The sequence below is a fragment of the Capsicum annuum genome, chromosome 1, assembly GCF_002878395.1.
Source record: "Capsicum annuum cultivar UCD-10X-F1 chromosome 1, UCD10Xv1.1, whole genome shotgun sequence".
NCBI classification, from domain to species: Eukaryota; Viridiplantae; Streptophyta; class Magnoliopsida; order Solanales; family Solanaceae; genus Capsicum; species Capsicum annuum.
Genome location: NC_061111.1, coordinates 251,658,754 through 251,730,842, shown reverse-complemented (window position 1 = coordinate 251,730,842; position 72,089 = coordinate 251,658,754).

Genomic DNA, 72,089 nt, shown 5'->3' with positions numbered 1-72,089 from the left:
GATATAGTTGTAGTGCTGAGTTAGATAATTGATTATAGGTTCGGAAGATCATAGTCTTAGTATCGACCCCATGAACCAACAACCAAGATAAGTAACCTAACCAATGAAGTTCTATAATATAGTATGATTGTTCGTAGTGTCTTAAACCCAGAATTTTTCCCAATTGATTGTCCAAAAACTTTAATTTACCACATAGTTTTAGTTTACTTAGTTATAACTCTCAAACTCTTGTGGTTATGTGTGCATTGATTTAATTTTAATAGTTGAAGTTGAACTGGATAGTTGCTTAACACTAGTGCCCGTGGGATCAATACTTCACTTTCCTTAAGGCTACTATATTACTTGCGTGTTCGTGGATGAAGCATGTGTAATGCTTTATTATTTATGATTTGTGAGACTTGGGCTTCAGTTTTACCCAAGCTATGTGAGTCATTTACATCAGCATGCATGATTTCTATAAAGATTGATGATACTTTTTAATTATTGGATACACCCCCATATACTTAGTACATCCTCAAAGTACTGATCCACATATATGTCTGTGTGTTACATTATCTCATAATGTAGGTACAATATTTAGTAGAAACATTCAGACTCAGTGATAACGCTCAACTAACACGTTAATTTAGTGAAAAACGGTCGTCGTCAATATTTTTATCCAACTTTGGAGTTGGGGTCGAATCCACAGGGAACAATGTGAGTGGCGATTAAACTAATTTGAAACTATAGCTACAAGTTAAATTGAGACAAATGAAACGAAATGATAAAATGGGGATAATTAGACAATGGTTAAGTGTTCAACTTGTTTCAAAACTCAAAACTAAGATTTCAACGGTTCTAATCAATGATATAGAGAAACTAGGGTTGTGATCACTATGACTATTAATCCTCCATTGAATAATAACTGTAGTACTGGGTTTTCATGACTTGTGGGAAACACCAAATTATCAATTTCGACAGTTCATCTAAGTGTTTCTCAACCTAACTAGATGTTTGGCTTCCTAATTCTCTCAAACTTAGGAAACCCTCCTGTTCATACTGATATTATCTCAAGTTGGTCAATCTTGTTACAACATTAACTATTAGATGGGAGCTTAAACTTCCCAAATCCTTGTTGATAATTCACTACCTTTCGTTTATTTCTCAGTTCGAGCAAATCAACATAAGGTGAGATCTATTATTTTCAACCAATTGAAAATAATTAATACAAAAGAATTATCAAGATGTTCCCACAGTCATTCAAACCCTAGACAACTATTAAATCAATGGAGGAATCATCATAGATCCCACAACCCTAGTTGTGGGTTTTAGTTCCACATGGAATAGAAAAAGATAACAACAATTCAATCCATAACTCAAGGTAATTAAACTTACAAAATATGTTGTCAGAAGTTGATTCTCTAATAAATCCAAGAGGAATACCCCACAACTCAGTCAACGAATTGAAAATTGAAATCAAAGTTAAGAGCCAAAACTACAGAGAAAAGTGACCAAGTCCCACCTTGCAGTTCAAGGTGCAGATCACTCCTTATATAAGAAAACCCTAAATTATGCTTTAAATACTTCAGCCTATTATGGAAAAAAAATCCCAGAGTGCAGTATTTTTCTCGGAAAGGTGACGACATTTGTGACTCTTTTTTAGGAGTCTGATGACTTATCAGAAATGTCATTAGCTCCTTCTTCAGTTTTGGCACTTCCTGTTTAAGGATAACGATGAAACTTGACAGCTTATCAGATATGTGATCAGAAATATCATCACTTTGTCACTCCAAATCTAATTCTCGGCCTAAGACTGACGGCAATCCTGATGGCTTATCACACTTCTGACGGCTTATCACATGATGTTGTCACTTAGTTCAGCTGAAGTCTATTTTCTATCTAGGTTGACGGAAACTCTAATAACCTATCACAGGGCTGACGACTTATTGAAAATGTCGTCACCCACACTTTCCTTCTATTTTCATCAGAATTCATCTTTTTCACCTCCATTATTTTGGGTTCTCTTACATCTTGACTTATACTGCAAAATCAAGGATAACACATTCAAAAATGACAAAAGTTACTTAAGACCTTGCAATTATTTAGAGTTAAAAGCCTCAAATGTGTTAGCATCAACTCACACATCAATACCCTCAACTTAAAAAATTGATTTTCCTCAAGCAACCAAGGCACAACTAAGAGGATACAAAGTACAATTGGCAGCTAATCACTCATATAATCTCAAAATATTATCACAAGGTCAATCAATTCAACAACAACTGTGTCTATTATTGGAAAACAACCATGTAACACACCGGAATCAAGATATGGCCAAATTCAGCAACAACAACCATGCATGTATCAATATTACACTACCCAAAAAATTTACCAACTAGTAACATACTCAATGTGCCCTCATAACAAAGAAATCCCTTCTTTACTCATATCAGCAATCACATGTGTAGGTACAGGGATAATAAAAAGTACTCACTCTCATAATGAAGTTCCAATCAATGTATGCCAAAAGCCATAGGCTTGCCCATATATTTATTACCAAGGTTTTCAAACAGGTCAGTTAGGATCACTATAGGTCATCTTCTAGCTTGTAATGTAGGCTAGGGGCTGGTATGATATTCAAGGAATTTTAAAGTGACCACGCCTCCTTGACACTACACTAACCTCTTGGGGTCTCGCTTATTAATATTTTTTAGTCCTTTCTTGATTAAAGCACATTCAAGATGGGTGCGATCTTTTCGACAATCATTTCTTCTTTTTTCACAACTTTTCTTTTCTTCTTCTTTTTCCACCGCACCCAACTTTTTTTTTCTTTTCTTTTCTTTTATTCTACCTTTCTTCATACTCATTTTTTATCATGCACCCCTATGATAGCCACCCTCAACTTAGGATATTTGCCTAAGTCAAAGTGCACAATGTCCAAGGAGGACCAGGGCCAAAATAGGTTCATTGTGATACAAATGGGACAGTGATAGGTATAATAAAAAGAATAGGCATTCAAGCTCCAAATCGGGATCAAGGGATATCATTCACACATGGAAGGACATTTAGTCTAAAAGTTGACTAATATCAAAACGGACTATGATCCTTTCCTAACTCTTATCCGACAACCTAGGCAGGACTAACCGGGCAAGTTCTAGATTCAATCATACAAAGAGAACTCAGTACACCTCACACACACATGGAACACAAGTATATCACACATCCCTACTTATCCGGTTTATGCAATTATTTAGCAATAATTATCCTGTCACTAGAACTAATGCCAAAATCAAGATGCACAAATAGATGTAATTCACACAGTTACCAGATGGATTATTGGAGAGGTATTTATCATTCTAAGAAAAATAAACAAAAATATGTCAACTGCCCTAGATACTTATTTTTTCTCTAGTTAACCACAATACATCACAAAACAAACACAATATGCCTAAATATGCTGGCTCTACTAGAACAAGACTTTGGGGAGAAGAGGCACAACAACAAAAACCCCAAGAGGACATCAACACCCATAAGTAATCCCACCCTCAACTTATAATCATGCATTGTCCCCAATGCGTCAAACCAAACAAGAGAGTTAGAAACATACCTGTGGCAGCATAGATGCAAAGATCTGATGTCAATCCCATAATACGAATACAAATAACAAAATACCTTGGGTTGCCTCCCAAGAAGCGCCTAATTTAGTGTCGCGGCACGACTAGGTTATCTTGACTACTCAGAATTCATCCAGATACCTTAAAAGTGCTTCATACTTTATCCCTCCACTTAGACGATTTGAATTTTACCCCCAACTTAGAGTACATCTTCTTGCCTCGATCATAGGGGGTGGTACAAAAATTAAAAAGTCAAGTAATAGATTGAGCGTAGTAAACCACTCGACCTTAAAGTGAGGTGTATTTTTATGTTGCTTGTCTAATATAAAATCAAGAATATAGGATTCTTGTTCCTCATCTTCACACTCTTCGACTATTTTAAATGATTCCACAGACAAGATAACATCTAAACATAATGTAGAAATTTTTTTTGAGTGAGGCCCAACTAATTCTACTTCAAAATTTATACTATCTACTACAGACTCACTTTTTTCACCTTCTCAATGCCAGTCTCAAGATCAGGATGACAATCGAGTGGTTGTGATTCTTGAGTTTTCTCCTCAAATTGGCTAATGTCCCCCTCATATTCTTCTTTGTTTAGCCACTATAAACATGGTGGGAGTGGTAACTCTTTTAGCTTTGCCCGCAGCTGTTCTTGATTCTCTAAGATTCGTTTCATCAATTTGTTTACTTGAATCATGACAACACACATATCTTCAGTATGATCACTTTGACCACAAGCGAAACACCAAGTTACAGTAGTAGAAAAGTATCCACATCATATTGTGAAGGTCCCATCCATGCACTACCAGGTAAATTTGGACAACAAGCCTCAAAATATGGTCTCCACAATAATAACAAGAATTGTCACAAGAATCGTCATTACTCAAAAAACCATCTATCCAGGCTGACATCTCAAGAAAGGTGTGATAAAAATAAAAATAAAAGAAAATAAAATAAATAAAAAAATAAACTAAACAAATATTTACAAGTTTGAATTCAAGAAAGTAAACAAAAATTCCAAACCAACTCAATACGCTAAATTGTTCCCCAACAACGACGCTATTTTTTGATAACACTCAACTTACACGTCAATTTAGTGCAAGGCGGTTGTCGTCAATATATTTACACAACTTTGGAGTCGGGGTCAAATCCACAGGGAACAATGTGAGTGACGATTAAACTATCTTGAAACTATAGCTACAAGTTAAATTCAGACAAATGACCCGAAAAGATAAAATGGGGATAATTAGACAATGGTTAAGTGTTCAACTTGTTTCAAAACTCAAAACTAATATTTCAACGGTTCAAATCATTGATAGAGAGAAACTAGGGATGTGATCACTATGACTATTAATCCTCCATTGAATAATAACTGTAGTAATGGGTTCTCATAACTTGTGGGAAACACCAAATTATCAATTTCAACAGTTCATCTAAGTGTTTCTCAACCTACCTAGATGTTTGACTTCCTAATTCTCTCGAACTGATAATTCACTACTTTTTGTTTATTTCTCAGTTCGAGCAAATCAACATAAGGTGAGATTTATTGTTTGCAACTAACAGAAAATAATTAATACACAAGATGTTCCCACAATCATTCAAACCCTAGCCAACTATTAAATCAATAGAGGAATTATCATAGATCCCATAACCCTAGTTGTGGGTTTTAGTTCCACATGGAATAGAAAAAGATAACAACAACTGAATCCATAACTCAAGGTAATTAAACTTACAAAATATGTAGTTAGAAGTGGATTATCTAATAAATCCAAGAGAAATATCCCACAACTCAATCAATGAATTGAAAGTTGAAATCAAAGTTAAGAGCCAAACCTACAGAGAAAAGTGACCAAGTCCCATCCTGCAGTTCAAGGTGCAGATCCCTCCTTATATAAGAAAACCCTAAATTATGCTTTAAATAATTTGGCCTAATTATGGAAAAAAATCACAGAGTGTAGTATTTTTCTCGAACAGGTGATGACATTTGTGATGCCTTATCAGGATTCTGATAACTTATAAGATATGTCGTCACCTCCTTCTTTAGTTTTGGCACTTCCTGTTTAAGAATGATGATGAAACCTGAAGGATTATCAGATATGTGATGACATATCAGAAATATCATCACTTTGTTACTCCAAATCTGATTATCGACCTAATCCTAACGGCAATCCTAATGGCTTTTCACACTTCTAATGGCTTATCACACGATGTTGTCACTTAGTTCAACTGAAGTCTAATTTCTGTCAAGTTTAACAGAAACTCTGATAGCCTATCACAGGGATGACGACTTATCAAAAGTCTCATCAGCCACATTTTCCTACTATTTGCATCAGAATTTATCTTTTTCACCTCCCTTATTTTGGGTTCTCTTGCATCTTGACTTATACTGCAAAATCAAGGATAACACAATCAAAAATGACAAAAAATTCTTAAAACCTTGTGATTATTTAGATTTAAAAGCCTCAGATGTGTTAGTATCTGCTCACACATCACTCAGATAGTTGTAGATTTTAACTAGCAAAATGATGAGTCCTCCTACTTCGGGGACGTCAGTTAGATCTAGTTATGCTATTTATTCTATTATTCATATGTATTGATTAGTGATAGTTGGAGTAGTTTCCCAACTATTTATAGTCAGTATAGTAGAGGCTTCATAGATGTTAGTTAGAGTCAATCATGTACATTCAATTTTATCCTTCAGATTTATTAGATTGTAAATTTGTATCAATATTGTGTTTTACAGATTTTAGAATATCTCTATGTTTCCTCTGATTTTGTTTAGATTTATGTAGTTCATTTAGTTGCTTGTAAGTCATACCAGTAGAAGGGTTAGCTTTGGATCACTTGTGGCCCCAGGCACCGTGTGACATCTCGCAATACATTTTTGGGGAATTACAAACTTCGTATTAGAGCGTAGAGTTCACGTGTCCTAGGGTGTCTGTGAAGTCGTGTTTAGTAGAGTCTTGCAGAATTTTATGAAGAAATCTATACTTCTCTTCGAGAGGGTACAGGGTATTTAGGAAGTGTTTCCCTTCATTCAAGTCTCAGATTGTGCTATAGAAAGGTCCTCTAAGAAACTTATACAGATTTTCACCTTGCTCTATTCAGACCATCTCTACTTTGTTTTTAAGATAATAGAAACAGTTAAGCTAAAATCTTTACAGATAAAGCCTGCTCAGACAGTCACCATAAATAGTTTTGGGATTGTACGCAGTCTCAAAAGTGTCTCAGCAATGCTTTTAAGTTTCGAGCTTGAAGAACTTCAATCATGTTTATAAAAATTTTGCTCTAAGCCCAAGTTAGATGTGATTTCATATTCCTTCTCATAATCTACAATGTTAAATCTATACTTCTCTATCTATGTAATGTTCTTGAGATAACATGATCGGCGAGTCCCAATTTTCTCCCCTGATAGTGCTCTCAGATTTGCTAAGCAAGAAGTTTCAGAAGTCACAAAAAAGTGGCTTGACAGGATCTCCCTAGTGTGATACGAGTCCTTAAGTTAAAAGTTTATGTCCCCATTCTTGTGAGTCATTCAGTTAGTAAGAAGTATATTCAGATTCCTCATTAGTATTTCAATATAAATAGTCTTCATGAAAAAAGATTGTGTGAATATAGATTTTTGAATAGAGTTTGTATTCATGAGATATTGAAACCTAGAGTGTTATTACTCACAAGTAGTTGAACTTTCTTATAGTTGGAAGTGGGGGTTTAGAAGTGTAGTGACAAGAAAGGTGGTAAGGGCGATTTATTGGATATATGTATAGCCGAATCCTTTTTGCATAAGATTCAGTTAGTAATGGAAGTGATATGTCCTTGTGTGTTTGTTTAATGGAAGGTAGAGAAGGAGTTATTAGTTAAGGAGAATTCTTGATTGCTTGAAGTATGAAAAGAGTTATTTGGTGAGATTTGTAGTGTTACAAAAGTATGGGTTATTGATGAAAGCAATTGGTGGTTGAGTGTTGTTAATTTAGACTTCCCTTGAGGTTGAAAAAAGGGAGTTTAGTTGAAATTTATAAAGCCATGATAGTGATTCAGATATATAAAAAGGGTAAATAGTAATGATGTGTATAACGATATAACACCCCAACTTAGGAAGGAGTCCCACATCAGAAAAACACAAGAAGGATGCTGGGTATATAAGTAAAAAAGCCTTACTCCCTAGTGATGCATTTTAAAGCTGTGTAGGCTCAGAGCAAATAATATCACTAGTGAGTTTGGGAGTTAGATGGGTGTCTCAGGACTTGATGGTTCAGGATGCCCGTCGCGGCCAGGACCTCAGGTTGAGTGATGACAAACTTGGTATCAGAGCACGGTTCATGGTCTCAGGGTGTCTGTGAAATTGTGTCATGTAGAGTTTTTCTTGTGGGTGTATTGTGCACCACACTTATAATCAGGAGGTTGTTGGACATTTAAGAGTTATATATTATTCTTTCATACTTTAGTTCATGATGTAGATTTGTCCATAAGAAGGTTATCTAAGGTCATTCCTTGTTCTAATATCATGGGCCATTCCTCACTGTCGAGGTGATATAAGTCTAAGAGTCTAGCTCTCCAATGATGTGGTTCTCTTTGGTTGAGTCATCCATAAAGTTATGAGACAACATGAGGACTTGAGAGGAGTCCATTAGTGCTTCAAGTTGTATAAATTTGAGAGTACGCATTTATTCTGATGAAATCGTGCTTTTCAGCCTGAGGTACAAAGTCTATTCAGTACCCTTTAAAAATTCATACTGCAGATGTTAGGTATAAGGGTAATGATGTGTAGAAGAATATTGGAACTATATTTCCACCCGAGTAGTAGTATTTGTTAAAGCGTCATGACCATTTGATAGTGAGATTGGCCAAGAAGTTGGTGATATGAAGTCACAAGGTTAGAAGTCAGCGTAAGGGTGACTTTTGTGTAAATAAATAGTTTTAGTTGTTTAATTGAGTGAGGGATGGTTTACCATTTTATAGTGATATACTAATGTGGTAGCAATAATTGCTGATTTAGAAGGAATGGTTTTACGAAAAAAAAAGTCTGGTGGGTGTGAGTGAAGGTTTATTCAAGAGATTGTGAAGGTGGTTGCAGGAAACCTAAATTGTGCAGTTTTTAAGTGTTGCTCTCCACCCTGTTGGAATAGATTCTCGAGTTAAAGACATAAATCTGTGGTTACAGGATGGATTAACTAGTGTTGATATTATGGCTATTTATGGTATGGGGGGGGGGGGGGTAGGTAAATCTAACCTAGTCATGACTGCTTACAATCTTAACTTTGACAAATTTGATGGCAACAACTTTCTTGCTGATGTGAATAAAACTTTAGAAAGATATGATGGTCTGGTAAGTCTTCAAAGACAACTTCTTTCAAATGTTCTAGGGAAGAAGGTTGAAAATTTATACAATGTTGACGACGGAGTCATCAAGATTCAAGAGGCCATCCAATGCAGAATAATCCTTCTTGTTCTTGATGGTGTGGATGATAGAGATCAGTTAAATGCTGTTATTAGGATGCGAGAAGGTTTTATCCAGGTAGTAAAATAATCATAACAACATGAAATCAGCACCTGTTTGATGCTAGTGAGGTCTACAGTTGTAAGATGTACAAGGTCACGCCATTGAATGCTTAAGAATCAATTCGACTATTCAGCTCACATTGCTACAAGAGAATGTGCTCACCGGTATACAGTTAAACCAATTTGGGGTCCTCCAAGAACTGGAAAGATGAAAATAGTTGCCTCTTTGCTTTATGTCTTGTTAAAGATTAGATGCAGAACTTTGACTTGTGCGCCCACGAATGTTGCTGTGTTGGGAGTTGCCAAGAAGCTGATGCAGAATGCACAACGTCGTCTGCAATACGACAAGAATGGTTTAGGAGACATTGTCTTATTTTGTAACAGGGAGAGAATGAAGATCGATGATCATGAAGATTCGTTTGATGTATTTCTTAAGAACCATGTTAATGTTCTTGCTAGTTGCTTGTGTCCGAATAATGGGTGGAGAATTGGTATACTATCCATGATATGTTTGCTCGAGGATCCCGAAGAGGAATATCGTAAGTACTCAGAAAAATGAAAGATGAAGGACAATGACAGTGATGATAATAAAGGTATGGATGATTAAGAAGCGGAAGAAAAAAAGGAAACGATACTAGTCAAGAATCTAGTACGAGCAATGATCTAGGACTCGACAAAGATAAGAAGAGTAAGTTATGAAAAAAAAATTGTCGTTGAAATGTTAAAAGAGAACAAGAAGAATGAAAAAAAATCTCAGAAGGAAAAATAAACTCGAGAGCAGCTGACAAAGTGAACTGGGTGAAGAACAAAGGGGGGGTGAGCAACAAAGAAGCCGTTGTGTGGACATATGATGAGTTTGTCAACAACAATTCAAATGGATCCAGAACCAGTTAAAATTTTGCCTAACGACCATGTACACGCCTCTACCTACTTCTGTAGTTTCGCTCAAAATAGCTAAGGAAATGATCAGACTACTCAAGATGCTACAAACTATTGGTAAATTGTTTGATACTGTGGAACCTTCTAAATGATTAAGATAATTTATTCTAGGATTTGTTACTAGGTGTAACACCCCATAAAAAGTCGTACATGTATTAGCTCTTAGTAGCATGCATAATGAGTTAAGACTAGAAAATTTTTCTAAGTGTCAAAGAGACTTAGTCTCATTTTTAACTCTCAATCTACGAAGATTTTATTTTTGACCTAACCAACCTCCGTTTCTTGATTTTTTTGTTGATATGCGATGGGGCAAGTCAAGAATACATCTCGGGTGAGTTTCGGAATTTTTAGACGAGCATAAGGGCAAGTTTAGGTTGACAAACCAGTGAGCCGAGGAGATTAGCCCACGGTGCCTCGCTAATTACCTCACCTGGGAGTGAGCAAGGTGATAGGTGAGGTGACTCCCTAGCTATCGTGGTGCTCAACCTACGGCGATGCCTTGGATATCGCCCCAGGCCATTTTTTTGTTTTATCTGAGATTTTAAGGGTATTTTCAATTCCCTAATCATCTTAATCATGGGATTTAATCCCAAATACACCAAAATACACCCATCTTCATCAAATTACACCAAGAACATTCACAAGGATTTCAAACTAAAAACCCAAATAACTCAAGATTCAACCGTGGGTTTTAGAAGATAATTAGAGATTTGGAATCCCCAATCCGTAGCTTCAATAATCATTCATTATTTTACGAAATAGAGGTACGAGGGGTTTATCCAAAAAACTACATGGGCTTGTAAATACTAGAACATGATTTAAAGGTTTTCAAGCATGAATTTTAGAAAGGGGTTTTGAAATACATAACTTTATTATGCATTATGAATGTTTAATTATATTGGTGATTTGGTCTTTATGCCTTTCCCCTTAAATTGGTTTACATGTATATGTTTATGTATAGAATTTTAGATTGAAGGATTTTGAGAGCATAAATTATGAACTCGCTCTCTTGTATTGAATTAAAGTTATAGTTTTGTTGGAAAAAGAGTTGACATGCATGTTTCATGATGGAAAATAGTTTTCTAAATGTCATAGTGTTTGAACATGATATAGAATTGTTGAGAGAGTGGTTGTTGATATAACTATGTTTGTGTTAAAGAAAAAGAATTTCATGAGATTGAGATTTTGATATGACCACCTTTGTTTATTGAATCAATGATAAAGAGAATTGCTTGCATGGTTATACATGAGTTTTAAAGAATGAGTTTTCTTAAAAGAATTGTTGATATAGTGGTCCTGAATTGTATGATTTGAGAAATGAGATATAAATTGCTATAAATGGCTCAGAGAATGTGACTTGCAAGTCAATGGTATGACGATACCATATAAATGTATGCCATAACAGAGTAAGAATTCCAGAGTATGATTTTAGAATATGTTTTCAGAAAATGCATGATTTTAAAAGAGTTAAAAATGGGCTTAAAGAGGGGTTAGATGGTTACTCGAAGAGGGCTTGATTTCAAGTACTCTTATCCTAAAACTGTATTTGCCAATATGGGTAGATTATTATTGTATGCTGGCAACAACCGTGTGGCATAGTAGAGACAGAGACTGACCCTTGCTGCACAGTTGGTTTGGGGGATTGGCTGCCGAGTTAATGGCAGATGCCATATAGTCCGTGGGATTACAAATTATAGGGTGTACCACCTAGCGCAGAAGTAAAACAAAGAGTGTCACAGAGTTCAAATAATTACACAGAGTTTTAAAATGCCCATGTAATTTCTTACTATATGATATGTTTATGAACTGTATTTAATTGCTCTCATATATGTTGAATATAAATAATTATTTTGGATTTTCTCTGCATACCAGTACATCTGTATTGACCCCTTCCCCTATATCTCAAGTTTTGAGACTCAGTCTAGAGGTCCTGATAAGCAGTAGATATTTTGGAAAGCAGAGCAGAGTTCAGTGGTGAGCCTTTTATATTTTATAAAGCCTAATGTCTTACAATTATGTATCATATTTTTTGTTTTGGTCTACTAGGGGCCTTGTCCCAGATTTTCACACAGTATTGTTTTGAGATACAGTAAAGATTTCCCAGACTGAGTCAGATATTATTTAGATATTGATGAACTGCAGTTTCATTATTATTGTGAATTTAGAATTGACCATGATTCCGTAATTTTTTGTTTTGCATCTTCTTTTATTATATGAACATTGTGGATGACAACCAGATAGAGTTGGCATCCGGGCCTTCATGGTTCGGTATGCTTGTCACGGCCAGGGCCTCTCAACATGGTATCAGAGCATGGTTCATGGTACCAAGGTGTCTGCAAAATTACGTCGGGTAGAGTCTTGTTTATGGGTGTGTAGGACGCCACACTTATAAGCAGGAGGCTACTAGGCGTTTAGGAATATTTCCCCTCTTTGTGATTTAGTTCGTGGTTTGGAGTCAAATCTGTTCTCTAATCAATGATCTCTTGTGTTTTAGAAAATAGCCATGCCTCCACATCGTACTAACGCTAATACTCAGGATGATGAAGTTTGCCGCACTAATGGGATGCGGACCTGTAATAGAGCATACAACCCAGAACCTGTTCCTACTCTAGGAGTACCTCCAGTCCCGACCAGTCCTCCTCGAGTTCCAAGAACAAATGTTAACAGTCCCTAGTCTTCTCAGAGGGACATATCTAATCCAGAATTCAAACAGTCCATTCATATGCTTGTACAGCTGGTAGCCGCACAGGCTCAGAGGTTGGAAGATAATGGGTCTACATCAGTTACACCGGAGGCTACTAGGGTGGGTCAGTTCATGAGAATGAACCCGTCCAAATTTTTTGGCACTAAGGTAGAAGAGGATCCACAGGAGTTTGTGGATGAAATGTAGACGATTTTTAGGGTAATGCATGTAGAACAGGTGGAAGGGGTTGAATTGGCAGCATACCAGCTTAAGGATGTAGAGAACCAATGGTATAACGAGTGAGAGGATACGAAGGGTGAGAGCGCTGAGCCTAGAATTTAGGGCGAGTTCGTGGAAGCCTTCCTTGATCAGTTCTTTCCTCTAGAGTTAAGGGAAGCCAAAGCTAAAGAATTCATGAACCTGAAGCCAGGAAAGATGAGTTTCCAGGAGTACACTCTGAAGTTCAACCAACTGACCTGTTATGCTCCTGAGACGACTGTTAATATGAGAGCCCGAATGAGGAAATTTGCATCCGGCCTTTTAGATGACCTAGTACTTGAGTGTCAGGGAGCAATGCTAAACAGGGATATGGACTTTGCCAGACTATCAGTCCACATGCAGCAAGTTGAGGAGAATAAAAAAAATCACTAAATCTAGGGAGAAGGACAGGCAGGCAAAGAGAGGCAAAACAGAAAACCAGAGCTATAGTTAGCAGCATAGCAGAAATTAGGGTAAAAAATTTGTAGAAAAGAAAGAATTAGGGTAATGTCCAGTTTGTAGCTAGTGCTCCGATGTTCAGACCCCCAACTGAGTAGCGGACCCAGAATTTTAAGTCCGGGAAATATAGCTCAAACCTCTTAGTCATACCCGTGCTATGGGAGATACAGGAGGAATCATCCAATGAGATGTTAGTTTCGCACTATGGTATGTTATTCGTATGGCCAACCAAGCCATATCCAGAGGGATTGTCTGATATTGAGAGGTAATGTTGGGGGAGCAAAGTCTCAGGCAAATTTCTCTGCTCCACTGCTGCGCCCTCAGAAGAGCGCCACTGCAGCTGTCGGAAGAGGTCGCAACCAATTATATTCTTTGATGAACCGCCAGGAGACAGAAGCCTCGCTAGATATGGTCACGGTTACATTATAGATTTTCTCTCGTGATGTGTATATATTGCTAGATCCCAGGTTTACCCTGTCTTATGTGACCCCTTATGTGGCTATTGGTTTTGGGTTTGAACCTGATGTGATTGCTGAGCCTCTTTCTGTTTCCACTCTGATGGGAGATTCTGATGGGTGTATAGGGATTATGTTGTATCTGTTTGTAGAAATGGACTGGATCCATTCATGTTATGCCACACTGAATTGTAGGACCTGAAGAGTCACTTTTTCTTTTCTGAATGAGCCAATCTTAGAATGGGAGGGGCATTCTTTCGCACGTAGAGGGAACTTTATATCTTATCTCAGAACCTATAAACTTATCTCAAAAGATTGTTTGTACCATCTTATCTGTGTTAATGATTTTAATACTGAAAGTCCTTCCTTTTCGTCTGTCCCGGTGGTAAATGAGTTTCCAAAAGTCTTTCCAGATGATCTCCCAAGAATACCACCTAATACGGAGATAGATTTTGGCATAGATTTATTGCTAGACACCCGTCCCATCTCTATTCTACCGTATAAAATGGCTCCAGCAGAGTTGAAAGAGTTGAAAGAGTAGCTAGCAGACCTTTTAGAATAGGGTTTTATCCATCCTAGTGTTTCTCCCTGGGGTGAACCAGTACTCTTCGTGCAAAAGAAAAATGGTTCCCTTCGTATGTGCATAGATTACCGCTAGCTGAATAAGCTCACAATTAAAAATAAATATCCTCTTCCTAGGATTGATGATCTTTTTGACTAGCTTCAGGGTGCTAGGTGTTTTTCTAAGATAGACCTTCATTCGGGATACCATCAGTTGATGGTTAGAGAGTCAGATATTCCTAAAACAGCTTTCCAAACTAGATACAACCATTATGAATTCTTGGTCATTTCCTTCGGGTTGACTAACGCCCCTGCAGCTTTCATGGATCTAATGAATAGGGTCTTCCATCAGTTTATAGACCTGTTCGTCATAGTTTTCATTGATGACATCTTGGTTTATTCTAAGAGTGAGGAAGACCATGCCAATCACCTCTGAATTGTCCTTCAGACTCTCAAAAATCATAAGTTGTATGCAAAATTCTCCAAATGTGAATTATTTCTAAGTGCTATTGCTTTCTTGGGACATATTATGTCTAGTGACGGGATTAAGGTAGATTCCCAAAAGGTTGAGGCAGTGAGAAAATGGCCCAGACCCATCACTCCAATCGATATTCGGAGCTTCTTGGGTTTGTCTTGGTATTAATGAAGATTCATAGAGACTTTTTCTTCCATAGATACTCCACTTACTAAGTTGACTCAAGAAAAGGTGAAGTTTCTGTGGTCTGACTCCTGTGAGAATAGTTTTGAGAAGTTGAAAGACAAATTGACTACTGCACCTGTTCTTAATCTTCCAGAAGATACAGAGAGGTTTGTTGTGTATTGTGATGCAACCTGTGTAGGACTTGGGTGTGTACTTATGCATTATGGTAAGGTGATATCTTATGCATCTAGGCAGTTTAAGGTGCATGAGAGAAATTACCCGACCCATGACTTAGAGTTGGCAGCTGTAGTGTTTGCACTTAGGATCTGGCAACATTATCTTTATGGGGTGTATGTTGATATTTTCACTGACCATAAGAGTTTACAGTATGTTTTCTCACAGAAGGAATTTAACCTCAGGCAAAGGCGCTGGATGGAATTGCTAAAGGATTATGACATGAGCCTGCACTATCATTTGAGCAACGCGAATGTGGCAGCCGCTGCCCTTAGCAGGTTGTCTATGGGTAGCCTTTCTCATGTTGAAGAAGGGAAAAGAGAGATAGTGAAGGATATTCACTAACTTGCATATCTTGGAGTGCAAATCTTACATTTCGAAGATGGAATAGTGGTTTTTCATGAGATAGATAAATCATCCCTTTGTAATGAAGTTAAAGAGAACCATATCGAAGATCCTATCTTGATGTAGATCATGAAAGATGTGGGTCAACATAAGAAGGTGATGTCCTTCAAAATTGGTGGTGATGGTATTATGAGATAGTAGGGTAGATTGTGTGTGCTAGATGTAGATGATTTGTGGAAAAAAAATCCTTGACTAAGCTCACACTTTGAGGTACGTTGTTCACCTAGGCTCTACTAAGATATATCATGATCTAAGAACTATATACTGGTGGAATAATATAAACCGTGATGTGACTAACTTTGTTTCCAAGTGTTTTAATTGCCAACAAGTTAAAGTGGAGCAGATGAGGCTCGATGGTACTTCCCAAGAGATAGCTTTGCCTTTGTGGAAGTAAGATATGATCAATATGGACTTTATTATAGGACTTCGGAGGTTCGGAAAATAGTATGATTCCATTTGGGTGATTGTAGACCGGTTGACTAAGCCAGCTCATTTTTTTCCTATTAGAATTAATTATAAGGGAGATGATTATGATAAGCTGTACATTCAGGAAATAGTTTGCTTACATGGAACACCTGTATCCATCATATCTGACCGAGGTACGCAATTTTCTTCAAAGTTTTGGAGGTCTTTTCAAAGGGGTTTAGGTACCCAAGTAAACCTAAGTACTGTGTTTCACCCTCAGACCCTTGAGTATATGTTGAGAGCCTATGTAATTGATTTCAAGGGTAGTTTGATGGATCACTTGCCACTAATAGAGTTTGCATATAATAATAGCTACCATGCCAATATTAAGATGTCTCCTTTTGAATCATTGTATGGAAGAAGATGTAGGTTACCTATAGGGTGGTATGAAGTTTGTGAGACGCGGTTATTTGGGCCTGATCTTGTTCACCAGGCAATGGAGGATGTGAAAATAATTAGAGAACAACTTAAGATAGATCAGATTAGACAAAAATCCTATACCGATGTTAGGAGAAGGGAGTTAGAATTTGAGGTTGGTGATTGGGTATTCGTAAAGGTCTCCCCTATGAAGGGAGTCATGCATTTTGGTAAGAAAGGTAAGCTAATTCCTCGCAAAATAGGGCCATACTAGATTTTGAGAAGGATAAGTGGAGTTTCTTATGAGTTAGAGTTACCTGCAATTTTAGGTTCTATTCATCTACTATTTCACATATCCATGTTGAAGAAATGCATTGGGGACCATTCCTTAGTGTTGCTTGTGGAGGAGGTCAAAGTAACCGGCTCCTTGTCTTATGAAGAAGAGCCTGTATCAATCTTGGATCAAGAGGTTATAAAATTGACGAGCAAAGATATAGCCTCAGTTAAAGTGTTGTGGAGAAACTAGAAAATTGAAAAAGCCACTTGGGAATTAGAGGATGAAATGTGAGCTAGATACCCGAACTTGTTTGATTCAGTGAATGGCGAAATGAAAGGTACAATCCTCATATTATTTTCCTATGCCTTAGTATGCTTGAGATTGTGGTTGACTATGTTCCGTGTCATCATTCGGATTCATCCCTAGGGAGGGATAAGGTAACACCCCATAAAAAGTCGTACATGCATTAGCTCTTAGTAGCATGCATAATGAGATAAGACTAGAAAATTTTTCTAAGTGTCAAAGAGAATTAGTCTCATTTTTAACTCTCAATCTTCAGATTTTATTTTTGACCTTCCTGACCTTCGTTTCTTGATTTTATTATTGACACATGATGGGGCACATCAAGAGTATGTCTCGGGTAAGTTTCAAAATTTTTAGGTGAGCTTAAGGCCAAGTTTGGGTCAATGAACTAGTGATACGGGGCGATTAGCCCCCGGTGCTTCGCTGATCGCCTCACCTGGGAGTGAACAAATCAATACGCAAGGTGACGCCCAGGCTATTGCGGTGCTCAACCTAGGGCGGTGACTTAGATATCGCCCCAGGCCATTTTTTTGTTTTTTCGAGATTTTTAAGGGTATTTTAGATATTTTCAATTCCCCAATCATCTTAAACATGGGATTTAATCCCAAATATACAAAAATACACCCATCTTCATCAAATTACTCCAAGAACATTCACAAGGGTTTCAAACTAAAAAACTAAATAACTAAAGATTCAACCATGGGTTTTAGAAGATAATTAGAGATTTGGAATCCCCAATCCATAGCTTCGAATCTTCCATTATTTTTTGAAATAGAGGTAAGTGGGGTTTATCCTAAAAACTACGTGGGCTTGTAAAAACTAGACCATGATTTAAAGGTTTTCAAGTATGAATTTTAGAAAGGGATTTTGAAATACATAACTTTATTATGCATTATGAAGTTTAAGTGTATTGTTGATTTGGTCTTTAGGCCTTTCCCCTTAAATTGGCTTACATGTATATGTATATGTATGGAATTTGAGATTGAAGATTTTTTAGACCATAAACTATGAACTCCCTTTCTTGTATTGAATTCATGTAATGGTTTTGTTGGAAAAAGAGTTGACATGCATGTTTCATGATGGAAAATAGTTTTCTAAATCTCATAGTGTTTGAACATGATTTAGACTTGTTGACAGGGTGGTTGTTGATATAACTATGTTTGTGTTAAAGAAAAAGAATTTCATGAGATTGAGATTTTGATATGACCACCTTTGTTTATTGAATCAGTGATAAAGATATTTGCTTGCATGGTCTTACATGAGTTTTAAAGAATGAGTTTTCTTGAAAGAATTGTTAATATGGTGGTCCTAAATTCTATGATTTGAGAACTAAGATATAAATTGCTATAAATGGCTCAGAGAATGTGACTTGCAAGTCAATGGTATGACAATACCATATAAATATATGCCATAACAGATTAAGAATTCTAGAGTATGATTTCAGAATTTTTTTTTCAGAAAATGCATGATTTTAAAAGAGTTAAAAATGGGCATAAAGAGGGTTAGGTGGTTACCCGAAGAGGGCTTGAGTTCAAGTAACTCTTAGCCTGAAACCATATTTGCTGATACGGGTAGATTATTATTGTACGCTGGCGACGACCGTGTCGCATAGTAGAGACAGAGACTCTGACCCTTGTGGCACACTTGGGTTGGGAGCTTGACTGTCAAATTAATGGAAAATCCCATATAGCCCATGGGATTACAGATTGTAGGGTATACCACATAGCGCAGAAGTGACCCAAAGAGTGTCACAGAGTGTAGATGATTTCACAAGGTCTTTTAAAATGCCCATGTGATTTCTTACTATATGATATATTTATTAACTGTTTTAAATTTCTCTCATATATGTTGAATATGAATGATTATTTTGGATTTTCTTTGTGTACCAGTACAACTGTATTGACCCCTCTCCCCTACCTCTCAGGTTCTGAGGCTCAATGTAGGGGTCCTGATAAGCAGTAGATATTTCGGATAGCAGAGCAGAGTTCAGTGGTGAGCCTTCTAAATTCTAGAAGGCCTAATGTCTTACGGTTATTTATCATCTTTTTGGTTTTGTTGTACTGGGGCCTTGTCCTAGATTTTCAGACAGTATTGTTTTGAGATACAGTAGAGATTTTGCAGATTCCGTATTATGTTTTGTTCCACATCTTTTTTTATTATATGAAGATTGTGCATCACTACCAAATAGAGAGGGGAATCCGGGACTTCATGGTTCGGAATGCTTTTTATGGCCAGGGCCTCGGTTCGGGTCATGACACTAGGAGTAAGACGAGACTTTCTAATGTCCATGCAAGTAAAACAAAATGCATAAAAGTGTTGAACTTTCTTAATGAGAGTATCTCTATTCCGAATTTAACTGAGGACTACCAAATTTGGAATTTTTGTCTGAAAGGCGCATGCTTGATTTTCTGCACGGCTTCTAGATTGATAAAGTTGCACACAAAAGGAATGACACCACTGGAGATGGTGGTGATTGATGAAGCTGCTCAACTGAAAAAATGTGAATCCATTATTCCGTTACAACTCCCTAGTATCTGCCATGCTATAATCATCGGAGATGAGAAACAATTGCCATCTATGGTTCAGAGAAAGATCTGTAAAAAGGATGAGTTTGGAAGGAGCTTATTAGAGAGGATAGTAATTGTAGGACACAAGAAGCACCTTCTTAATGTTAAATATAGAATTGCACCTGAAAATAAGTTTGTTCCATAAATGCGAGTTATTTAACAAGAAAATTATGGACGGTCCTAATAAGAAATCAACAGCATAAAAAGAGATTTCTTATGGGAGATATGTTTGGTTCCTATTCATTTATTAATGTAAGTAGCGGAAATGAGGTTCCAAGCGGGTTCAGTAAGAAAAGTGAATAGAGGTTGTTGACATTTAATGTGGATTCACTTCCTAATGTCAAGATAACAGGACTGCTCAGTTGCATCCCCTATGAACATTCCAGTAATCGTATATTTTTTTGGTGACTGTAAATTTGGGGGTGCACATACAATTGGTATCAAATCCACTCCTGTCGTCCCCGGCGATTTGGGCCAGAGTTGAAACTGAGTATAGGAAAATCCCGATAAGATAGGGAAAAACTCAGTCCTAAGTATAGGCAAATCCCATTCGGTAGGGAAAACCTCAGAGAAGACGTTGAGTCTATAAGGAGGGTGTATGTAACACCCCAACTTAGGAAGGAGTCCCACATCGGGAAAAGACAAGAGGGATTCTGGGTATATAAGTAAGAAATACTTACTCCCTAGTGACGTATTTTAAAGATGTGCGGGCCTAGGCCCAGAGCAGACAATATCACTAATGGGTTTAGGAGTTAGAGGGGTATCTCGGGCCTTGATGGTTCGGGATGCCATCACGGCCAGGACCTCGAGTTAGGTCATGACAGAATGGGATTTATGACCCATCGTTCATTGGCATTCCAGGAGAGAACAACAAGTTGACATTTTTATGCCACTGGAAGTTTGACAAGTATTTACAAACTGGTGATCAGATTAATGTTTCATTTCCTTGTTACAGTAAAACTTTTAAGATGAAAGAGTTTAGAGTTACCCTTGCATATGAAAAGCTAGAAATGGACCAATCTACAACATTAACTTGTGAAGCAAGAGTTCTTGCAATGTGACATACTCCAATTAATCATGATTATCAATTCAAAGAAAGTGTCACGGAAGGCTTTATGCCTTCATATCAGTTGGCGGTTCATAATTACTACCTTTCTCACCCTGATTACTAAGCGTTCCATGAAAACACAGATTTTTTTGTGATGTCAATCTTGAAGGAGAAATTGTTTTAGGATTATTATGTGCAGGGGCTGGGATAGAAGAAGAGGATAATGGGGATAGCATCTTTAATTTTGATGATGATGATGAAGTTGAAGATCCTACACTGGCAGCGATAGAGGAACTGTTTGAAAGATCTTGGTGAAAGAAATAGAATAATGCTACAGAAATGTGTACACATTGACAAGCTAAAACAATTTGTTATATTTCAAGGTGAAAAAAATTAATGTGATTCTCGAACTAAGGTTATAGGTGAAAGGGAAAAGAAGGAGAATGAACTATTGTTGTGTGGAATAGCTAAGAAGGAGAAAGGTGGTGAAAATATTAATGAAAGTGATCAAAAATTTTTGGTCTTAGTGGGGAGATCCATGTAGTGGGTGTAGTAATGATTAGGCTTGAATGTTATGATTGTTGAAAATACAAACCAATGTGTTTTATGTCTAGTACTCCTTGATTCAAAACTTGAGTGTGTTTGACATTAGTGATAAGGTAAAGTAAATCTTCATAAGGGGATGTAGAATATGGAGTCCAATAGCTTAAGCTAGCACCTCTTTTCTCCAAGTTAGGCTTCAACATAAGAGTATTATATAGTGGGCCTCAAACTCGCATGGTTAGATGTGTGTTGGTAGAATTGTAATTTGGAAATGATGAAGAATGTAAATTATTGTTTGTGGTGTAGACGAGTAGTGTATCTAATGTTTAAGTCTTTTCATTGTATCTTGTAAGACGGAGAATGCTTCGATTCTTATGTCCCATGAGAATCTCATCTCATGTCTTGTGCCAATCTTAATCAGGCCGAGGATTCTTATAAAAATTCATATCTTACAATGTTGTGATCATGTGCTACAAGATACATGCCAAGATCATGTTGACATGAAGTTTCGTTATCTCATGTTTCGTGCTTACACGTATCCCTAGGGGTTATCATGAATATTTTGACTTCCTTCGTATATTTTATTGAGGAAAAATGTTCAATGCGATGTTATGTTCTTTATTCTATACTTTTAGATCTTCAAAAGTCCCTACCCATCATTCGGGGACGAATGATCCCAAGTGGGGGATAGTGTAACACCCCATACTTTTGGGCTAGAATTTAGACCATCATTCCAACGTGTATAGACTCGAACTAAATTATTCCTTGTTAATATATGTGTGGTGATCACTCCTATAGTGTGGTAAAACCTTTGAATATTAATTTAGGTCACAAGAATCCCCTAACTCTAAGATGAGTTGAAAACAATTCTATCGATTAAGTTTTAGTGGACACTTCAACTTGGGTCAAATTTCATCAATCATAACTTTTGTTATATGATGAACTGGGTAGCCTTATATGTATAAAATGAAAGGTCTTTGAGTCTTCTTTCTAACGCAACTAACTTCGTCCAAATCTAACATCGGAGTAAAAAGTTATGCCTAATTTATTACAGCATGTCATTCTATCAATTGAGGGACTGCTGCACCTTTTGTTGTTTCCTTAGGGGAATTTTAGTCATTTTCCCTTACCCTAGTTTGTCTATAAGATGCTATTTCCGCCCCTAGAAGCAAAAATTGCTCCTTTACTCAAGTTTTCTCTCAAGAACATGATCAATCTAAGTTCCCTCAAGATCAAGAATTCCAAGAAACGGATCAAGATCTAGGTTCCATCTTTCAAAATAAATAATCTAAGGTCTGTGGAGTTTATCATAAAACTACATAGGCTTGTTGAAACACTAAAATATGATTTAAAGTTTATCAAGCATGAATTTATAAAGGGGTTTTGAAATCCATGATTTTTATTATGCATCATGAATGTTTTGTTATATTGTTGTTTTGGCCTTTAGGCCTTTCAATTGATTTATACGTATATGTATATGTATGAAAAATTGAGATTGAAGATTTATTAAGAGACAAATTATGAAATCCCTCTCTTGTGATGAATTAAAGTTTATGAACTTTTCGGGAAAAAGTTGAAATGCATGTTTTATAATTTGAAAGTAGTTTTCTCAATATCATAGTATTTGAACATGATTTAGAGAATGATGAGAGGGAGTTTCTTGATATAATTATGTTTTTGTGTTAAAGAGAAAGAATTTCATGTGATTGACAGCTTTGACATGACCACCTTGGGTATTTGAAATATTGAATAAGAGAGTTTTCTTGCATGTATGTACATGAGTTTTAAGAAAGACGTCTTTGAATTGAATTATTGATATGGTGCTCCCAAACTTATGTTTCAAAAACAGAGATTATTATATGCTAATAATGGCTCAGGGATGTGACTTGTAAGTCAAATGGTATGACGATACCATATGTATGTATGCCATAACAGAGTTAGAATTTACAGAGTTTGATTTCAGAAAATTCATGTTTAAAGAGATAAAAATAGGCTTAAAGAGGGTTAAGTGGTTGCCCGAAGAAGGCTTGAGTTCAAGTAAATCTTAGTCTAAAATCGTGTTTTGTCCATACGGGTATATTATTATTGTACGCTGGCGATGGCCCTGTGGAGTAGTAGAGATTGAGAGACTCCGACCCTTGCGGCAAACTTGGGTTAGAGGCTTGGCTGTCGAGTTAAGGGAAGATTCCATATAGCCCGTGAAATTTTAGAATTGTAGGGTATACCATCTAGCACAGAAGTAAAACAAAGAATGTCACGGAGTTCAAATGATTTTATAGAGTCTTTTAATTATGTCCATGTGATTCTTACCATATGATATATTTATGATCTTTTTTAAATTACTCTCATTTATGTTGAATAAAAAAATTATTATTTTGGATTTGCTCTGCGTACCAGTACAACTGTATTGACCCCCTACCTTTCAGGGTCTGAGGCTCAATCTAGAAGTCCGGCTAAGCAGTAGAGTTTTCAGAGAGAAGCAAACTATGCAGTGGTGAGCCTTCCTTATTCCAGAAGGGTTTTTTATCTAGACTATGTTATTTATTTTGTTTTGGGTCCATTGGGGGCCTCATCCCAGATTCAAGCAGTTGTCATTTTAAAATGTAATAGAGATTTCGTAGGTTGGTTCAAAAGTTGTCTAGTTGCTGTTGAATTTTATTCTTCATTGTTGAAATGAATTCAGAGTATGACCATGATCCCATAGTAAATTATATTTGCACATCTTCTTTTATTATATGAATATTGTGCATGACTACCATATAGAGAAGGGCATTCGGTCCTTAATGGTTCGGACTGCTCACTACGACCAGGGCCTTGATTTGGGTCGTGACAGAGGATGTGTTAATGGATTATGATAAGATAGGCCATATGATTTTTGATCGATTATTGATGCTCAGAAGTTCTAATGGGATAGAGTTTCTTGATGTTATATTTTATAGTTTCCAAGGAAGAATTGTATGTAAGGTGGGTTGTAAAACCATGCTTAGCACTAGACATGTAACACCCCATAAAATTTGTGCATGTGCTAGCTTCTAGTAGTATGCTCAAAGAGTTAAAAAGAATAGAAATTTTTCTAAGTGTCAAGGGACTTAGTCTCATTTTGAGCTCCCAAATCTTTGATGAATTTTTTCGCGACCTTCCGGACCTTCATTTATTGATTTCATTGATGATTCATGATGGGGCAAATCAATAGCACATATTGGGAGAGTTTCAGGATGCTTGGACCTCGTTTAGGGCACGTTTTGATGCCCAAAATAGTTGCATCATGCGATTATCATGCGTCGCATGGTCCATTCCACGCCTGGCACCATGCGATGCAATATACGATGCATGATCCAGTCCGGCGGACTAGAGCATGAGACACATGCTCTGCTGCACGCGCCTGAAAATTTCAGTCTTTAAACCATCTCATTAAGGGTATATTGGGTATTTACCACCCCTTATCAACTTAAATATGCAATTACAAATCCAAAACACCGTATTACTGATACTTTCATCAAAAATCCACAAGAACACTCTCTAGGGTTCCAAACTAGAATTAACAATAACTTGAGATTCTACCGTGGGTTTTAGAAAATAATTGGAGATTTGGAATCCCCAATCCATAAGCTTCAAGAAGCATCCATCAAATTCATAAATTGAGGTACGTGGGGTTTATCCTAAAAACTACATGGGCTTGAAAACACTAGAACGTGATTTTAAAGATTTTTAAGCATGAATTCTAAGGGGTTTTGGAATCTATGTTTTAAATTATATATTTCGAATGTTTTAATGTTATTGTTGCTTTGACCTTGTGGTAATTTTCCCTAAATTGATTTACACATGTATGTATATGTATGAAAATTATGATTGAAGATTTCTTGAGAGCACAAATTATGAACTTCCTCTCTTGTATTGAATTAAAGTTTATGGTTTTGTTGAAAAAGTGTTGAAATGTATGTTTTATGATTGAAATCAGTTTTCTCAATGTCATAGTATTTTGAACATGATTTGGAGATGATGAGAGGGTGTTTCTTGATATAATTATGTTTTCTGTAAAGGAGAAAGAATTGCATGAAATTGAGACTTTTAATTTGACCACCTTTGCTTATTGAAATCGTTGATAAAGAGAATTGCTTGCATGGTTTTACATAAGTTTTAAAGAGTGAGTTTCTTGAAAAGAATCATTGATATGGTGCTCCTGAATTCACTATCTTGATAGCAAAGATATAATTTGCTATAAATGGCTTAGAGAATGTGACTTGCAAGTCAATGGTATGACGATACCATTTATGTGAATGCCATAAAAGAGTTAAAGCTTTCAGAGTATGTTTTCAGAGAATGCATGCTTAAGCAATTAAAAATGGGCATAAAGAGGGTTAGGTGGTTACCCGAAGAAGGCTTGGGTTCGAATAACTCTTAGCCTGAAACCTTATTTGCCAATACGGGTAGATTATTATTGTACGCTGGCGATGGCTGTGTCGCGTAGTAGAGACAGACTCCAACCCTTGAGAAGGTGTAATGCCCCTATTTTTTGAATCAGAATGCTACACGGTACTCATGACCCCGAGGAACCACAAGTTAACCCATGACTGATATCTGTACCTGTACACTGCATATATAGCGTAATAATGCAGAAAATATGAACATGTAGGACATAAGGTTCAAATGAATAAAGAATCTGTCAAAACATAATATCCATATGCATGAAAGATACCCAAAATAGCTGAAACTGAATCAAATCTGAACATAAGTCTAAATACTGAATCTGAAAGCCTCTAAGAACTATCTGAATAAGGAGTTGGAGGAACATGTCTCCAACTAACTCAGTAAAATGATAACTGGCTAAAATAATAATGAATAAATCAAATCATATTGCCGTCGAATGAAGAGGACTCACTGAATCTCTGCGAATAGAAATGCTACTGCTACTGCTGATCTGGAGCTTGTGTCTCTGAACCTATGGTGTAATATAAAAAGAAAGCACCATAGATAAAATGCGTTAGTATGAGGAAATGTACTGAGTATACGAGTGAGGTCGGCTAAATATAAACAGGGTTTACATGCATGAACAATGCTAACTGTCTGACTGATATGAACGTAAGAATACAAACATGCATACGTAGTAACTGAAATCGTGGTTGCATGATAGCTAGTCCTATATGATAATACATACTTTACTGATGGCTAACATGACTGATACTAAAATTATGATAACATGGGCGACTGTAACTAACAATCCTGAATTTGATGGAACTATCTGAGTTCCGTACTGTAATTGAGTTTGACTGTATCTGATAGTCCTGATATACTAAAATCTGAAGACTTCTGTGAGTTCTTTTACTGAGACTGATTCTGAAACTGTGGGAGGTATTTGCTTAACCAACATGCCCCAATAATGCAATAGCTAAGTTGGGGTCAAAATCTGCCCCGACTGGAGGGGTGTTAATACCGCGCCATAGGTAAGGATAGTTGTGGGTAACCCTTACCTAGAAGGTATTCAAAAGAATAACGGTGGGAAACCTAAACTAATAGGTTAAGCCACCTCATCAACCCTAATCTGACAGGCTAAGATGTCTCAACCTACGCTGGCTACGTAGTTCTGGAACATAAGGATAACTGCTAAGAATCATACCCTAAACTGGTAGGTGAGTTCCCATCCTTGGGTTCACTCAGTACTAACTTCTACTCCCATCTGAAGAGACTAAACACGATTCAACTGACTGTACATGGACAGATTAACTGACTTCCGTTGACTAAAGGAGTAGTACTATTATCTTAGAGTTAACTGAGATCATGAGATTTCTGAGGTTTCCTGAGTCACAAAACTGACTGAGTTCTATAGATTATAGCTTGACTTAGATTATCGTGACAAAATGACATGGATCTAGGCGCACAGCTATATTTTTCGGGTATGAATACCCCCAGGACTATATAGAAGGAAACTGGCACACATGACATGACTTGATCACAAGATTTGAGTCCACAATTCATAATATCATAAGTAGGGGATATAATATTTCATATAGTTATTCAATATCTTAAACATTGTAGGGAATGCATGGATATATTTCGTGTACATATTGTATATCTCCATTATCTTACATGCTTCATACCACCATAATAGCAACACATGAAAAGCATGGAATTCATATTGAAGTATATAACTAACATGGACTTGTCATTTAGACATCATGGAACCATATAAACATGAATTTCTAGCATCCTAAGCATTTTGTCAAACATCTTGCATGCATTCTTTAAGGCAGAGGTGGGTTTCATACTCGCACCATATTAAACCACCTAAAGTTCATGGTTTTCAATTAACAAACATATATATTCCATGAAAATACCTTCAGACATCATATTGAAACTTAAACAACAATCGTCAACATGTATATACTCATATCACCACAAAAAGTTTACAAAATAATATTTAAAACATAGTTCTTGTGCTCTATTAACGAATTGGATCCATAGATGAACACTACGCATAACTTAGAAAGGGGACCTTGATGATTTGCTAGAGAGTTCTTGGACTGGGAAACTTAAGTCTTAATTATCTTGGAAAAAGGCTTGAATCTTGCTTTTGAGAGATGATTTTGATGGAAACCCTAATCTTATGGTTGAGAGCGTAAGAGAGGGTTTTTGAGAAGCTTAACTGAAGAAAAATGGGAAAAATTATGCCTCTTTAGGGTTATAAGTTGTGGAAGGTGAAGGAAATGACCAAAATACCCTTGCAAAAATGCCCTTGAATTGCTGGGAAAATATACTTGACGCCATCCGTGACAGGTCGTCAGGTCCGTGATAGGCTGTCGCGAATGGTCGTCACAAAAGGGGTCCAAATTCTTGATATTTTGCCCAGGGATGACGACGTCATCAAAAATGTCGTCAGAATGTGACGACATCGTCAAAAAGGTCGTCAGAAATGTGATAGCTCGTCAGAAACGTCGTCACCGTTTTCCAGCTTGACATACTTTAATAAAATCAGGATAACTCTTTGCTCCGATATTGGATTTAGGCGAAATTGGTATTGTTGGAAAGGTAATTCAATTATCTATCTGTTGATAGGTCATGAGCTCAAAAATTCCAAGTATAATCAGCGATATGATCATTTGAAGTTGACTATACCAATATCCTTCTCAATAATTCAATCGATAAGTGGTTATTCCAGCAAGAGCTCTTACTCTAACAGAACTAGGACCGTCAACTCCAATTGTAGAAGCGGGAATGTCTGAACCACCAGATATGGCATTAATAGCTTCTATTGCATTGACGGGTTGAAATGGAGAGTAGGCGCTTGATTTGTCTGATAGCTGGGAGTTATTTGAAGCCTTAATATACATCTAACTTACTCATAAAACTATAAAATAACCATGATGTACTATACATGAGTTTGTTACATGGCTCTAATATTGGTTTGGATTTTGTAGGGTATTACAATATCTCACCCTTGGAAACATTCGTCCTCGAATGATGACTGCTTGAGAGGGGAGAAAAGATAAAATGACGCATACACTAATCATGCTCAACTGACACATAATTTTAGCACTAAATTGAATTCTAAACTGAATATAGCCCAACTAAACATGCATATCTGAGGCATGACTGATAAGCTGAACTCATGAATGTATGATAAGCTATACACTGATTCTTGATACCAATTTTATACTAGAATTTTGAACATGTAACTGAATAAGCTTAAGGAAAATGGTTACCTCGAGCTATGTCTGAATTAGTGGATAAAAGATGAGGGTACTTGGTTCACTTGTTTGCTTCTACTTCCCAAGTAGCTCCCTCCATGGACTGATTCCGCCAAAGAACCTTGACTAGAGGGACTTTTTTGTTCCTCAGCCTATGAGTCTGATAGTCGAGGATTTCAACTGGAATATCTTCATAAAAGAGGCTATTCTAAATGTCAACACTCTGAATAGGGACTACAACTGCTGGGTCACCTATGCACTTCTTGAGTAAGGAGACATGGAAGACTGGATAAACTGAGGCTAGATCTGAAGGCAATTCGAGCTCATAGGCTACCTTTCCGAAGCGACTGAGAATCCTAAAGGGACCGATATATTAAGGAATGAGCTTTCCCTTCTTCCCGATTCTCTTCATCCCTTCATGGGAGAGATCTTGAGATAGACATAGTCATCGACCTCGAATTCGAGATCCTTTCTACGAATATCTGCATAAGACTTCTATCAGCTCTGAGCAGACCAGAGTCTTTCTCTGATCAACTGAACTTTCTCTAAGGCATCGAATACTAAGTCAGGTCCTATAACTGTGGCCTCACTAACTTTCAGCCAACCGATCGAAGACCTACATCTCCTACCATAGAGAGCTTCGAATGGAGCCATCTGAATACTGGAGTGATAGCTGTTGTTGTATGTGAACTTAATCAAAGGCAAGTGGTCATCCCAACTTCCTTTGAAATCAATTGCAAATGCTCTTAGCATATCTTCTAGAGTCTGAATGGTCCTTTCTGCTTAACCATCTGTCTGAGGATGAAATATTGTACTGAGATGAACTTCGGTACCAAGACCCTTTTGGAATGCTTTCTAGAAATGAGAGGTGAAATGGGTACCTCTATCTGAGATGATAGATAGTGGAACACTGTGTAATCTGATCAACTCCCTGATATAGAGTTTGGCAAAATCCTCGGTTGAGTAAGAGGTACGAACTGGAAGGAAATGAGCTGACTTGGTCATTCTGTCTATAATAACCCAAACTGAATCATGCTGATGATGTGTTCTAGGCAAATCCATCGCAAAGTCCATGTTCACTTCTTCCCACTTCCAAGTAGGAATAGCGAACTCCTGCATGGAACCACTAGGTTTCTGATGCTCTATCTTAACCTGCTGATATGTAGAGCACTTAGCCATAAACTTTGCAATGTCTCTTTCCATCCCACTCCACCAATAGATCTCCCGCAAGTCGCGGTACATCTTAGTGGCCCCTGGATGAATAGAGTATCGCGCACCATGCGCTTCTGCAAGAATTAATTGCCTCAAGTCATCTATACCGGGAACACACAGACAACCCTGACAACGAAGAACACTATCTCCCCCATGGGAGAAAACCTCTACTTCCTGACTCTGAACTGACTCTTTTATCTTGACAAGGCTAGGATCCCTGTCTTGCTTCTCTTTCACCTCGGAAACTAGAGATGACTCTGAACTACTTTGAACACATACACCACCCTCTGAAGAGTCGACTAAGAGAACGCTTAGTCTGGCAAGATGATGAATCTCCTGAGCTAATTTCTTCTTACTATCCTCAATATGGGAAACACTACCCATGGACAGTCTACAGAGTGCGTCGGCCACTACATTGGCCTTGCCAGGATGATAAAGGACACTCATTTCATAATCCTTCAAGAGCTCTAACCACCTTCTCTGACGAAGATTGAGATCTTTTTGGGAAAAGATATACTGAAGGCTCTTATGATCTATGGAGACTTCTACATGAACATCGTATAGATAATGCCTGCAAATCTTTAAGGCAAAGACAACTGCTGCTAACTCAACGTCATGAGTAGGATAATTTTTCTCATGAGGATTTAACTGTCTGGAGGTGTAGGCTATGATTCTACCAAGCTTCATGAGGATACAACTTAAACCTACTCTGGATGCATCACAATATACTATGAATCTATCAGAACCGTCGGGAAGTGCTAAAACTGGAGCTAAGGTGAGTCGAGTTTTCAAATCCTGAAAACTCTTCTCGCAAGGTTCTGACAACTGAAACTTAACCTTCTTCTGAGTCAATATGGATATACGAGATGTAATAGAAGGAAATCCCTCGACAAACCATCTGTAATAGCCAGCTAAACCCAAGAAACACCTAATATCTGATGGAGAGACAGGGCGAGGCCAATTTTTTACCGCTTTGGTTTTCTGAGGATTACTATAATTCCATCACTGGAAACAATGTGGCAAAGGAATGCTACTGATCTTAGCCAAAATTTGAACTTACTGAACTTGGAGAACAATTGGTGATCCCTAAGAGTCTTAAGGACAATTATGAGATGCTCCGAATGATTACGCTCTGTGCGAGAATAGAACAGAATATCATCTATAAAGACTATGACAAATATGTCCAAGTACTGCTTAAATACCCAGTTCATCAAGACCATGAAAGCTACAGGGGCACTGTTAATACCAAAGGACATGACTAGAAATTCAAAGTGACCATACTGAGTAGAAAAGTTGTTTTCGGGATGTCACATTCTTTAACTCTGAGCTGATGATAGCCTGATCTCAGGTCTATCTTGGAGAACTAACTGGTACCCTGAAGTTGGTCAAACAAGTCATCTATTCTAGGCTGCGGATACCTGTTGTTGACTGTGACTTTGTTGAGTTCACGATAATTAATACACATTCTTAGAGAATCACCTTTTTTTTGCACGAATAAGATTGACGTACCCCATGGGGATACACTCGGCCTGATAAATCCCTTATCTAAGAGATCCTTTAACTGATCTTTCAGTTCCTTGAGTTCTGTTGGTGCCATTCTATATGATGAAATAAAAATAGGCTGAGTATCTGAGAGAAGTTATATGCCGAAGTCTATTGCCCTTTCGGGAGGAATGCCTGGAAATGTTCGAGAAAGACATCTGAATATTCTTTAACCACTGGTACTGATTCGAGACTGAGAGATTAGGAATTGGAATCCTTAACATGCACAAGATGATACACACACCCCTTAGAAATCATTTTCCTTGCCCGAAGGTAGAAAATAAGATGACCCCTAAAAGATGAAGTGCTACCCTTGTCACGACCCGAACCGGGCCCTGGCCGTGATGAGTATTCCAAACCATGAGGCCCGAAACACCCCTATCTTTCTGGTAATCACACACACAATTCATATGATAAAAGAAATACGGAAGATACACAATATAACGAAAACATGGTCAAGAATCATGCGAAAGTAATAATGGGTAATAATGTCCCACAATCTCAACACAACATCTCTATAACGTCATCGAAAACTCTACTACATGGCTGAAAAAAATATCTATCTGAAAACTGGGACAAGGCCAAAACTAATAAATGATAAATTAAACTGCAGACATCAGGCCTTCCGAAATATAGAAGGCTCACCACTTGATCCTGCGATCTGTCGGAAGGAATCTACTGGTTGTCTAGACCTCTAGACTGTGCCTCCAAACATGGGAGGAGAGGGGGTCAATACAAAAGTACTGCAACGAAGAGAAATCAAAACAGAAATATAATATTTTTACACAATATAAGTGAGAGCCACTATAAGGCAGTTTCATATCAAATTATTTATAAACACATGAGCATAAGTAATATTTTTCAATACCAATGTAATGCGATTGAGCTAGGTGGAATACCCTAAAATTGCAATTCCACGGTTATGTGGAATCCGCCTCAGGTTCTCGACGGCCAAGCCTCCAATCTATGTAGCCGCCAGAATTTGGAGCCGGTATGCCCCCCATGTGGCTACACCGTAGGGAATCCCCCCATGTGAGAAGTCACAATTATTTTATTATCCTTCTACGTACGATACAAAATCATATGACCCAAATCGGCAACTATGGTTTCCAGCGATGAGCCCTTTCACTCAAACGCCTTCTTCGGGCATCCACCTTTCTCATGAAAATCAATGAATTCAAACATTGTTGAAATCAATCACATGTCAAACTCTGTAGGGTATCATCATACCCGACTTGCAAGGCATCAATATCATATAATTCTTCTCATTCAACCATTGTATTCAACATGAATAACCTTTTCGTTTTCAAGTCAAAATCATATCAATTCTCAAAACATTTCATGTCATGCTATTCAAGATGTTTTCCAACTATTTACATCATATGAACATTTAAAACAAATTCACATCAAGAGAGGAAATTTCATATCATTCATGCTCTCAAGTTAACATCTTTTCAGAATACATGTATAAACATATATCATAAAGCAAATCACTTTGGGAGTAGGCCTAAGGGCCAAATCAATATCATAAACTGTTGAAAATATAATCATATTTGTAATTTCAAAACCCCCATTTGAAAACATTAATTTTTAAAGCCCATGAGATTATTGAGATAACTCCACGTACCTCGATTACTATGAATATTAGATGCTTCTCGAAGACTACGTTGAGAGGATTCCAAATATGCAATTAGTTCCTAAAACCCCTGGTTGAATCTTGAGTTTCTTAAGTTTTTATTTTGAAACCCTAAGGAGAATCCTTGAGCTCTTTTGATGAATGAAGGGGTATTTTGGGGTCCTTGGAACAGAATTTCGTGTTTTAGGGCTAAGTAAGGGTGGAAAAGGACCATTTTGCCCCAAAAATGGAGTGTTTAAGTCACTTGACACCTTTACATAGGCGCCGCCCATTCCATCTATGTTTACATAGGCGCCGCCTAGGCTATCGCCTTTGTTTACATAGGCGCCGCCTAAGCTATCGCCTACGCTTTCCAGTGGCCATGGGAGATTGTTTAGGTGACACATATCACTTTGAAAGGCCATAAGTTCTTGCTCGGGTGTCGGATTTTAGCAAAATTGGTATCGTTCAAAAGCTAACTCGATGACCTATCATTTGACATGTAGTAGGGTCCCTAATTCGACATATACAAAGAGTTATGGTCGATGGAAGCTGACACAATTTACAACATCCACTAAAACTTAGTCGATCGAAATAGTTTCAACTCATCCTTGAGTTGAAGGACCTCTATCGTCTAAATTCAAGATTGAATGGATTCACGTGCTACACAAATAATTAACATGTCGTATTGACATAGGATTTTATGGCCTTGGAATTTATCAACACATCGGAATCATGGTCTATATTGTAGCCCGAAATGCAGGGCATTACATTATCCCCACCCTTAGGATCATTCGTCCCCGAATGATAATGCGGGACACAGACAGACACAATTTCAAGCTTAATAAAGACTAGGAAAGATAAGATAGGAATAGTACCTTCTATCTCATCCGCCATCGAAGAAAACAAATTGGGATATCTAATTCTCATGTCATCTTCTGACTCCAAAGTTGCTTCTTCGACTTTTTAATTCCTCTACAATACCTGTACTGAGGCTATCTATTTGCTCCTCAGCTTTCGAACGTGTCGATCTAAAATTTCAACGGGCTCTTCTTCATAAGACAAGGAATCTGTCACTTTGACACTCTCTACTGGCAATACTCTCACCTTTTGCATCCTCCAAGTTGGCATACCACTAATTTGCAACATCCTTGAGTTGATAAGTTGCCAGTTCCACACCTTCAACCTCATCCACCTATATTAGCTCAAAGATCTTTTCCATTTCATCCACGAACTCCTGTGGATCTTCCTCTACCTTGGTGCCAGTGAACTTAGGTGGGTTCATCTTCATGAAATGTCCGACCCTAGTAGCCTCAGACATAATAGATATAGAACCAACGTCTTTCGGACGTTGAGCCTGGTTAGCTACCAACTGTGTCAGCATATGAATAGACCGTCTGAATTCTACATTTGAAATATCTCCCTGGGAAGTTGGGGGATGGTTGACATTAGTTTGTGGAGCCCGAGGTGGATTGGTCGGGACTGGAGGGACTCCCAGAGTAAGAAAAAGTTCTAGAGTATGAATTCTGTTATGGGTCCGCATCCCATGGGTGGGATAGACCTCATTTGCCTGAGCATTCTGATCGATGATACAATGTGGAGGCATAACTATGTTTCTGAAATACAAGTGATTATTGATTAGGGGACATTTCAGACTCTGAAGCACGAACTAAGTCACAAAGAAGGGAAACATTTCCTAAATGCCTAGCAGCATCCTGCTTATAAGTGTTGCGCGCTACACACCCATAAATAGGACTCTACCCGACGTGATTTCACAGATACCCTGGGACCCTGAACCATGTTTTGATACCAATTTTGTCACGACCTGAACTGGGACTTGGCCATGATGAGTATTTCGAACCATAAGGCCCAAAACACCATTATCTTTTTGGTAATCACACGCACAATTCATATGATAAAAGAAATGCGGAAGATACACAATATAACGAAAACATGGTCAAGAATCATGTGAAAGTAATAGTGGGGAATAATGTCCCACAATCCTAACACAATATCTCTCTAACGTCTACGAAATCTCTACTACATGACTTAAACAAATATCTATCCGAAAACTAGGACAAGACCCCCAGTAGACCCAAAACTAATAAATGATAAATTAAACTATAGGCATCAGGCCTTCCGAAATATAGAAGGCTCACCACTTAATTCTGCAATCTGTTGGGAGGAATCTACTAGTTGTCTAGACCCCTAGACTATGTCTCTAAACCTGGGAGAAGAGGGGGTCAATACAAAAGTACTAGTACACAGAGAAATCAAAACAGAAATATAATATTTTTACACAATATAGGTGAGAGTCATTATAAAGCAGTTTCATATAAAAAATTATTTGAAAACACATGGGAATAATGTAATAGTTTTCAATACCAATGTAATGAAATTGAGATAGGTGGAATACCCTACAATTATAATTCCACGATTATGTGGAATCCGTCTCTGGTACTCGGAGGCTAAGCCTCCAATCCAAGTAGCCGCCAGGATTTAGAGCCGGTATACCCCCATGTAAGTACAGCACAGGGAATCCCCTACATGAGATATACCAATTATTTTATTACCCTCCCATGTAGAATACAATATCATATGACCCACATCAGCAACTATGGTTTCCAGCGATGAGCCCTTTCACTCAAACACCTTCTTTGGGCATCCACCTTTCTCATGAAAATCAATGCATTCAAACTTTGTTCAAATCAATCACATGTCATACTCTATAGGGTATCATCATACCCGACTTGTAAGCCATCAATATCACATCATTCTTCTCATTCAACCATTGTATTCAACATGAATAACCTTCTCGTTTTCAAGTCAAAATCATATCAGTTCTCAAAATATTTCATCTCATGCTCTTCAAGATGTTTTCAAACAATTTACATCATATGAACATTTAAAACAAATTCACATCAAGAGAGGAAATTTCATATCATTCATGCTCTCAAGTTAACATCTTTTCGGAATACATGCATAAACATACATCATCTAGCAAATCACTTTGGGAGTAGGCCTAAGGGACAAATCAATATCATAGAATGTTTAAAACATAATCATATTTGTGATTTCAAAACCCCCATTTGAATACATTAGTTTTTAAAGCCCATGAGATTTTTGATATTACCCCACGTACCTCGATTACCATGAATATTAGATGTTTCTCGAATCCTACGTTGAGAGGATTCCAAATATGCAATTAGTTCCTAAAAACCCCGGTTGAATCTTGAGTTGCTCGGGTTTTTATTTTGAAACCCTAAGGAGAATCCTTAAGCACTTTTTATGAATGAAAGTGTATTTTGGGGTCCTTGGAACTGAATTTCGTGTTTTAGGTCTAAGCAAGGGTGGAAAAGGACCATTTTGCCCCAAAAATGGAGTGTTTAAGTCACTTGAAACCTTTACATAGGCGCCACCCATTCCATCGCCTATGTTTACATAGGCACCGCGTAGGCTATCGCCTATGCTTTTCAGTGGCCATGGGTGATTGGTTAGGCGAAGCATATCACTTTGTAAGGCCATAACTTCTTGCTCAGGTGTCAGATTTAAGCAAAATTGGTATCGTTCGAAAGCTAACTCAAAGACCTATCATTTGACACATAGTAGGATCCTTAATTCGACATATAAAGAGAGTTATGGTCGATGGAAGTTGACACTATTTACAACATCCACTAAAACTTAGTCGATCAAAATAGTTTCAATTCGTTCTTGAGTTGAAGGACCTCTACAATCTAAATTCAAGCTTGAATGGATTCATATGCTACACAAATAATTAACATGCCGTATTGACCTAGGATTTTATGGCTTCGGGATTTATCAACACATCGGAATCATGGTCTATATTATAGCCGAAAATGCGGGGCGTTACATTATCCCCCCCTTAGGATCATTCATCCCCAATGATGGTGCAGGACATAGACAGACACAATTTTAAGCATAATAAAGGACTAGGAAAGATAACATAGGAATAGTACCTTCTGTCTCTTCCATCATCAAAGCAAATAAATTGGGATATCTAATTCTTATGTCATCTTCTGACTCCCAAGTTATTTCTTCGACTTTTTGATTCCTCCACAATACCTTTACTGAGGCTATCTCTTTGCTCCTCAGCTTTCGAACTTGGCAATCTAAAATTTCAATGGGCTCTTCTTCGTAAGACAAGGAATCTGTGACTTTGACACCCTCTACTGGCAATACCAAAGAATGATCTCCAATGCATGTTTTAACATGGATACATGAAATATCGGATGAACAAAACCGAAACTTGCAGGCAATTCTAGCTCATAAGCAACTGCACCAATCTTTCTCAAAATCTGATATGGCCTTATATATCGAGGGCTCAATTTACCCCTTTTTCCAAACCGCATAACTTTTTTCATAGGAGAAACCTTGAGAAACACCCAATCACCAACTTCAAACTCTAGTTCTCTTCTCTGAACATCGGCATAGGACTTTTGATGACTCTGAGTAGTCTTGAGTCGTTCTATAATGATATTCACTTTCCCTATCGGCTGATGAACAAGATCAGGCCCATATAATTGGATCTCACTCACTTCATACCATCCTATTAGAGACCTACATCTCCTCCCATACAGAGCCTCAAAAGGAGACATCTTGATGCTGGCATGGTAATTATTATTATAAGCAAATTCAACCAGTGGCAGGTGACCTACCAAACTACCTTTGAAATCAATGACGCATGCCCTCAATATATCCTCAAGGGTCTGAATGGTATGCTCAGCTTGCCCATCAGTCTGAGGGTGGAAAGCTGTGCTCAAACTCACTTGTGTACCTAATCTCTTCTAAAAAGATCCCTAGAACTAAGATGAAAACTGCGTACCTCTATCAGATATAATGGACACTAGTGTCCCATGCAACCGAACTATCTCATCAGTGTAAATATTAGCATAACCCTCTCCCAAATAATTAGTCCTTACAGGGAAAAAGTGGGCTGACTATCGATCTACAATCACCTATATAGAATCATACTGGTTTCGGGATCTTAGAAGTCCTATAATAAAGTCCATGTTTATCATCTCCCACTTCCATAAAGGCAGGGTAATCTCTTGGGAAGTACCACCTGGCCTCGTGTGTTCTACCTTCACTTGTTGACAGTTCAAACACTTGGACACAAAATCAGCTACATCACATTTCATGTTATTCTACCAATACAAGGTTTTTAGATCATGGTACATCTTAGTAGAGCCTAGGTGAACGACATATCTCAAAGTGTGCACCTTATTAAGGATTCTTTCTCGTAGCCCATCGACATTCGGAATGCATAACCTACCCTAAAATCTCAGAATACCATCACCACCAATTTCAAATGACATAACCTTTTATTGACCCACATCTTTCTTAATTTGCATCAAGATGGGATCTTCAACCTGCTTCTCCTTCACTTCAGCACAAAGGGATGACTTAGCTAACTCATGAATAATCACCTCTCCATCTTTGGAATCTAAGAGTCGCACTCCCAGATTTGAAAGGTGGTGAATATCCTTCACCATATCTTTCTTGCCTTCTTCTATATGAGAAAGGCTGCCCATAGACAACCTGCTAAGGGTGTCGGCTACAATATTTTCATTGCTCGATTGGTAATGCAGACTTATCTGATAGTTTTTCAAAAGATCCATCCAATGCCTCTGCCTGAGGTTCAATTCTTTCTGTGAGAAAATATACTATAAATATCAACATGCACTCTATAGAGATAATGCCTCTAGATTCTAAGTTCAAACACCACAGGTGCTAACTGCAAGTCATGAGTAGGGTAATTATGCTCATATACCTTTAACTGCCTAGATGCATAAGCTATCACCTTACCACGCTGCATCAATACACAACCAAGTCTCATACGAGATGCATCAAAATAAACCACAAAATCATCTACACCCTCGGGATGGGTCAAAATAGGAGCAGTAGTTAGCTTATCTTTCAACTTCTCAAAACTGCTTTCACATAAGTCAGACCACACAAACTTTATCTTTTTCTAAGTTAGTTTAGTAAGCGGAGCAGCTATGGAAGAAAAAATCTCTACGAACCTTCTATAATACCCCGCCAAACCCAAGAAGCTCCGAATATCGGTTGGAGTCGTGGGTTTGGTCCATTTTCTCACTACTTCAACTTTCTGGGGATCCACTCTTACCACGTCAGTGGACATAATATGCCCTAGGAAGGAAATAGCATCTGACCTTATCCTTTCGGGTCTGAAGAGCATAGAGGCTATTTGGGTGTTGCCCACTAGTAGCACTGGAAGTGGCACCCTAATAGTTCGGGTGACCGGACTAAGTCGTGGAGTGATTTTGATGACCCTGAGAGCGTGGATGAGGAAACTCTCTAATCTTGTATCCTGGCTTACCACAACCAAAATAGACATCACTACCGACTCTGCAAATACCCTTGAGGTTCTTACCACAAGTCTGACAAAGGAGATTTGTTCTGGCACTGCTAACACTACCCTGAGATTTAGAGCCTGGTGCTCTATCTCTGTTGCCATCCCTAAACTTTGGCACTGGGGAACTAGAGGAGGAAAGGGCTGGAACTGCTGAATTAGGATGAAACTGCAAATGATTTCCTTTCTCTGATTTTGGTTGAGCCAAACTAAAACTGCCTGATATTTCTCTCTTGTTCTTCCTCTCCCTAGTCTTAACCTTCTGCTTCTCTGTCTGTCGAGTATGGATTATGAGCCTGGATAAAGTCATATCACTATTCAGTATAGCAGACCTACACTCATTTACCACGTTATCATTCACCCCTGAAACAAACTTGCTTATCTTAGCCCTGTTGTCTGCAACTACATGAGGGGCATATTTGGCTAGCTGAGTAAATCTAAGAGAATACTCTCTAACCATCATATTTCCCTGCCTAAGATTGATGAGCTCAAGATCTTTGGTCTTTCTTAGCTCTTGGGGAAAGAATCTATCGAAGAAAGCCATGACAAATTCTTCCCACTCAACAGGACCTGCATCCTCTAACCTTTTTGGTAACCACTGCTTGTACCAAGTGTGAGAAACATCCTGCAATTGGTATGTGACTAACTTGGTACTCTGAGAATAAGTGACTCCCATGATATTAATAAACTTATGGACTTGGTCAATGAATTCCTGAGGATCCTCAACTGGCTTAGACCCAAAGAAGGATAGAGGGTTCATTCAGGTGAAGTCTCGAATCCTAGCTGCTGCTGAATTGGCCACTGAGTTGGCCAGAACGACTGCTCGTCGTTCATTCTGGAAAGCTACAGACTGAGATAGACCAGTAAATGAGGTCCTAAACTCCGCTTGAAAAACATGTTCTCCCAAAGAATCTTCGGGCAGAGAAGCTGGATGATTTCTTCTCTTTTGATGCATATTTCTGAAATAAGAGAAGAGCGGATTAGACTGAGAGACTGACTTGAAATTATGCTTACTAGCACGACATGAATACTAAAGAAAGCGAACTGTTCCTAAAATATCTCATAATCTCCTGGACATAAATGTGGCGCGTAACACACCCATGCACAAGACTCTACTAAATGCAGCTTTCAAAATTCCTAGGACTCTATTGAACCTTAGGCTCTAATACCAAGTTTGTAACGCCCCGATTTTCTGAATCAGAATACTACATGGTGCTTATGACCTTGAGGGACCACAAGCTAACCCATGACTGATATCTGTACCTGTACACTGCATGTATAACGTAATAATGGAGAAAACATAAACATGTAGGCCATAAGGTTCAACTGAATAAAGAATCTGTCAAAGCATAATATTAATATGGGTGAAAGATACCCAAAACAGCTGAAAACTAAATGTAATCTGAACTTAAGTCTGAATATTGAATTTGAAAGTCTCTAAGTACTGTCTGAATAAGGGGTTGAAGGAACATGCCTCCAACTAACTCCGTAAACTTATAACTAGCAAAAAATAATAATTAATAAATCAAATCATATTATCCTCGAATGAAGAGGACTCACTGAATCTCTGCGACTGGAAATGCTACTGCTACTGCTGATCTGGAGCTCGTGTCTCTTAACCTATGATGTAATATAAGAAGAAAGCACCATAGCGCAAATGCATTAGTACGAGGAAATGTAATGAGTATACAAGTGAGGTAGGATAAATATAAATAGGGTTTACATGCATGAACAATGTTAACTATCTGACTATTATGAACGTAAGAGTACAAACATGCATACATAGTAACTGAAATCGTGGGTGCATGATAGATAGTCCTGTATGCTAATATATGGTTTACTGATGGCAAACATGACTGATACTGAAATTCTGATAACATGGGCGACTGTATCTGACAATCCTGAATCTGATGAAACTATCTAAGTTCTGTACTATAACTGAGTCTGACAATATCTGATAGTCTGATCTACTGAAATCTGAAGACCTATCTGAGTTCTTTTACTGAGATTGATTCTGAGACTGTGGGAGGTAGTTGTTTAACTGACATGCCCCAATAACGCATATAGCTAAGTTGGGGTCTAATCTCTACCCCAACTAGAGGGGTATCAATACTGCGCCACAGGTAAGGATAGTTATGGGTGACCTTTAGTTGGTAGGTATTCAGAAGAAAAATGGTGGGAACCCTAAACTGACAGGTTAACATACCTCATCAACCCTAAGCTGACAGGCTAAGATATCTCAACCTATGCTGGCTACGTAGTTCTGGAACACAAGGATGACTGCTAAGAATCACACCCTAAACTGGTAGGTGAGTTCCCATCCTTGGGTTCACTCGGTACTAACTTCTACTCCCATATGAAGAGATTAAACATGATTCAACTGACTTTACATGGACAAATTAACTGACTTTCATTGACTGACGGAGTAGTACTATTATCTGAGAGTTAACTGAGATCATGAGATTTCTCAGGTTTCCTAAGTCACATGACTGACTAAGTTCTATAGATTATAGCTTGACTGAGATTATCATGACAACATGACATGTCTCTAGGCACATAGCTATGTTTTTTGGGTACGAATAGCCCCAGGACTCGATAGAAGAAAACTGACACAAATGACATGACTTGATCACAAGATTTAAGTCCATAATTTATAATATCATAAGTAGGGGATGTCATATTTCGTATAGCTATTCAATATCTTAATCATTGTAGGGAATGCATGGATATATTTCGTGTACATATTATATATCTCCATTATCTTACATGCTTTATACCACCACAATAGCAGCATATGAAAAGCATAGAATTCATATTGAAGTATATAGCTAACATGGACTTGTCATTTAGACATCATGGAACCATACAAACATGAATTTATAGCATCCTAAGCATTATATCAAACACCTTGCATGCATTCTTTAAGGCAGAGGTTGGTTTCATACTCGCACCATATTAAACCACCTAAAGTTCATGGTTTTTAATTAACAAACATATATATTCCATGAAAACACCTTTAGACATCACATTGAAACTTAAACAACAATCGTCAACATGTACATACTCATATCACCACAAAAAGTTTACAAAATAATATTTAAAACATGGTTCTTGAGCTCTATGAATGGATTGGATCCATAGATGAATACTACACATAAATTAGAAAGGGGACCTTGATGATTTGCTGGAGAGTTCTTGGATTGGGAAACTTAATTCTCGATTATCTTGGAAAAGGGCTTGAATCTTGCTTTTGAGAGATGAGTTTGATGGAAATCCTAATCTTGTAGTTGAGAGCGTAAGAGATGGTTTTTGAGATGCTTAACTAAAGAAAAAAGGGCAAAATAATGCCTCTTTAGAGTTATAAGTCGTGGTAGATGAAGGAAATGACCAAATTACCCTTGCAAAAATGCCCTTGAATTGCTGGAAAAATATACTTGTCGCCATCCGTGACAGGCCGTCACAAATGGTCATCACAAAAGGGGTCCTAATTCTTGATTTTCTGCCCAGGGCTGATGACGTTATCAGAAATATTGTCAGAATGTGACGACGTCATCAAAAAGATCGTCAGAAACATGATAGCCCATCAGAAACGTCGTCACCATTTTCTAGCTTGACATGCTTGAATAAAATGGGGATAACTCTTTGCTCCGATATCAGATTTAGGAGAAATTGGTATCGTTGAAAAGATAATTCAATTATATATCTACTGATAGGTCGTGATATAAAAAATTCCAAGTATATTGAGAGATATTCTCATTTGAAGTTGACTATACCAATATCCTTCTCAAGAATTCAATTGGTAAGGAATGTTTTGATTCGTCTGATAGCTAGGATTTATTTGAAACCTTAATATACATCTAACTTACTCATAAAACTAAAAAGTAACCATGATTTACTATTCATAAGCTTGGTGCATGGCTTTAATATTGGTTTGGATTTTTCGGGGTATTACAGGGGGCTTGGCTGCCGAGTTAATGACAAATTCCATATAGCCCATGGAATTACATTATTGTAGGGTATACCACCTAGCACAGAAGTAACATAAGGAGTGTCTCAGACTTCAGATGATTTCACAGAGTCTTTTAAAATGACCATGTAATTTCTTACTATATGATATGTTTATGAATTATTTTAAATTGCTCTCACATATATTGAATATCAACGATCATTTTGGATATTCTCTGCATACCAGTACATCTGTATTGACCCCCTCCCATACCTCTCAGGTTCTGAGGTTCAGTCTAGGGTTCCTGATAGGTAGTAGATATTTTGAATAACAGAGCAGAGTTTAGTGGTGAGCCTTTTATATTCCAGAAGGCCTAATGTCTTACAACTATTTATCATTTCTTGGGTTTTTAGTCTACTGGGGGCCTTGTCCCAGATTTTTAGATAGTATTATTTTGAGATACAGTAGAGATTTTGCAGAATGAGTCAGATGTTATTTAGATGTTGTTTAATTACAGTTTCATTATTATTGTGAATTTAGAATAGACCATGATTCCATATTATGTTTTGTTCCGTATCTTCTTTTATTATATGAATATTGTGCATGACTACGAGATAGAGAGGGGCATCCATCCTTCATAGTTCGGGATGCTAGTCACGGCCAGGGCCTCAATTTTTGTCGTGATGAACTTCGTATCAGAGCATGGTTCATGGTACCAGGGTATCTGCAAAAATTATGTCGTCTAGAGTCTTATTTATGGGTATGTAGTGTGCCACACTTATAAGAGAGAGGCTACTAGGCGTTTAGGAATGTTTTCCCTCTTTGAGATTTAGTTCGTGCTTTGGAGTATAATATGTCCCCTAATCAGGCGATATCTTGTATTTTAGAAAAAGTATCCATGCCTCCTCATCACTCCAATAATCAGAATACTGAGGATTATAAAGTCTGCCCCACCCAAGGGATGCATACCCATAATAGAGCATACACCCTAGAACCTGTTCCTACTCTAAGAGTACCTCCATTCCTAACTAGTCCTCCTCGAGCTCCAAGAATAAATGTTAACCGTCCCCTATCTTCTCAGAGAGACATATGTAATGCAGAATTCAAACAGTCCATTCACATACTTGCATAACTGGTAGCCGCACAAACTCAAAGGTCACAGGATATTGGGTCTACATCTGTTACATGAGAGGCTACTAGTGTAGGTTAGTTCATGAGAATGAAATCGCATAAATTTTCAGGCACTAAGGTAGAAGAGGATCCATAGGAGCTTGTGGATGAAATGGAGAAGATTTTTAGGGTAATGCATGTAGACCAGGTGGAAGGGGTTAAATTAATAGTATACCAGCTTAAGCATATAGTGAACCAATGGTTTAATGAGTGGAAAGATGTAAAGGGTGAGAGTGCTGAGCCCACAGTTTGGGGTGAGTTATTGGAGGCCTTCCTTGATAGGTTCTTCCCTCTAGAGCTGATGGAAGACAAAGCTGAAGTATTCATAAACCTGAAGAAAGGAAAGATGAGTGTCCAGGAGTACACTCCGAAGTTCAACCAACTAGCCCATTTTGCTCCTGATATAACTGGTAATATAAGGGACGAATGAGGAAGCTTGCATCTGGCCTTTCAAATAACTTGGTACTTGAATGTCAGGGAGTAATATTGAATAGGTACATGGACTTCACCAGACTATCAGTTTGTATGCAATAAGTTGAGGAGAATAAAAAGAAGATCGCTCAATCTAGAGAGAAGGACAGGCAGGCAAAGAGAGCCAAAACAGCAGACTAGAGCTACAGTTAGTAGTAGAGTGGTAATTGGAGTAACAAATGGAAAAAGAGAAAGAATTGGGGTATCGCACAGTCTACAGCTAGTGCTCTGGTGTTTAGACCCCAGCCAAGTAGCGCACCCAGAATTTTTAATCTAGTCAAGGGTCGAGGATGTAGGGTGCGCAGTTGTAGAGAAACGTAGCTCAGACCGTTTAGTCATACCCACGCTGTGGAAGGTGCGGGAGGAATCATCCAGGGAGATGTTAGTTTGGAGCTATGGTGTGTTATTCATGCAGCCAGCCAGGTCATCTCCAGAGAAACTATCCGGCAGCAAGGGGTAATGTTGGAGTAGCCAAGTCACAAGCAAATTATTCTGCACTACCACCACCTCAGAAGGGCACCACTCCAGTTGGTGCAAATGGCCACAACCGATTATACGCCTTGACCAACCACCAGAAGGTAGAGGCCTTACCCGATGTAGTTACCGATACGTTGTAATTCTTTTATTGTGATATTTGTGTATTACTTGACGACCCCTTATATGAATGTTGGTTTTTGGTTTGAGCCTAATGTGATTGCTGAACCTTTCTCTATTTCCACTCCGATAGGAGATTCTGTTGTAGCTAGAAGGGTGTATAGGGATTGTGTTGTATCTATTTATAGCCGAGATACTATGGCATACCTCATAGATCTTGAGATGGTCGACTTTGATGCTATCTTAGGAATGGACTGGCTCCATTCATATTATGCCATACTGAATTGTAGGACCCGAAGAGTTTCTTTTTTGAATGAACCTTTCTTAGAATGGAAGGGGCATTCTTCAGCACCTAGAGGGAACTTTATATCTTATCTCAAAGCCCTTAAACTTATCTCAAAAGGTTGTTTGTACCATCTTAGCTGGGTTAAAGATCCTAATAATGAAAGTCCTTCCTTTTCATTTGTCCCAGTGGTAAATGAGTTTCCAGAAGTCTTTCTAGATGATTTCCTAGGAATTCCACCTGATAGGGAGATAGATTTTGGTATTGATTTATTTCTAGACACCCATCCCATTTCACTCCCGCCATATAGAATGGCTCCTGCAGAACTGAAAAAGTTGAAAGAAAAACTAGCAGATCTTCTAGATAAAGGTTTTATCCATCCTAGTGTTTCTCCCTGGGGTCCACCTGTACTTTTTATGTGAAAGAATAATGGTTCCCTTCATATGTGCATAGATTACCGCCAGTTGAATAAGGTCACAATTAAAAGTAAATATACTCTTCCTAGGATCGATAATCTTTTTTACCAGCTTCAGGGTGCTAGGTGTTTTACAAAGATAGACCTTCGTTCGGGATACCATTATTTGAAGGTTAGAGATTCAGATATTCCCAAAACAGCTTTCCAAACAAGATACAGCCAATATGAATTCTTAGTCATGTCCTTCGGGTTGACTAATACCCCTGCAGCTTTCATGGATCTAATGAATAGGGTCTTTCGTCAGTTTTTAGACATGTTCATCATAGTTTTCATTGATGACATCTTAGTTTATTCTAATAGTGAGGAGGACCTATCAATCAGCTCTAAATTATCCTTCATATTCTCAGAGATCATAAGCTATATGCAAAATTCACCAAATATGAATTTTGGCTAAGTGCTATTGCTTTCTTGAGGCATATTGTGTCTAGTGGAGCAATTAAGGTGGATCCCCAAAAGGTTGAGGCAGTGAGAAAATGGACCAGACACATGAATCCAACTGATATTCGGAGCTACTTGGGTTTGGCAGGGTACTACAGAAGGTTTATAGAGAGTTTTTCCTCCATAGCTACTCTGCTTACTTAGTTGACATAGAAAAAGGCAAAGTTTGTATGGTCTGACTCCTGTGAGAATAGTTTTGAGAAGTTGAAAGACAAATTGACTACGGTACCTCTTTTGACTTGTTTGGATGATACAAAGGGGTTTGTTGTGTATTGTGATGCATCCCGTAGTAGACTTGGGTGTGTACTTATACAGGATGGTAAGGTGGTGGCTTATGCATATAGATAGTTGAAAGTGCATGAGTGCAATTACCCTACTCATGAATTGGAATTAGCAGTTGTGGTATTTGTACTTAGAATCTGGAGGCATTATCTTTATGGGGTGCATGTTGATATTTTCACTGACCATAAGAGTTTACAGTATGTTTTCTCGCAGAAAGAATTAAACCTCAGGCAAAGGCGCTGGATGGAATTGCTAAAGAATTATGACATGAGCCTGCACTATCATCTGGGCAAGGTAAATATCGTAGTCGATGCCCTTAGCAGTTTGTCTATAGGTAGCCTTTCTCATGTTGAAGAATGGAAAATAGAGATGGTGGAGGATATTCACCGACTTACAAATCTTGGAGTGTGAATCTTAGATTTTGATGATGGAGGGGTGGTTGTTCATGAGATAGCTAAATCATCCTTTTATGATGAAGTTAAAGAGAAGCAGATCGAAGATCCCATCTTGATGCACATAAAGAAAGATGTGGGTCAACAGAAGGTGATGTCCTTCAAAGTTTGTGGTGATGATATTTTGAGATATCAGGGTAGATTATGTGTGCCAGATATAGATGGTATATGGAAGACAATCATTGATGAAGCTCACACTTCAAGGTATGTTGTTAACCCAGGCTCTACCAAGATGTATAATAATCTAAAATCTATTTATTGGTGGAATAATATGAAGCGTGATATGGCTAACTATTTGCCAAGTTTTTGAATTGTCAACAAGTTAAAGTGGAACATATGAGGCCCGGTGGTACTTCCCAAGAGATAGCTTTGCCATTGTGAAAGTGGGAAATGATCAATATGGACTTTCTTTTGGGATTTCTGAGGTACCAAAACCAGTATGATTCCATTTGGATGATTGTTGATCGACTGATTAAGTCAGCCCATTTTCTTCCTATTAGAACTAACTATTCAGGAGATGATTATGCCAAGCTGTACATTGAAGAGATAGTTCTCTTACATGGGGCACCGGTATCCATGATATCTGACCGAGGTACGCAATTTTCTTCATAATTTTTGAAGTCTTTTCAGAGAGGTTTAGGTACCCAAGTGAACCTAGGTACTGCATTTCACCCTCAGATGGATGGGCAAGCTGAGCACACCATTCATACCCTTGAGGATATGTTGAGAGCCTATATAATTAATTTCAAAGTTAGTTGGGTGGATCACTTGACACTAATAGATTTTGCATATAATAATAGCTACCATGCTAGTATTAAGATGGCTCATTTTGAAGCATTGTATGGAAGAAGATGTAGGTCGCCTATAGGGTGGTATGAAGTTGGTGAGACGTGGTGTAACACCCCATACTTTCGGATTAGAATTTAGACCATCTTTCCTACACATATAGATCCAAACTAAGAAATTCCTTGTTAAAATATGTGTGGTGATCAGTCCTAAAGGGTAGGAATACCTTTTATTATGATTTGAGGTCACAAAAATCCCCTAACTTTAAAATGCGTTGAAAACATTTCTATCGATAAAGTTTAAGAGGATGTTTCAACTTGGGTCAACTTTCATCGACCATAGCTCTTTGTATATAATGAGTTATAGGTCCTACTATATATCAATTGAAATATCTTTGAATTAGCTTTCCGACGATACCAATTTTGCCTTAATCCAAAACCTGAGCAAAAAGTTATCCTCAATTTCGTGAGAGGCAGTAAGGGTGTGCGATGGGTAATGTTCCGCCCAATCAAACTTGTGTGATTAGGAGTGCAAAGCACACTTAAATTTCTGCCATAAGGTGTGCGATGCAAACCTTAAGGTTTGCCATGGGTTGTCCACTGCACACCTCACTTCCAAGTGCCAAAAAACCCCCTATATATGTCTATAACATGGGATTTAATCCCCAATTATAAAAAATCCTTCACTTTCCTCAAAAATTGGTCAATAACACTCTTAAAGATTTCAACCTAAAGATCAAGATATCTCAAGATTTAACTGTAGCTTTTCAATAATTCTTTATGATTCAGAATCCCCGTTGCAAGGGCTACAAGATGCACCCACCAATCGTACGTATAGCATCCCAAAAGCTAGAGTTCATTCAAAAGCTTCTGATTTAAGGTACATGGGGTTTTCTTAAAATCTAATGGGCATAGAAATCATGTTTTTAAGAAAAGGGTTTTTGATTTATGAATATAATTATGTTTTAGAAGTTTTGACGGTATTGTTTTGGTCATTAGACCTTCCCCCAAATTGATTGATAAATTATATATATACGTATGTATGTTTTTAAGGATGAAGATTCAATTGAGAGCATGTATTATAATGAACCCCTCTCTTGTTGTGATTTTTTCCACCTTTTGTATGATATGAATTGTTCTAAAATTGCATCTTGAAAAGCATGTTATGAAACGTCATGAATAATGTTACGTTTGAAGTATGATTTCAATTTCAAAAGAGAGAGAGTTGTTTGTATTGAAAAATGTTGAAAACACATAGAATGAATGAGTGTATGAGTTTTTCCAAAAAGCATATGACCACCTTATGTTTGAAGAGTTCTTGCATAGTTTTGACTTATGCTTCAAAACGTGAATTCTCTTTGTTAAATTGCACGTTTGCATGGTCTGAACTATATTTTTATGAAAGAACATGCTTAATGCATATAGGTCTGAAATAGGACTTGGAATTCTTGGTGTGAGGACACCAATTCAGATTAGCCATGATAATTCAGGACCGAACAGAATGTAGTATGTTTGAAATCAGACTTTTCAGATGTTGAAACTAGAAAAAAATACATGATTCAAAATAGGATAAAAATGGGCGTAAAGAGATCTTAGGTGGTTCCTCGAAGAAGGCATGGGTTCAGACAATCCATTTCCCAAAACCATGATTTGCTGATGCGGGTATATTGTTATACGCTGGCTTAGAGCCTTGTGGTGTATCAAACACTCCAACCCTTATGGCACACTTGGGTTGGGGGCTTCCCCGCCGAGTCAATGGCGGATTCCATATAGCCCGTGGAATATCAGACTTGTAGGGGAGTGCCACCTAACTCAAAAGTAATACAAAGACTAGTTTTTTCATTGGCAAGAATGATTTATGGTTTTCAAAAAGTTCCCATGTGTTTTAGAACTATTTCATGTATGACATTTTTGACAAATATTATCCAACTATTTTATTTATATAAAAGCTTTATTTTGGATTTCTTTGCATACCAGTACTTATGTATTGACCCCCTCCCCTCCTCCCTCTAGGTTCTGAGGCTCAGTCTAGGGGTCCAAAAAAATGGTAGATTTTATTAGACAGAGTTGCAGCGTTTAGTTGGTGAGCCTTCTCTATTCCAGGAGCCCTGTCTTTTCAGATTTATGTCATTTATTTCTATTTTGGTCTACTGGGGGCCTTGTTCAAGTTTCAAATATTTACCAAATTTTCTTGTAGTAGAGATTTCGTTGACTGAGTCAGATATTATTTAGATGTATTTGATTGACATTTTTCATTCTTATGATGATTTAACAATTGGCCATGTTTTCGTAGAAGATTATGTTTCCGCATCTTCATTTATTATATGAATGTTGTGCATGATTACTTGATAGAGAAGGGCATTTTGGGCCTTCATGGTTTGGGATGTCCGTCAAAATAGCCAGGTCCTCGCTCGAGTCATGACAAACTTGGTAACAAAGCATAGTTCATGGTCCCAGGGTGTTTGCAAAATCACATCGGGTAGAGTCTTATTTATGAATAAGCAGGAGGCTACTAGGCATTTATGAATGTTTCCCCTTCTTTATGTTCTAGTTCGTGCAATAGAGTCAGAATGTTCCCCTTTCATACTAAAATTCATGCTATGGGATTGCCCATACGAAAGTAATAGTCATCCCAATTCTCTCCTTACTCGAATGTTCTCAGACATGTCTCATTATTGGGCTGATTCAAGTACAAAAGTTTAGAGTCTAAATGGTATGGTTCTTTCTGATCGAATCATATAATATTTCTGCAAGGACTTGAGAAGAGTCTTTTAGTGCTTAAGAATGTATTGATTCTAGTGTGAACGTTGATTTTGATGAAATCGTGCTTTTCAACCTATAATATTAAGAGTATTCCATCTCTTTTAAAAAATTTATGTTGCAGATGTCATGCTTCAGGGAGATGATTTGTAGCAGATTGTTGGAACTATATTTCTACCTGATTAGTAGAATAAGTTAAAGTGTCGGTGTCATGACCTACTGGTAGTGATATTAGACCAAGAAGTTGGTGATATGAAGTCACAAAGTTAGAAGTCAGAGTAAGGGTGACTTTTGTGAATATAGATATTTTAGTTGAATAATCGATGCTTGAGGATGATTTACCACTTTATAGTGATATACTAATGTGGCAGCTAGCAACATGTGTGGGTTGTATGGTAGTCTGTGGGGGAAGTGTTTGGCTTAGATTTTTATTTATACAGAGTAAGATGTGTATTCTTAGATCATTGAATATTGCGTGCCAATTTTCGTTCTTTTGTAATATGTAATCTTGTTATCATGGTGTTTTTTAAAAACTCATGGTTTAGTGAAGCCTTGTGAGGCCTATTTTGATTCACTAGCAACTTGTTGTTCTTGAGTTGGTTGATACGTCCTTGTGTGTTAGTTTGGTAGAAGGTAGAGAAGGAGTTATTAGTTAAGGTGAATTGTTGTCTACTAGAAGTATGAAAATGACTAGATGAGCCAGTAAGTTATAATTATAGACTCATGGCTGTTTGTGGAATTTTAAGGTAGTCTAAATGTACGCTTGGGTAAGTAAGTGTGATGTGAGAAAGCCATATAAGTAGATAAGATTGTATGGGGTTATAATATAAGATTAAGGTTGACCATGTCTATTATGTGACTTTCCTTCCCCCTGACCTTCTTTTCATTGGTAGTACTACACGTGAGAAGGTATGTAGTAGATTTTGAAGTATTTGGGTTGAATTTCACAATTTGGTAGACTAGTATATCATTTCGTATTCTTCATTGGTGGTAGATGATTGATTCTAGACTATTGGCTTGAATTTAATGAAGAATGTGCTGGTAAGAATAGTGGCACGAGATTAATGATGTATGTTTTGTGGGAATAAATTAGTAGGCTTGATGTGTTGAAATAGTGCGTGCTGATTAGTTATGATAAGGAAAATCGTAAGGTCATGATCGATTATTGTTGTTATGAAGTTCTAGTGTACTTGTATTTCTTGATGTTTATTTCATGGTTTCCAAGTGAAATTGTGCGTAAGGCTGGGTTGTAAATCATGTTTAGCACTAGACATTAAGTTTGGACAGTTGGCCATGAAAGTGGATGTGATGATTTCTTAATTTATGATACTAGTTATATGGAAGTGATCTAATAGGCTTAAACAGTGTATGGAAGAGCTTAAGTTTATTTGATTCGTAATGAAGTATGATGTTTTATGTATGAGGTAGAAGTATGCCCAAGGTGATATGGAGTTGCGATATTTTCTAAGGCTATTACATGTTATGTGTGGCAAGTGGTACCATTGAGTTGGTAGGCGGAGAAAGACTAGTTAGATGGTAATGGTGTGCTAGATAGCCAAGTTAAGTTGTTTTGATTGATAGTGCGGTGCCTTCTTATATGATCTTGATTCTTATAGTATAGAGATATAAGTTTGGAGTCGTGATATTGATATGCTATGACAGAAGTAGTATAGTTCATCAAAGGCTTGGTAATATCCATGTTAAGTGTTAGAATCTAAGTTTGAGTTTTGAAGACGGAGCTAATAGAAATAAGAGTAGAAGAACTAGAGGGTGTGCACTTCAACTGTGGGGATACTCATGAAGATTCGCAGTTAGTAAGTGTTCAAGTATTATATGATGACTATTGAGGCTGTAGAATGATAGAGTGTATCTAAGAAGGTAATATTAGCAGTGGGTTTTCCCACTTTCATTTGTAGTAGTTTGGGTTAAGTTTTATTAATTACGTGTATTGTCCTTTTCCAGACTCTAGAGTGTAGAAAGTGTAGTTCAGTTAGAATCTAGTAAGGGATCTCTCAAACTTAAGATGATGGCTTGAAGCTAAGGGGGAGATGATAGAACGAATAACCAAGTAAGGATCTTAGATTCTTGTAGTAATGAAGTATGATATAGAACGTCAGAAAGTGAGGGTGAGAGTCAACCTATTCTTATCTCTGTATTTTTTAGTTATCCCAATACCTACTCATTACTCATGTTTCAACCCCACGATCATAGTTCATCTTCATGTATATGATAGAGAATCACGCGCTCTTCCAGTTCTAGAATAAGGAGTTCCTGTTCATTCAGTAGTCGGAATCACATTCCATGTGTTATGAACTCCAAATTGAGGTCATGTAGCTCATGACTCATGTATTTATGTCTTATGGTGTGCTCAGTTCCTATAACTCATGCTATAATCCTTATGATTGGCGAGATTCAACTTATAGTCATGTATGCCCCAATTCAGATCACTTTGATGAACCCCTGATATTGATTTGCTATTCCTTCGACCTCAGTTAAGTGTCAAGTCTCGTATAATATCCTTCTATGCTTCAAGATCTTATGTTTTAACCTTTTAGTGACTCTTCCTTATGTAATGATAGTGGTGATGAGTGACTATTTCATGTTGAAGAAAGATCATTGTATGCTTGTCTTAGATAAGCCTATAAAAGTGAAGTAGGATCGAGGCCAAGTCTTTGATATATGTTATGGTTAGTGGAAATTTGTGTGTGTATGTTTTTGGGGTAGCACATGGGAGTTATATTGATAGTGTTTTAGAGAATATGTGAAGTGTGTCTTTATGGGTGTTTGCCTATAAGTTCATATGTGGTTATAAATATAGGCTTGAATGACATGTTGGGATTTAAGTGGAGGAGCGCAATATGCGCTAGTAAATCCATAGCAAGAGATCAAAGTTAGTCATTGAAGTAGTAAGGCACGTTATGCTTAGGGTGTGATCTTTAAAAGATATAGGAAGTTGAATCATATGGTTTAGACTAGTATCGGAGTGGGGCATGTTGTATTTTATGATTTGGAGTTAAGCTTGATATGGTGAAGGGATTTAAGCTACTTTAGACATTAGTAGAAAGATTTATGAGGATTATAACTTGAATCAATGAGTATGGTAATTAAGAAGAATAGTATAGTTAAGAGATACTCGAGAAGTGTGCTAAGCTTGAAAGTAAGAAGTTGCATGGCCTAGGGCCTAGTAATTCTATTCCATGCTATAGAGTAGTGCCATTGTCGTAATTCCTTGGTTGGGTGACTTATGTAAATCATGCCAAAGGTTCTTTATTCCCTAACGCTGCTATGATTTCTTTAGAAAGAGTTTTGAAGAGATACTCCAGTTAAGTATAGGTTTCAGCATAATTTCACCTGTATAACCAGCAATTAAGTTTAACAATCGGGCAAGCAAGTTACAGTGATTTTCCACCTTTTCACCTAGTCATACTAGCCGAAGTCTCAAGCATATGACCATCCCAAGAGATAATCTATTCTATCCATGTAAATTGAGAATTTAGTTCAATCCAAGCATCATGCTTCAGGTTCAGCTATTTAGTCATGACTCAATTCATCAGAGTTCCAAGCATAATCTAAAATACTTCTAAGTATTTTAGCTGAGGCAGTATAATACCGTGGTACGATCTAATTCTGGTTGCCTCATGATTCGTATGTGCATAAGTTATCACTTCTAAATTCAATATGTATGATTAGATCACGAACACTCCAAGGAAATCCTAAACTCTCAGCATGAATCAGCTCCTTGAAGCAAGTAGAGTCAAGTCAGCTCAGAATTCAGTTTCATGATAGAAGTTTTAATGTTTTAGATCAGTTATGTCCTTTGTTAGAAGGAACAACATGTCTGCTTATTCCAAACTTTTAAGTTTCAACAGGTTCCTACCCATCATTCAGGGACAAATGATCCCAAGGGGGAGAAAATGTAACACCCCGTACTTTCGGATTAGAATTTAGACCATCGTTCCTATGCATATAGATCCGAACTAAGAAATTCCTTGTTAAAATATGAGTGGTGATCAGTACTAAAGGGTAAGAAGACCTTTTAGTATGATTTGAGTTCACAAAAATCCCCTAACTCTAAGACGCGTTGAAAACATTTCTATCGATTAAGTTTTAGAGGATGTTTCAACTTGGGTCAACTTTCATAAACCATAACTCTTTGCATATAATGAGTTATAGGTCCTACTATATATCAATTAAAATATCTTCGAATTAGCTTTCCAACGATACCAATTTTGCCTTAATCCAATACGTGAGAGAAAAGTTATCCCCATTTTCGTGAGAGGCAGTAAGGGTGTGCGATGGGCAATGTGCCGCCCAATCAAACTTGTGCAATTGGGAGTGCGAAGCACACTTAAATGTCTGCCATAAGGTGTGTTATGCACACCTTATGGTTTTCCATAGGTTGTGCGCCGCATACCTCACTTCCAAGTCCTAAAAACATCCCTATATATGTCTATAACACGGCATTTAATCCCCAATTATCCAAAATACTTTCACTTTCATCAAATATTGGTCAAGAACACTCTTAAGGGTTTCAACCTAAAGATTTAACCGTATCTTTTCAATAATTCTTTAAGATTTGGAATCCCCGTTGTGAGGGCTATAAGATGCACCCACTAATCGTACGTATAGCATCGCAAAAGCTAGAGATCATTCAAAAGCTTCTAATTTAAGGTACATGGGATTTTCCTAAAATCTCATGGGCATAGAAATCATGTTTTTAAGAAAATGGTTTTTGATTTATGAATATAATCATGTTTTAGAAGTTTTGACGGTATTATTTTTGTCTTTAGACCTTCCCCCAAATTGATTGATAAATTATATATATATACATATGTATGTGTTTAAGGATGAAGATTCAGTTGAGAGTATGAATTATAATGACCCCTCTCTTGTTGTGAGTCCACTTTTCGTACTATATGAATTGTTCTAAAATTGCATCTTGAAAAGCATGTTATGAAACGTCATGAATAATGTTACGTTTGAAGTATGATTTCAATTTCAAAAGAGAGAGGGTTGTTTGTATTGAAAAACGTTGAAAGTACATATAATGAATGAGTGCATGAGTTTTGCCAAAAAGCATATGACCACCTTATGTTTAAAGAGTTCTTGCATAGTTTTGACTTATGCTTCGGAACATGAATTCTCTTTGTTAAATTGCATGTTTGGGTGGTCTGAACTATGTTTTTATGAAAGATCATGCTTAATGCATATGGCTCAAAAATAGGACTTGCAAGTCTTGGTGTGACGACACCAATTCAGATTATGCCATGATAATTCAGGACAGAATAGAATGCATGTTTTAAATCAGACTTTTCAGATGTTGAAACTAAAAAAAAATGCATGATTCAGAATAGGATAAAAATGGTAATAAACAGAGATTAGGTGGTTCCTCGAAGAAGGCATGGGTTTGGACAATCCGATGCCCAAAACCGTGATTTGCCGATCCGGGTATATTATTATACGCTGGCTTACACCTTCTGGAGTATTAGACTTAGACACTCCAACCCTTGAGGCACACTTGAGTTGGGTTCTTCCCCGCTAAGTCAATGGCGGATTCCATATAGCCCGTCGAATATCAGAATTGTAGGGGAGTGCCACCTAACTCAGAAGTAATAACAAGATCAGATTTTTGCATTGGCAAGAATGATTTATGGTTTTCAAAAGGTGCCCATGTGTTTTAGAACTATTTCATGATGATATTTTTGACAAATGCTCTCCAACTATTTTATTTATATAAAAGCTTTATTTTGGATTTCTTTGCATACCAGAACATATGTATTAACCCCTCCTCCTCCCTCCAGGTTCTGAGGCTCAGTCTAGGGGTCCAGAAAAATAGTAGATTTTATCAGATAGAGTTGCATTATTCAGTTGGTGAGCCTTCTCTATTCCGGGAGGCCTGTCTTTTCAGATTTATGTCATTTATTTTTGTTTTGGTCTACTGGGGGCCTTGTTCCAGTTTCAGACAGTTGTCAGATTTTCTTGTAGTAGAGATTTCGCTGACTGAGTCAGATGTTATTTAGATGTAGTTGATTTATAATTTCCATACTTATGTTATATTCAGAATTGACCATGTTTCCATAGTAGTTTATGTTTCCGCATCTTCTTTTATTATATGAATGTTGTGCATGATTACCAGATAGAGAGGGGAGTTTTGGGCCTTTATGGTTTGGGATGTCCGTCACGGCCAGGCCCTAGCTCGGGTCATGACACGCAGTTATTTGGGCCTGATCTTGTTCATCATGCAATGGAGGATGTGAAAATCATTAAAGAACAACTCAAGACATCTCAGAGTTGTCAGAAGTCCTACGTCGCTGTTAGGAAAAAAGATTTAAAGTTTAAGGTTTGTGATTGGGTGTTTCTCAAATTTTCTCCCATGAAGGGGGATATGCATTTTGGGAAGAAAGATAAACTGAGTCCTCATTACATAGGGTCATACTATATTTTGAGAAGGATAGGGGGAGTTGCATATGAGTTAGAGTTTCCTTCAAATTTCGATTTTGTTCATCTAGTATTTCACATATCCATGTTGAATAAATGTATTAGAGACCATTCATTGGTGATGCCTGTTGAAGAAATCAAAGTGACCCTCTTTATCCTTTGAAGCAGAGCCCATGACAATCTTGGATCGCCAAGTTAGAAAATTGAGAAGCAAAAAGATAGCCTCAGTTAAAGTGTTGTGGAGAAACTGAAAAATTGAAGAAGCTACTTGGGAATCAGAAGATGACATGCGAGCTAGATACCTAAACTTATTTGATCCTTTGAATGACCAAATAGAAGGTACAATCTCTCTCTTATTTTTGTATGCCTTAGTATGCTTGAAATCGTGCTTGTCTATGTTCTGTGCCATCATTCGGGGATGAATGATCCCAAGGGGGCGATAATGTAACACCTCATAAAATTTTTGCATGTGTTAGCTTCTAGTAGTATGCTTTATACTTTAAGTACCGCAGGATATTTATTATAATGCAAAACATAGTCTTAGGTGTATTTAAGATACCCCAAAACTCTTTTCATTTCCATCTAATGATTTTTGTTGGGATTACTCGTGTACCGACTCAACTTACTAATAGCGCATGGAATGTCTAGTTGTGTACAATTAATTATATATATTAAACATCCTAATACTATTACGTACTCCAATTGTGAGTCACTTTCGCCATCATTCTTTTGAAGGGCGAAGCTTAGATCCAATGGTGTCTTGGCAATACTAAATTCTAAATACTTGAATTTGTCAAGTACTTTTTCTATATAATGAGACTGTGACATTGCCAACCCTTGTGGAGTTCGACGGATTCTTATTTCTAAGATCACATCTGTAACTCTAAGATCTTTCATATCAAACTTGCTCTCGAGGATTTGCTTTATGGCCTTTATGTGAGGAATGTCTCTATGATGATCAACATATCATATACATATAAATAAACAATGACTTGGTGATTTAGAGTGTCTTTAATATATACACACTTAGCACATTTATTTATCTTGAACCGATTGCCAACATGGTTTAGTCAAAATTCATATGCCATTGTTTAGGCGCTTGCTTTAGTCCATACAGTGACTTTACAAGTTTACACAAAACCCTCGGGTTGTTCCATATAGATTTCCTCCTACAATTCTTCACTCAGGAATGCTGTTTTTACATCCATTTGATGGATTTCAAGACCATATACCTCTGCTAAGGCAGTTAACATTCGAATCAACATTATCCTTATTACTGGTAAGTATGTATCAAAGTAATCAAGGCCTTCTTTCTTTTTGAAGCCTTTTACTACAAGTCTTGCCTTGTATTTGTCAATAGTACCATCTACTTTCATTTTTCTTCTGAAAATACATTTAGAACCTAAAGGTTGATTTATCGGAGGAAGATCAGCCAAATACCATGTATGACTGCTTAAGATTGAAGTAATCTCACTATTGACTGCCTCTTTTCAAAAGGATGAGTCTGACGACGACATCGCTTCATTAAAAGTTTGAGGCTCATTTTCTAAGAAAAATGCTACAAAATTTGATCCAAACGAAGTTGATGTTCTTTGATGTGTACTACGTCATAGATTTTCATCATTGTTGACACCTAATTTTTTCCCTCCACAACTAAATTTAATCCTGAATTTCTTCAGTTTTTAATAAAACCAAAATAATTATTTCATCCAAATAAAAAATATTAAAATATTTTTTGTACGTGATTTTGTCATTTTAAGTAGTGATTATATACTATCGTGTTCAATTATACGAGATAATATAATTTGTTACTTAAATATTTATTTTACAAAATATTAGATTTAATTCAGGCTCATCTTGAAAATAAATTCAAATGATTAATCAAATATAATTTATTCTCAAAAATAATTTATTTGGATAAATATGCATTCGATTTTATTAAATCAAGAAGCTCGGGGTTAAAAAAAGTAGTAGTGCATATTTAATTTCAATTCAATTTAACTAATCTATTAAATTTGATCATAAATTGAAATTAAATTGGCCACAATTGCAATGCGTTTAGCCAATTAACCTTTGATTTGATAAAAATTTAATTAGAATGGGTTAAATGCTAATTTAAGCTACTTTCTAAACCACCCCATCCCTAAAAACCCAAATTTGGGATAGTTGTGCAGCCCAACAACATTAGCTGACCCAATCCGTCACCAGCTAGCCCAAAACAAAACAACTACAGCCCCCCAGGCCCAAATAACAGCCGACCCAGTCGAATCCTCACTTCCCTTCCTCCTTTAATCCTCAACATAAACAGCAACAGTAAATCCCTCAAGGAGATTCAGCAATATCGATCAACAACAACAATCCAATACCCAACCCGACTTCAACCCGTTCAACAACGATAACCCGATTCCACCATCCCCAACCCTTTCGTTTGCTCTTCACATGCATCCCACTCTAATTCACGAGGAAAACCCTCGAATCTTCTAGAAACGAGGTTAGGTGTCACCTATAACGTCCATATTTAGTGAATCTCGGGTAAGAGGATACAAGTTCATACAAAGGTGCGTTAATTTCATTGGTTTTGAGGGAATTTCCCTTTTTCTCACCCCTATTGGTTTAAACCAATTTCGAAAAAAAAAAAAAAGACGAAATTGGTACAAACGGTTAGAAAAACGTTTTCCTCATTTTTGAATTTCGAATTCCCATTTTGCAAACCCCCAAAGTACCCCTCATTCGTCTTTTATATAAGCATCCTACTGGTGAAAGAAAAGAAGGGATTAGAAAAAAAAGGAGAAAAAAACATCTTCGAGCGAAAATCAGTGAAAATTTTCATTTTTGAGTAAAACTTTTAGCTGTCTATTGATCAAGATTCTCGAAAGATCAATTTTTCGGTGGTCACGAATTTCGAATGAAGCTCGACTTCCTTTTTGCTACCCCGAAGGAGGTAAACACATGCTCGTCCTTTTAATTTCATTATTTTCTACTTCATCCCTTTCCGTAGAATCATTTATCTGTGTAGTATTAATCATAAATGAGGCTGGGACTTGCTTGGCTATAGAGGGCTATGAATGAAATAGGAGTAGTTTTGTAATGTAGAAACAATGAACGCATGATGGTCTTCGGTTCAACTTTTTGAACGAGTTCATTGTCAGCATCATTGTAATAGCAACAGGTAGTAATTTTGATTGTTGTTTTGGGTGTCGTAGAAGACCTTAACTTCTTCATTGTTTTCTTTCCATCCTTTCTCTGTGTTGTCATGCTATGGAAATTTGATTTTGTTAAGTGTGGTGCTACTGTTGAAGAGATTTGATTAATTGGTCAAGTGTGATGCTGCCGTTGTATAAATTTGATTAATTTGTTTAAGACATCTGAGGGTGGTGCTGTTGTTGTTTTATTTCTTTTAGCGGTTGTTCTGTTAACTGAATCTTCAACTAGTAGTTGAGCAGTTCTGGTTCGTTCATAGTTCATGTATCGATGAAAGCTCTTTTCTATTTTTTTTTAAATCGAGCTAATTCCTAATCCTTTTCTTTTCTTTCTTCGCATGAACCCACTATGGAGTCCAAATGGACTTTTTTCTCCATGCATTTTGTAATAGGCCATCATATCCCACTTTCTTAAGTCAAGCCCAAAAGAGAACCAAAAACGGCTTACATGATGTATGGGTACAAAGAGTCGAAAGAAGGAATGAGTTGAATCCTTGTCCTCGAAGTGGCAATGAGATCCGAAAGTCTCATTCTTTTATTGATTTATCTAGGGTTTTATCGTTTATTATTTATTGTCGTTTTAGTTATTTATTTCTTGGGTTATTTATTTTGGGCCTCGAAGCAAAAAATATACTTAATACAGGTGAAGCGAAGACTCTAGCCAAAGGTTCGAGACATAGAATTAGGATAGGTGAAAATAAAAATGGGTTCAAAACCCAACTAGATTAGGACAGGGTCGATGGTTTGGGCTTAAAACCCTAAATCACTACTTCCCCGCTTTTTCCCATTTTCCTTTCACTTACTTGTTTACGTGCTTCTTTGCGAACCTAGTTAAATCCCTAACTAAGTCGCTAAAAAACTGATTTCGTGAAAAGCTTCTACTTAATAAATTAATTTTCCAACAAATCTATTTTCCAAAAGTTAGTCAAAAATGATTTTCAAACAGTCTGGTTAACCGCAATTTAGCAGACGTTTTAGGTGCCTAACACCTTCCTAAAATGTTAATAGGAACCGCTTATCTAGAATCTCTAACTCTAAAGGATTTTTCTGTTTTGAATCGTTTGAAGTACTTTATAAAGGTTTCTTAATTCCTTTTCAAAATTAAGTGGAGACTCTTTCAAAAGTCAAAAATTTCCGCATAACAAAAATGGCGACTCTGCTGGTGACTTTTAACTAGGTTCTAACCAAATGTTTGATTTCGTTTTTTGATTAACTGTTTATGTGTTTATATGTTTCGATTTTGTAAAGTTTAAACTATCTCATCTCATGGCATATTCCTGGATTATTTAAACTGTTTTGGGTTTTGTAGATGTCCCGGCCCCTATTGTTCAATTCCAATAATGTGTTGGAAAATACGAATGGTTTATTAGCACGTGAGTCGTCTGATGCTGTTTGTATTTTCAAACTCAAGTTGTCCGCTTGAGAACCAGTCTTCAAACCCACTCTAGACACCGAGGATAGAACGAAACCAAAATCTTATTTTAGGACTGAGCCTAGGATGCCCCAATACCCGAGCTGGTATTAGGCCCATTAGAAAACCTGCCCTGCATCTATTGACCCCGAGTCAATTATACACAAATCATATTTATATGTTGAAGAAAACGTATGCCAGTCTAATTCAATCCATTATCCTTCCGGGGTCGGGAGAAGACTTGTTTTACTTACTTTTGTATAAGGATGCCTCAATCGTACACCAATTGACGAAAGAATTGAAATTGATCAATTTGGGAGGTTGCATCTAAGGCACAGTTTACAGACGTCACCAATATAAGAAGGCGAAGGCTGATAGAAGAAACACTCAGGAATTAATATTTTATATCCCCTGCGTGGGAGCTTATCTTCTTTCATGTTATTTCCCTTTTCCCCTAAAGATTGTATCCCTCTTTTGTTATCGTTTGTAGGCATTTATGCCCTTTTCGTGTTTATATAAGTTGGGGGATAATGGATCGACTTTAAGGAAGCATATATTTACTTCAAAATCATTAGTCCGGAACCCTTTGCTTAAAAAGGGTCACCCCAGTTAGGATACATATTATTATAATGTTTTGTGTAATATAATTGTCTTATGTGCTTATGTGTGTTTGTTTGGATCAAAGACAAGTTTATCCGCTATGCTCCTATGGATGAATTTGGCTATGACTCAAACAACTCTACGTGGTTATTTCTTGTCAAATATTTTGAATTACTTATCACATACGGAAACTAACACATCTGCCTTTGAGTTGTTTTACTTTACAGATAATAGAAAATACTCAATGCTGATATAAGCTGGCAGAACATCCCTACTTCACCTGGTCAAAAGCACATAAAATCCCATCCTTTGACCATCATTCAATAATGACTGGAAATGATGAAAAAACACGTTGACCATCAGGGAAAATGTAATAGCAAAACGAAGTGAGGTGATTGCAGAACTCGCAACAAAGTTAGAAATCCTTTAGGAGGAAATAAATTGCACTCGAGATTTGGCTAACCTGGCCATCACCCTTAATGCCCCCGCTCTAGGAGGACATGGGACTCCACTCCAAATTCCTCCCCTCAGTACACCTATTCTCGGGAATCAGCCAAATAACATATCTTCCATAGCCACTCCTCTATTTGTCCAAAACACCAATCACGACAATAACCCAGATGCCTACCATCCACAAAATCCATCTCTAGTCCCACAAAACCCATCTCCGAATCCATTCCCAAATCCCCAAAACACATTTACAAATCAAGAAGATTCATTCCCAAATCAACAAGATTCACTCCCAAACCCTCAAAATCCATCAAATCTATCCCAGAATCCACGAAATTTATTTCCAAATTTGCAAAATCCTTCTCAGATTCCACCAAACTACTCACAAATTGAACAGAACCTTTTCAATTTCCAAAACGTCCTCCCCACCCACCAACCAACTTCCTTTTATCCTCAAAATCAAACCTCCCTTCCAAATTCTCTTCATGCCATTATATCCCCTAATATCTATAATCCTTTTTCTAATCCCGAGATGGACCATTACGATAAGAAGGAGAAAGAGTGAAGGATCGAGCATGAAATGAAGTTGCTAGCTATGAATGAAGAGATCATGAGGATCAAAGAATCTCATGGAGTGAGGCACCACAACGGTTTAGAGTAAGATAATTTATATGTTCACCCTGGAATAGATCTACCAGAAGGGTATAAGGTCCCTAAATTTAAAGTGTTTGATGGCACCGAAAATCCAATGGCCCATCTGAGAAGGTATTGTGACAAATGGTGGGGGTAGGGAAAAATGAGGCGCTATTGATGCATCTGTTCAGCCAAAGTTTAAGTGGCGAAGCCTTATAGTAGTTCATGTCTTAAGAACTGAAAAGATAGACTGGTTGGAAAGCATTGGCCAAGGGTTTCCTTGACAGGTTCGCACTTAACATTGAGATAGTCCCTGACCGATACTCACTAGATCGGATCAAACAGAAGAATAATAAGTATTTTCGAGACTACGCCTTTCATTGAAGAAAAGAGGCTGCTAAAGTACAACCTCCCATGTCCGAGGAAGAAATGGTATCGATTTTCTCTCGCACATAGGAAGGAGAATTTTATACTAGGATGGTATCCACAGTCCAAGAAACTTTTGCAGATTTAGTAAAGATTGGGGAATCTTTACAGGAAAGAATCCGAAAAGGAAAAATTGCGAAAACCCCAACATCATCTGAATTTTCCGCATTCCCAAAGAAGAAAAGAGAGGATACGACTGCAGTCTCTACTAATTCTGTTGTTAAATTAAAGAGGAAATTCAAGTCTAGGAATATTCTTTCCTCATCATCGTCATCAAGTATTCAGCTTGAGCCCCAATTCTAAATATTTTACCCCAGTGCCAAGTTCCACAGCCAAATTATCAGCCTCATGCTCAAGCTACTTTTCCAATAACCAAATAAACGTCCAAATGTCTCAAAATCATCATCAAGTACCTCCTCCTATAAATCAGAACCAGTATAACCCTTCACATCCAAACTTAAAAAAAAACCCTCCCCAAAACTTCACGCCGCTAGCTGAAAGTTGTACCCAACTCTTCGAAAGATTGATGAAAGCTGGTTATTTGCAACCAATACATCCAAAGCCTATCAATCCCAACTCCTAATTTTATCATCCCAATAAAAATTGTGCCTATCATTCAGGAGAAATGAGGCACAGTACAGAGGATTGTATTAACTTGAAACATAAGATCTAAGATTTGATCGATCAGAAGGTCATCACACTTCAGTCGCTGACACCAAATGTTATCAATAATCCATTGCCTAACCATAGGGGACCTACAGTTAACATGATTGAAATAGAGGGTGAATAGGCGTCTAGCAAGCCCATCACTAAGGTAAATTCAGAAGGACTCAAAAGAACAGAAGAGATGGAGAAAATAGAGAATATTGTGGCCGCTTTAATTAAGGATTTCGAAGGAATTATTAAGCCTATTATAGTACCAGAAAAAACTTTTAAGCATGGAGTAGAGTACCAACCAAGGAAGGAAGATAAGATCGAAGATAATTCAAATGAGAGTTTGTTTAGGCCCTTGCCGCTCTTGTACCAGTCATTTACTATACATGAGATGTCAAATGATGATGGTCTTATGGATGGGATAGGAGATCTATTCGAAGGATACAATGCTCTACCAAATGATTTTCCAAAGTTCGGTGAGGTGAAGAAGATTGCACCAGGGGAGGCCTTGCAAAACTGGACCTCCACTTCATTCATAACTCATCACACATCATGGTAGATGAAAGGGAAATTACTAATAGTTTTTAAAATCGGTGATGATCCGGAGGAGGCCCCATGATCTACCCTTTTATGTCACAAAGTTTTGTTTCGTGTTTTACAACTTTCAAAAAGTCATGGGCCCATATTTGTGTTGGTCATAAGCCATAGTTTTTATTTATTTTCCAAAAAACCTCCCTTTATTTAAGAAGTTATTTTTTAAATATGATTATCTAGCATGATTTATTTTGGTAGCAATAATTTAAAAACCTGCCAATGTCATGTCATGTCAAGGGTTAGACGAGCAAGGCGAAGGAAATAATGATGAATAGAAAAGGTGATGAGGATCGTTTAGTAGTAGATATAGAGGAATGTGAAAATTAAAAGAAGCCCAACCTGGAGGAGCCCTAATCCTACCTGAGATGGATGGTCAAGAGTGGACCAAACCAATAAATTCTGATGCAGTAAAAATATATCATGCTTGAAAGATGTTATAGTTTTTGTTTCTTTGCTTATTTGTAATCGCCTTTATAATAGTATCAATTTTAAGATGAGTAATCACATAGAATCCTTCCCTTTATGCACGAACTACGTTGGACCTGAATTCCCAAGAAAGGGATACGTAGGCAGCCTATGTCGGCTTAGGTCAACCCCTTAGGATAATTTATCCCTTTTTTATGTACAAAATATGTTTGACCTGAATTCCCGAGAAAGGAATACGTAGGTGGCCTATGTCGGCTTTGGTCAACCCCTTAGGAAAATTTATCCTTTCCCTTTATGTATGAACTACGTTTGATCTAAATTCCCAAGAAAGGGATACGTAGGCGGCCTATGTCTGCTTCGGTCAACCCATTAGATTTTTTCTATATACATCCCTAGCGTAGTCCTGAACTATGTTTGACCTGATTCCTGATTCAACGGGATACGTAGGCAGCCCAACGGCTCGGTCATATAACCCCAGGAAATGGAAACTGGGGCTGAATTTTCTAGAAGGAATCTCAAAAATTTACAAGAGAAGATCAACATCCAACAAAGAGAATGAAGATCAGCAAAGGCTTCAGATCCACTCGAGATGATATCATCTCAGACTACTCTAAACTGGGCAGATATTTTGAGGGAGGCCTCAAAATTTCCACCAATTACTGGAATATATTTCAAATTCCCTAACACCAGAGGTTGAAGACAAACTTTGAAGCCACCAATTGTGACAAAGTCTAGGTAGACTCAATTTTTGACTATGATAGAACTATTTGAAGAACCCTCCAACAATGATGATGAGTTTTGGAAATCCTCCGTCAGATTTAGTCAAAATCAAGAGGCAGATGTTCATTGAGTTGTTACATGACATGGCTGGAAGAGATCTTCTAATGTTTTATATAAGCTTTCGAAACTATCTTCTAAAAATTAAGACTACTTTCAAGAATCTATACAAATGTTTTATTTAGTACTTGCCTAGACATCAATTGGGACGGAGAGCCAGGGGTGGAAGTCCCAAAATGATGAAGTACCTAAAAGATGGCGAGGAGCAGATCAAGGATCGAAGGAGGTCAACACGGAGTAGTTTCATTCAAACTAATCATTTTTGTGGATGCATGGATCGATACACAAAAATGAGTGTTTCTTTCGAAAAATCCCCAAGCAAGTCGGAAGCCACCAGGGCACTAATGCTCAAGAAAGGTATTTTTGGGTTGCCCTAAAAATGGGTTTAATACCCATTTATTGAGGACCTTTTGAATTGTCCATCTTATTTCTTGAGATCATGAAAGACAAACAGCAGTGTCTTGTTTTCTTTATAAATATTGTATTTATAATTTTTCTAAAAAATAGGTGCTAGCAAAAGCAACTTTGTGTCTACTGATCGTCTACCTTGAACATGCAGAAAGCAATACCCTGACAAATGATTTTAGGTGAAACTATTTTTAATTTACTGGAAGAACCATTGCATATCACTGCCAAGAGGGTCAATGCATATCATTGCCAAGAGGGCCATTTCATTGCATTGCCAAAAGGGCCATTTCATGTTATTGCCAAAAGGGCCATTGCATATCATTGCCAAGAGGACCATTGCATATCATTGCCAAGAGGGTCATTTTATTGTATTGCTAAAAGGGTCATTGCATATCATTTCCAAAAGAACCATTGTATGTCATTGTCAAGAGGGCCATTGAATATCATTGCCGAGAGTGCCATTGCATGTCATTGCCAAGAGGGTCATTGCATATCATTGCCGAAAGGGCCATCTCATATCATCATCATTCAATATCTGTTGACAGGGTAGACAAAAATACTGGCGTCGAGGATATCATCATTATTTTATATCTGTTGACATGCTAAACAGAAATGCTGGCGTCGAGGGTATAATCATCATTTAATATCTATTGACAAGCTAGACAGAAATGCTGGTGTCGAGGATATCATCATCATTTAATATCTATTGACACGCTAGACAGAAATGCTGGCATCGAGGAAATCATCATCATTTAATATTTGTTGACACGCTACATAGAAATATTGGCGTCAAGGATATCATCATCATTCAATATCTGTTGACGCGCTAGACAGAAATGGTGGCATCGAGGATATCATCATTATTCAATATCTGTTGATCTGCTAGAGAGAAATAATAGCGTCGAGGGTACCATCATCATTTAATATCTGTTGATATGCTAGATAAAAATGCTGGCGTTGAGGATATCATCATCATTCAATATCTATTAACGTGCTAGATAAAAATGCTGGCATCGAGGATATCATCATCATTTTATATTCGTTGACACGCAAGACATAAACACTGGCATCGAGGGTATCTTATCATTTTATGAATCAACATCTGAATGCATCGAGAGCATACGATTTGAAGGGATGCCTTTAAGTCTCTATCTAAGGAAGAATGATATATAAGATTTCCTAAAAATTGACAATTTGAGGGTCATCTATGTGTCATATTATTTAAAATAGGATAGTGTACAAGATCACCTATGATTTGATATCCTGTAGGTCATCCGTAAGCCACCACAACATGCTAATCAGATAGTGTGCAAGATCGCCCAAAAATTGATAGTTCAAGAGGGACCAGTCCATATAAAGTATTGCCGGTGTCCAAAAGGGCCACCCCACTTTGAAGGCATATTCAACCAACAAATGTCATAATTATATAACAACCAAGAGGGTTGTTATGTTTGTTATTTCTAGTTATTTCATTCCAAATAGGTACATGAAGAGATAATTTCAGTTTTTAGGCCACAACTCATGTGGAGATATGGTAAAAGACTACCTACCTATTTCGTGAACTATGTTAGCACTAACAATTCTGTTTGAGCTATTGTCGAGAGCATCCGAGAAAATGAAAATCTCAAATCAAACCCACAGGTGTGGACGACTCTAAAAAGGACGCAGCACAATATGGAACTCTTTCTTAGCAGCAAAATGAAACATAGTCTAGAGAGGGACGTCAAACTCTTTGGACGCGAGATAAAGGATGATCACCACCACCATCAAACCACACCCCTGTTAGAAGGCATGTAGGTATTTTAGGATATTCTGGTTTCTTCTTCACCTTCGAGATATTTCTAAACTCATATCGAGGGTAACCTTCTCTTTCTTTCAAAGTTGGGTGACAACATACTCAGAGTTTGGAAATTATGGCTGGATAAGTTCTTGTCTATGGATGTGAAGGATCCCACATTCATGCTTAAGAGGCTACAAGCCTCTTTTTCAAAACTCGATCAACTTGTCACTCATCCTGAGGCAAAGATCGTTTGAAATAAAAGACTATCTTTTCTACCGATTGAGTCAAACAACAAGCAGTCTGATTCCCTGAATCTTGGGGATATGTAAGCTAGGATCTATGAAGAAAACTTGACTGCATTCCAACCTCCCCCCTAATCCTTTTATTCTCCAATTCCTCAATTTTATCAAAAACTCTAAAACCGATATAGCTTATGATTTTTTTGAAAATTGTGCTTTAAATCAAGCTCTGTGAACTACAAGTAGCCAGAATTCTCATGTAACCTGAGCTATGTAGGAAACCTAATATCGAGGTTTGGCCATGACTTTATGAAACTCGTGCGAAAACCAGCCTCTTTCAGATTTGAATCTATGGTCAGACAAAAATTAGGAACGTCAACCTCCCTTTGCCCAGGGTTACTTACATCCACCCTACCCAAAGGGAGGGGGAAGTTGTTCATACGTAATTTTTTCTCTTCACGACTAAATTTAATCCTGAGTTTCTTCAGCTTTTAATAAAACCAAAATAATTATTTCATCCAAATAAAAAAAATTAAACTATTTTTCGTACGTGATCTTTTCATTTTAAGTAGCGATTATATACTATCGTGTTCAGTTATATGAGATTATATAATTTGTTACTTAAATATTTATTTTATAAAATATTAGATTTAATTAAGGCTCATCTTGAAAATAAATTCAAATGATTAAAATCTTAATTCAAATATAATTTATTCTCAAAAATAATTTATTTGGATAAATATGCATTCGATTTTATTAAATCAAGAAGCTCGGGGTTAAAAGAAGTAGTAATGCATATTTAATTTCAATTCAATTTGATCAATCTATTAAATTTGATCATAAATTGAAATTAAAATGGCCACAATCGCAATGTGTTTGGCCAATTAACCTTTAATTTGATCAAAATTTAATTAGAATGGGTTAAATACTAATTGAAGCTATTTTCTAAATTACCCTAGCCCTAAAAACCTAAATCTAGGCCAGCTATGCAGCCCAACAGCATCAGCTGACCCAACCTATCACCAGCCAGTCCAAAATAAAACAACTACAGCCCCCAGGCCCAAATAACGGCCGACCCAGCTGAATCCTCACTTCCCTTCCTCCTTTAATCCTCAACATAAACAACAACAGTAAATCCCTCAAGGAGATTATGCAATATCGATCAACAAAAACAATCCAGTACCCAACCTGACTTCAACCCATTCAACAGTGTCAACCCGATAACCCGATTCCACCATCCCCAACCCTTTCCTTTTCTCTTCAAATGCATCCCACTCGAATTCGAGAGGAAAACCCTTGAATCTTCTAGAAACGAGGTTAGGTGTCCCCTTTAATGTCCATATTCTGCGAATCTCAGGTAAGAGGGTAAAAGTTCGTACAAAGGTGCGTCAATTTCATTGGTCTTGAGGGGATTTCTCTTTTTCTCACCCCTATTGGTTGAAACCAATCTTGAAAAAAAAAATGATGAAATTGGTACAAACGGTTAGAAAAACGTAGTCATCATTTTTGAATTTCAAAGTCCTATTTGAAAAAACCCTAAAGTACCCCTTATTCGTCCTCTATATAAGCATCCTACTAATGAAAGAAAAGGGGGGGTTAGAAAAAAAAGGAGGAAAAACCATCTTTGAGCAAAAATCAGTGAAAATTTTCATTTTTGAGTAAAACTTTTAGCTGTCTATTGATCAAGATTCTTGAAAGATTAATTTTCTGGTGGTCACGAATTTCGAACGAAGCTCAAGTTCCGTTTTGCTGCCCCGAAGGAGGTAAACACATGCTCTTCCTTTTAATTTCATTGTTTTCTACTTCATCCCTTTTTCTCCGTAGAATCATTTATCTGTGTAGTATTAATCACGAATGAGGCTGGGACTTGCTTGGCTGTAGAGGGCTATGAATTCCATAGAAGTAGTTTTGTAATTAGAAACAATGAACTCATGATGGTCTTCAGATCAATTTTTTGAATGAGTTCGTTGTTGGAATCATGGTAATAGCAGCAGGTAGTAATTTTGATTGTTGTTTTGTGCGTCGTAGAAGACCTTACCTTCTATACTGTTTTCTTTCCATCCTTTCTCTGTGTTGTCATGCTATGGAAATTTGATTTTGGTAAGTGTGGTGCTACTTTTGAAGAGATTTGATTAATTGGTCAAGTGTGATGCTGCCATTGTATAAATTTGATTAATTTGTTTAAGACATCTGAAGGTGATGTTGCTGTTTTTTTGTTTCTTTTAGTGGTTATTCTATTAACTAAATCTACAACTAGTAGTTGAGCAGTTCTGGTTCGCTCATGTTGGGTCTATCCTCTTTGAACAAAGGATGTTAACCACGTTGTGTTCTCTGTTGACCATTGATTATAAAATTTCTTCTGCGCTTTAGTTGATATCTGTTTTGCAATGTGTTCTGTCTAAATTTTTGATATTTGTCAAAATTCTGTCTTTAACTTGTCTAGTCACCTCTCTTTTTGATTGGTGTTACTTGTTAGTTTGAAAATGATGGTGAATATCTTTTGCTCGGCTTGGGAAAGTGATCCTCGTCAAAATAAGTTCTAAACAGTCTTCTCATGTGTTACTCTCTCTCGTTATCTTGATTTGCCGTTGGTATTTTTATTTTAT